At 46.4% G+C, this 72089-nt stretch overlaps 1 protein-coding gene and 1 pseudogene across 5 annotated transcripts; one reads left to right on the top strand and one right to left on the bottom strand.

Annotated features, from left to right (window-relative positions):
• Nucleotides 1-31439: 31439 nt before the first annotated feature.
• Nucleotides 31440-54514, bottom strand: LOC123057205 (uncharacterized; annotated as a pseudogene).
• Nucleotides 54515-57336: 2822 nt separating this feature from the next.
• On the top strand, nucleotides 57337-66257 carry LOC123063348 (UV-stimulated scaffold protein A homolog). Of its 5 annotated transcripts, none has more exons than XR_006430261.1 (3): nucleotides 57337-57683; nucleotides 57785-59997; nucleotides 66017-66257. XR_006430261.1 is itself a non-coding variant. In XM_044487107.1 (2 exons), exons 1-2 carry the CDS (start codon nucleotides 57447-57449, stop codon nucleotides 59666-59668), a joined length of 2121 nt encoding a protein of 706 aa, XP_044343042.1. In that variant the 5' UTR covers nucleotides 57337-57446; the 3' UTR covers nucleotides 59669-60316. The 5 variants fall into 5 exon arrangements, 2 of the variants coding, with proteins under 2 accessions (XP_044343042.1, XP_044343044.1); XR_006430262.1 differs by lacking the exon at nucleotides 66017-66257 and adding an exon at nucleotides 65612-65979; XR_006430260.1 differs by lacking the exon at nucleotides 66017-66257 and adding an exon at nucleotides 65573-65979.
• Nucleotides 66258-72089: the final 5832 nt, after the last annotated feature.

The following is a 72089-nucleotide window of genomic DNA, read 5'->3' as shown; positions in this document are numbered from 1 at the left end:
CAAGGGCTTTGGGCTGATATTCTTCGAGCCAAATACTTCCCTGAAGGGAACTTTCTCACCTCCAAGGCGAAGGGATCGCCTTTCTGGAATGGGATCCAGGCGGTTAAGCCGGCCTTCACGCTTGGGGCCAAGTTCTGCGTTAAGAATGGGAACTCCACGAGATTCTGGCTCGACCATTGGCTTGGGGCGGAACCTTTATGGCGAAGCCACTCTGACATCTACCAACTAGCTACGGACGTTGAAATCCTGGTGGCCGACGCGCTTAGAACTAACCCTCCTGCCATAGCTTTCAAAAGACCACTCCTCGCCCATGAACGGTCAAGTTGGGATGGGCTCCTAACTGCCTTGCAGGGTGTCTCTCTCTGCCCTGAGGCTGACTCGGTCTCCTGGTCCCTCTCGAGATCCGGCAAGTTCACGGTCCAATCGCTTTACAACAAGCTGACTGAGGGATCGACCCTTGACATAGCTAGGGGGCTATGGAAAGCGTCTATTCCTCTAAAGATCAAAGTGTTTCTTTGGCAATTATTCTATGACCGCCTACCTTCGTCTAACAACATTGCCATTAGACACGGCCCTTCGGATGGGTCTTGTGCGCTATGTGGAGCGCACGAAGATGCGAATCACATCTTCTTTCAATGTCACCTAGCATGGTTTGCTTGGAGTGCCGTCCGTGAGGCTTTTGCGCAAAACTGGAATCCCCAAACGGCTTCGGACCTACGTGGGATACTTCTCGCTCATAGAGATAGCTTCGGGCGCGTGCTGTGGCGATGCGTAGGGGCGCTATGCTGGTCACTGTGGACCATCCGTAATAAGATGACTATCCAACACAAGGTCCCTGCTCATCCTGCTGATATTATTTTCAAACGCCACTTGTTTCTCCAGACATGGACACCGTTGGGGAAACGGCGTGATGCAGACCGGATGATGGAGGCCATGGAGCGGATTCGCATGATTCAGATTGAAGCCCGACACTAATCCCCGCTCGTGGGGCTTTTTGCACTGGCTACCTCGTTCCTTTAGTTGCTATCTTTTCTATCAGGCTGAGGCCGGTTGCATGTTCCGTACTATGGGCTTCGACCCCTTTTAATTTCTGTTGAACTCTCTGTTTTTTCTTCCTGTTGAATGCTGCCTGTGGTGGGCTTTATTAATTTAAAGCCGGACGCATCGTGCGTCTTCGTTCTAAAGAAAATGCACTGCCTTTCATCTGAAGTTTGTTAAGTGAGGTAGCGCTTCTTAGTTACCATATCCTCGTTATGTGGTTGCATGATTTTTTTTGCTTGTTTTCGTACCTTTTTTGGGCTGAAGGGACTACCTAGCGTCTTGGTAACAAAATTAACAGGACATTTTGATCTGTCTTCGAATTGTTTACGAGTTGATCCGGCTTCGTGTCTGAGTTGGCAGTAGGACCACCTGATATGGTACGTGCCAAGAGAAGCACTTGTCGGCGTGAATGATGGTGTGCCCAATCGTGGTTCGGTGGTTCCAACCAGATCACGGAACCACACCTGCACACTACCAGCTACCGGAAGGACTCGACGCCCTCCAACGTAGCGACATACATGTAGTTTCCTCTTCCTGGTGATGCTGTGGTAGCAGTCGACGAGGAGCACCGCCACCGAGGTGTAGAGGGAAAGTGTGGCCACCCTGTGATCCAGCCGATAGACAACGTCAGCTATAGCATGGCGGAGCTGATCACCGACGTTACGATGTGCGCGTCCCTCCCATGTCCATGCCATTCCTATTCTCTCGGGCTTGCTGCCATCGACTGGTCGACACCGATCGTTGATCCGCCCACGGTCCATGTCGGCATGGACGTCTGTCATTGTCGTGCCATCTCACGCTATAGACTTTGTATATGATGTGGCCGTGTGGGTGAGAAGAACGATGTGCAAGGCAGTCAATCGAGTTGCCTAAACCTGACCAGGAGACATACATCGAATTTGACTCGAAATTGATTTGGTCCCGGATTCTATTTCCGTAAGGAGCTCAATGTGCTCAAAACCGAGTCAAAACTGCAAACGGACCCAGCCCCCTTTATAATTATGTTCTTTTCCGAAGAGTTCATAGATCCCCACCAGCCGTCCCTTCCGATTTTCTCGGGCGCCGAGTATGACGACGATATTGTCCACCACAAAGACATCCTCACCTTCGACCACCGGGCTGCCGACAATCTCCAAACTGTTGCCAAGATTGTCAAGAGGTTCAGCGCGTCATGCAAAGTGTTGTGACACTATCTTGGCACATAACCGATTTTTATTTTTTTATTATCTTGATATATGAAGCACATAAAACACGCAAAAGGAATTCTCGAAAAAAAGGCTTGCACAAGCAAAAGTTTTCTCTTTTTTTTTGCGAAGCCTGGCATCATTGACTGTTGGCAGCTTGGGGCTGACAATCTGGCAACTTTACTCCGCCGGCCGGCCGTACACCGATCTTGACATCGACATCGCCGTCCGACGGCAGAGACCCCATGGACATCTCTCTAGAGTATATTTTTTTAGAACGAAGGCTCAAAAAGAGCCCGGCTTTGAATTAACGAAGTCATCAACCGGCTAGGAATTTAAGATACAAGGATGTTGAACGACAGCTTACAACACAACACACACCACAAGGCACTAAGAAAAATCTAAGGTTGAAACATAGCCTGAAGTGGAGTTGCCCTACAAGAAGGGAAGCCCAAGGAAGGAGAACAGAACAATATCAAAGGACAGACCAACGCTTAAAGAGCGAGCACGTCGACTACAACACCAGGAGACGATATGACCCCGCACCCTCCTTCTCCCTCGACGAAGCGGAACCCTTTCCCCTCGTCCAGGCTCGTGGACGCCGCACCGTCGGCCGAGAGGAGGCACTCACCCTAGAGCTGGGAGGAATGCGAACCGGAGTACACCTTCATCTGTTGATCACATGAGCACCTCGTTGCAAAAGATGTCCTTGTCAGAAGCCAAGCCGCACCCCTTGGACGACCAAACAGAGGGGGTAAACTGCAGAAGAAACCTTGGAGCAGAAGAAACTGGGAGCCAAAAGGCGGCGAACTGAACCGGAGAGACCTGTTGATGCTCCAAACAGGGGAACTCGCCGGACTGCACTCACCGGAATCCCAATCCACCAGCCGACCGGCACCAACCACACTCATTGCCCACACACCTACGCCTCAGGTTCCCCCAACGCCGCCCCCAAGGAGGACACAACGCGAAACGCCGACGGCGCCGAATCCGGAGGATACATGACTTTCATCCGGGAACCGAGGGGAGGGGATGGGGAGAACAGACCTTGTCGATGCCTCCAGGGAGGGGCGCGACGTCCGCGGACATTGCCACTGGCAGGCCGTCCGGGACGACCCAGGGATTTCTCCCGGTCAGGAACTCGCACCACCCCGCCCGGCCGGCGGCCGGACGGTGACCGGGGTCACCAGCAGGTGGATCTGGCGGGGGCAGAGGCCAGAGGAGGTGGATGGGGCGCCATACTTCAGATCCAGGCACCGGAGGCCGACGACGCGACCCCGGGCCACAGGAAACTTCTGTCGGAGCCTCGCCGCCCACGCAGCCGAGGAGCCGATCCAGCATCTGCGGGCGCCCCTGGCGAACAAGCGGGACCGCGCCACCACCCGAGGCCGCCGCCCCGGCGCACCAGCGACCCTCCACCCGAACGACGAAGCACCCGAGAGCCTCGCCGTCGCCCTCCTCGACGGCCGCATGGGCTTGCCCGGCGGTTGCCTCTGACGACGCGAGGGGAAGGGGATCGATGAGGGTGGCGGCACGGCGGAACCCTAGTCGCCCTCGTGTCGCCCGCGGGGCGACGCGAGAGCCGCCTCTCTCTAGAGTACATGGTGTGGGGTAGAACTAGAAGAGCAACGTACCAGCTAGTCTTACAACATGGCGATCCACATTGGGAGACGTCGATCTTGTTTAACTTGGTTACCTATAGGCAGTGCTGCTGCTATATGTACCCGAGTTTGATTTGATCCCGGCCGGGTTCCGTCGTCTGGGGTCACAAGCCCCCGATGCTCATACTCAAAAGTCAAAACAGAGTCCAACTTGGAAACCGCCCAGGACCAACCAAGCACCAGTCCATTAATTCCCTTGTTCCCGAGAAGAGTAGACCACATCACCGCAACTCGTCTCTTCCCAAATCGGCGACCATGGTGAAGGCCGCAAGGCTAGGAGCAACGCCTCTACACCCCCGCGGCGGTGGCCTTCCGGAGGAGATCATCGTGTTGAGTTATATGTAACTAAGTAAATATGTAATTCGTGGAGGACTGGAGTGTAAGAATCACAGTATTAAGAGAAGAGGGGCTCGCTCGAACAGAGCAGAAGGTCCGAGAGTTTTTCCTCATGTTCTTTCTGTCAAATCCCTAGAACTCGAATTCAAATATCTCCAAATCTCAGCATGGCATCGGAGCGGGTTGATCCTGCGTGATCTCGCTGCGGTTTGGTCAAGCACGGTGCGGTGTTGCCGTGATTCGCGGGTGGAGCTAGTGCCGCTTGTGTCGTGGTCGCCGTCGTTGGCTGTGAGGTGCCGTAGAGCGCCGTCGCCGGCTGCGAGGTACTGTAGGGCACCATCGTCGCTGTCGTTGCATCACTGCGCCGTCGTCGCCTCAGTTTTCTTCTGGAGGTTGCGGCAAGGTCCACCGCGAGCGTCAGTCTGCTGTATCCCGTCGCAGTCGCCGACCGGTGCGTCTTGCTGTCGCTGAAGAAATTGCTTGGTGCTGTTGTGTCTTCATCAAGCTGTCTCTATCCAAGAAGTAAGCTAGCTAGCTGGATGTCTGATTGATGCAAGCTTAGGCTGTTCCATGCGATTTGGCTCAGGTGTGCACTACAAGTACAGTTCATCCTCTGTTTTGCTGTCTGTATAAGTGTGTTATGTTTTTCTAGAACCTGATTGTTTAGTGAACTAGTGATCTGGTCGTGACCTGATTGTATGGGAGATAAAATTAAAGATAAGATGGGAGATGCCAGTGTAGAAAAATTATGTGAGAGTATGCAAAAGTTAATTGCCCAGCTTGTTGAGCAATCCCAGCAAAAATCTAAAGGAACCATCACTTTGGAGCCTAACCCGGTCAGGCTTTCTGGATCTGGAAATTATTTCAGTTGGTCACGGCATGCTACTCTGAATCTAGGATCTCATGGCCTCAAATATTTTTTGGACAGCACTTCTGTGAAACCAGATGATAAGTTGGAGTTGGAGCAATGGGAACAGAATGAGCAGCGTGTTATGGTGTGGTTGTTGGGGTCGATGGAGCCTTCGGTCCGTGAGCAGGTTGAGAACCTGCAAACTACAGCAGAAGTGTGGAAGGAAATTGGACAGCAACTCTCTGGCAAAACAAACAAGATGCAAGTGACAAGGGTGCTTCATGAGATGAGAAATCTTAAACAAGGAGAGAGGTCTATAATAGATTATGCTGGTGAACTGAAAAGGTTATACAGAGACCTTGAGTTCTTTCGTCCTTTCAAGTCTAATGATCCAAAAGACTTGGCTCTTCTTCGTGAATGGTTTCAGCCCATTCTTGTTCAAACTTTTTTGGAAGGGCTAAACCAAGAGTTTGATCTTCGAAGACAAATGATCTATTCAGCTCCGGATTGGCCCACCCTTGATGAAGCAGTATCTAGTGTTCTCGAAGACGAGACTCGGTTATCAAACCAAGTCGTGACCCCACATGCAAGTGTTGACACTCGTGCTGCTCTCTCTTCACAGGCTCATACTACATCTTCTATTGCTTCTAACAATGATCAAGCAAATACTACTAAGTTTGAGTACAGGAGAAAGCCAAAGGTAGTATGTGATCACTGCAAGCAAACAGGCCACATAAAGAAGAATTGTTTTGATCTGATTGGATATCCACCTGGGTGGCAACAACGACATGGACGGCTAAAGTTTGGTGATGCACGAGGGAAGAAGCAAGATCGTGTGCGTCTCACTTCATCCACAAGTGAATTATCAGCAGCAGTTGCACAAGCTCTCGAGGAATTTAAATCAAAACTCTTAGCTGCATCCAATGAAGTTCCTGCTGGCTCTGTGTCCAGTTACCATGCATCTCAAGGTGTGGACTACTCGCATCATCCAATTAAATCTGCATATTCTCCTTGGATAATAGATTCTGGAGCTACTAACCATATGACAGGTTCCCCTAAGGAGTTCTCTTCTTATATTCCTAGATCAGGAAAAGATAGGGTCCGTATAGCTGATGGATCCTGAGCCCCTATAATGGGGAGTGGAACTATTAGTTGTACACCTTCTTTATCTTTAACCCCAGTTTTATATGTTCCAGATTTTCCAGTAAATCTTCTCTCCGTCAGTTCAATTACGAAGTCGCTTAATTGTAGAGCTTGGTTTGAACCTTACTTTTGTGTCTTCCAGGAACTAAAGACAGGGAAGGTACTTGGGACTGGCACCGAGCGTGATGGTCTGTACTACTTCGACAATGTTGCAGCCCCGCTTGCACTTGCTGCATTTACCTCATCCACAGATGAGTTGCTATTACTCCACCGCAGACTTGGTCATTTGTCTTTCCATGTTTTATCTCGTGTATTTCCTTCTCTTTTTGCTTCCTGCTACAAGGATAAGCTTGTATGTGACGCATGTGAACTTGCTAAGCATACAAGGGCCACTTATCCTACTAGTAGTGAAAGAAGTCAAACTCCCTTTGAGATTATTCACTCGGATGTTTGGGGTCCTTCCGTCACCACCTCTCTTTTGGGAGATCATTGGTTTGTAACCTTTATTGATGGTTTTAGCCGATGTACTTGGCTTTACCTACTCAAACAAAAATGTGATGTTTTCAACGCATTCAAAGATTTCTATGCTTTGGTCTGCAACCAATATAATGCAAAGGTGAATTTTTTTTTTCGTTCAGACAATGGCACTGAGTATGTTAATAATGATTTTGATTATTTTCTATCCTCCAATGGCATAATACACCAAACAACATGTGTTGATACTCCTTCCCAAAATGGTGTCGCTGAACGAAAAAATAGACATTTGTTGGAGGTTGCACGCTCTCTCATGTTTACAATGCATGTGCCAAAGTTTCTTTGGGGCGAGGCAGTTAAAACAGCAGCATATTTGATAAACCGTATGCCCTCACGCATTCTGAACTTTAAAACCCCAATTGAATGTCTGAGTGGTTCAAATCCTTTTATTGTGCCACCAAAAGTATTTGGATGTGTTTGTTTTGTACATGATTACAGAAATTCAGTAGGAAAACTTGATCCTCGTGCTGTTCATTGTATTTTTGTTGGGTATTCTCCCACTCAGAAAGGCTATCGCTGTTGGTACCCATCTGAGCGGCGTTTTTTTGTGAGCATGGATGTTACTTTTCGTGAAAATGAGTCATTTTATCCCCCTACCTTTGGTGCATGCCATCCTTCTTCCTCTACCACTCCTATTTCTAGGATTGGTCGAGAGGGGGAGAATGTTGTTGGTAGAGATGTTCTTATCCAGTCCATTCCTGTTCCTTCACTTGGTGACACGCCTCAATATGGGCAAGGTACACAGGGGGAGGAAAACACAAACACCATGAACACGGGTGAGAACAATAGCAACTCCAATGTTCAAGAGGGGCATGAACATGACATGTCATCTACTGAACATGTAGTACAACCCATCACGCTGTTGTCTCCAGATTCCATGTCACCGTCCCCTAATTCAGTGATACAAGACACACTGGAGAAAGGTACTGAACCCTCTACTGTTATTCCAAACCCTCCTACTGTTCATAATCTTCCTATTGCTCTACGTAAGCCTGTTAGACGTCCAGTTACACCACCACGTCTGAAGGATTATGTTGGCCACAAACATGACATCGCCAAGTTCATCTCCTATGATAATTGTAATCCTTTGTTCAAAAGTTTTGTTGCTTCCCTTGACTCCATATCCATACCCAAAGACTGGAGAGAGGCCATGCAGGACACTAAGTGGAAAGCAGCAATGATCGAGGAAATGAAAGCTTTGGAGAAAAATAGAACTTGAGAACTTGTGACGCTGCCAATGGGTAAAGAGCCTGTGGGTTGTAAGTGAGTGTACACGGTCAAGAAAAATCCTGACGGCAAAGTGGAACAGTACAAAGCTCGCCTAGTAGCGAAGGGATATACCCAAACATATGGGATTGACTATGATGAGACATTCGCACCAGTTGCAGAAATGAACTCGGTACGAACTCTAATAGCATGTGCAGCAAACCTTGGATGGGACCTATTCCAACTAGATGTGAAGAATGCATTTTTGCATGGTGATCTTCAAGAGGAAATATATATGCAAATTCCACCTGGTTTTAGCACTGCTCAAACTGAAGGTAAAGTCCTACGCTTACATCGATCCTTGTATGGCTTGAAGCAATCCCCGCGCACTTGGTTTGATCGGTTTCGGCGAGTAATTCTCCGAATGGGTTATAACCAAAGCAATGCTGATCACACTTTGTTCTATAAACGTAATGCAAGGAAAGTTGCTATTTTAATAGTTTATGTTGATGATATTGTTATCACCGGGGATGACTTTGAAGAGATTGCTCGGTTAAAATTGCAATTGGCGCGAGAGTTTGAGGTCAAAGACTTGGGGCTACTTCGATACTTTCTTGGGATTGAAGTATCTCGTAGCTCAAAAGGAATTTATCTCTCTCAAAGAAAGTATGTCTTAGATTTGCTCTCAAAGACCGGATTGTCTGGGTGTCGCCCGGCTCCTACCCCAATTGAGCAGAATCATCGTCTTCATGATGGAGATGGAGGGCCTGTTGATCGAGAGCGCTATCAAAGACTTGTTGGGCGACTAATTTATTTATCTCACACACGTCCAGATATTGCTTTCGCTGTAAGTGTCGTAAGTCAGTTCATGCATGATCCTCGAACTCATCATATGGATGTTGTAGTTCGAATAATTAGATACCTCAAGGGTTGTCCTGGTCGGGGATTATTATACACATCAAATGACCATTTGCAAGTAGAGTGCTACACTGACGCGGACTGGGCTGGTTCCATGGACGACCGAAGATCGGCATCGGGCTATTGCACATTTGTTGGAGGTAACCTTGTTACATGGCGTAGTAAGAAGCAAAGTGTTGTAGCACGATCTACAGCTGAAGCAGAATTCAGATCCATGGCACATGGTGTCTGTGAAGTATTATGGCTACGGATCCTGTTGATGGAGCTAGGCCTATTGCAATCAAAACCACTGATGTTGTACTGTGATAATAAGGCGGCCCTCGATATTGCTAACAATCTTGTGCAACATGACCGAACAAAACATATTGAGATAGACCGTCACTTCATTAAGGAGAAGCTGGATCTCAGAATTATCTACATGTCGTATGTAAATTCATCGAATCAATTAGCAAATATCCTCACAAAGGGCTTGCCTGATAGATTATTTTCTACCTTCTGTATCAAGATGGGGTTGTACGATGCATTTGTCCCATCTTGAGGGGGAGTGTTGAGTTATATGTAACTAAGTAAATATGTAATTCGTGAAGGACTGGAGTGTAAGAATCACAATATTAAGAGAAGAGGGGCTCGCTCGAACAGAGCAGAAGGTCTGAGAGTTTTTCCCCATGTTCTTCCTGTCAACTCCCTAGAACTAGAATCCAAATATCTCCAAATCTCAACACATCGTCTGGGAGATCCTCGTCCGCCTACCCCCCAAATCCCTCCTCTACTGCCGCACCGTCTGCCCCGCCTGCCACGGCGTCACCACCTCCCGTGACTTCCTCTTTGTCCACCACGCCCACCAACCTTCACTTCCCATCGTCGGTAGCAAGGAATACGGCAGGTGGAGCGACACTGACATAGACCTCTTGGATCACCGGGCCACCGCGGACGCCCAACTCCAACCTGTCGCCCGGCTTGAGAGGTCCTTCTGTCTTGAGGCTTCTTGCGACGGCCTAGTCATCCTCTCTAGAATTGGCACTAACACCTGCAGATACATCTGTAACCCAACCACGCGTGAGCATGCTCCCCTCCCCCAAACGAGGGGGTTTCGTTTGCTGAGGATGTATCGACTAAGTTTTTTTACCCGTGGCGGGAGCTACCGGCACAGCTCCAGCCAATCACCTTACACCACCGCACACTGTAGTTTATACCACATGCAGTATAATACTGTTTGCTCATATTTACTAAATGTTTGTATTTCACCACCCTGGCCCACCACATGATGTCATCCACATGCATGTATGTCAAGAATGTGACAGCTCTCATCTCTTTTCCCTTACACGATAAATCGATACTTTTATTTCAGCTTTGCTAATTTAACTCGTCCTTATCTTTTAAACCATAATTTTATTATTGAAACTTTTTATATATATGAACTTGTGGCGTTCAGACCTTTAAAACAAGACCAATTTTGCATATATTTCAAACACGTTTGAATTTCAATGTTTCAATCGATTTATTTCACTTCAACTATTTTAGTCAGTTGAAATTCTGATTTCATTTATTTCAAAAATATTTTGAATAATTTCAAGCAATCGTTTCAGATAACAAATTCACAAATTATTTCACTTGGTTCAAGAATCCGGTTTCATTTTTTTCTTACAACCATTTCAATTATTTCAGACTTACTACACTTCTTCAAAATACTATTTCGACTATTTCAGTCAGTTGAAATTCTGATTTCATTTATTTCAAAAAATATTTTGAATAATTTCAAGCAATCGTTTCAGATAACAAATTCACAAATTATTCCACTCGGTTCAAGAATCCGGTTTCATTTTTTTCTTACAACCATTTCAATTATTTCAGACTTACTACACTTTTTCAAAATACTATTTCATTTACTTCGGATAAGTCTCCACTATTTCAAAAAGAATGAGCTAATATATTTCAATAATTTCATAACATATTTCACTTTTTCAAAATACTTTTTGTAGAAACACTATTTTGACCCAAACTGATTTCACTACAAATCCTTCATCCCACTTCAAAAACACATGTTTCACTCATTCCAAAACCTAATTTCACAAAAAAAAATGATAACGCATTTCACTCATTGCTCTTGTTCTAAACAGCTCCAAACATCGTATTTACTTCAACTATTTCAAAAAATAGATTCACAAAAAATTTCACTCAATTCAAGAATCCAGTTTCAGTTTTTTCTAAAAACATTTCAAAAAAATTCAGACGTATTTCACTTTTTTGAAAACCTTTTCACTTATTTTGGATAACACTCCACTATTTAAAAAAATGAGTTTATACATTTCAATAATTTCATAACATATTTCACCTTTTCAAAAACATTTTCAAATTTTCAATCTTTTGAAACAAACTGATTTTAGTACTAAAACCCTTCACTCCTTTCAAAAAACACAAGTTTCCTCATTCCAAAAACTTAATTTCACTAATATTGAAAACCGATTTCAAATGAATTGAAACATTTAAATTTAAACATTTTTGAAATGTATCAAAATTGGTCTTATTATAGAGGGCTTAAGGGTAGGAATTCAAATATATAAAAAGTTTCATAAAGGAGTCTATGGTTTAAAATATATCAACGATTTAAAAGAGCAAAGATGAAATAAAAGGGTACATTTAGTGTGTAAGAGAAGAGAGAGACTATGACAAATTTTCCTGCCATGCATGCATTGTGGGGGCCAGGAGCCGTATATGGTCTCGTATAGGCTTGGTATGAAAAGAACTGATAATTAATTGGTGGACCCCTGCACGAATCATGATGCAAATGTGGATGATGGATGCTTCACCGGTAGCTCCCTTGACCGGTAAAAGAGACTTTGCGGGGGATGTGTCCGCACCAACCAACTGGCGAGTACAGGCTTTTGTTGCACAAGAGTTTTACACAACCGAAAGGTCAAATTGGCTTCTACATCTTGACGTTGGGCTCTGAACAGTCACCGAAGTACATCGAGGCGCCAAGGGCGACAATGTCGTCTGAGTCGGTGTACACATCTGCCTTGGTCCGTGATAGCCTCCATTGGTACCCGCATTATCTGAACGATAGCAAATCGGTACTGGTATTCGATTGCACAACTGAGTCATTTCGGAAGAAACGTGCTCCAGTTGTTGCCACCTACTCATATACTATCTTTGAGATGGATAACACTCTTGGCATCTATGGCTATAATGCCCACACTGCAACTGCTGACATATGGGTGCTGCAGAATTACGAAACCGAGATTTGGGACAACAAGTACCGGGTCAAATTGCCAGTGGTGGAAATCAGAGGGCAATGTGGAAGATTGAGTGGCGGTTGGCGTTGGGATGTCCAAGTTGTGTCGATGGATGGTGATGTCCTCTTGCTTGTCAGTCATGGCCGGTGGCTGTTTTACATTGACACCAACGGCGAAATGGTTGACCATTTTCACTGTAATGACCATCAGTTTTTTGTTTTCAGATTTCGGTTGAAACAAACTCTTGTTCGGCATAATTTCTTCACGGTGGTAGGAGGTTATGCTGTGAATGCACTGCCTTTCATCTGAAGTTTCTTAAATGAGGTGTGATATTTCTGAACTATGCGCTTTTTCTGTTGGGTTTGATGTATATGAAGTTGTGATCAAAAGCTCGTCATGTGGTTGCATGTTTTATTTATTTTGCTTGTTTTCGTACCTTTTTTGGGCTGAAGGGACTACCTACCGTGTTGGTAGTAAAATCAACAGGCCATTTTGATCTGTTTTTAAATTGTTTATATACGAGTTGATCTGGCTCGTGTGTGTGTTGGCAGTAGGAGTAGGACCACCTGATATGGTCTGTTCCAAGAGAAGCACTTGGTCGGCGTCAATGATGATGTGCCCGATCGTGGTTCGGTGGTTCCAAACCTGCCCGCTACCGGCTACCGGCAGGCCTCAACGCCCTCCAACGTAGCGACGTACATCTAGTTTCCTATTCCTGGTGACGCTGCGGTAGCAATCGGCCAGGAGCACGGAGGTGTAGAAGGAAAGTGTGGCTGCCCGGCGATCCAGCAGATAGACAAGGTCGGCGACAGCACGGCGGAGCTGATCACCGCCGTTACGATGTGCGCGTCTCTCCCATGTCTATGTCATTCCTATTCTCTCGGGCTTGCCATCATCGACTGGTCGACACTGATCGATGATCCACCCACGGTCCATGTCGACATGGACGTCTACCGTTGTCGTGCCATCTCACGCTATAGACTTGGTATATGCTTGTGGCCGTGTGGGCGAGAAGAACATTCATCGTGTTTAACCCGAATTTGATTTGCCCGCGGATTCAATTTCCGTAAGGAGCTGAGATTGCTCAAAATTGAGTCAAAACTGCAAACGGACCTAGCTCCCTTTATAAGTCCGTTCTTTCCTGACGAGCACATAGATCGCCCTAATTCGACTTGTTCAAAATCGGCGGCCAATGCGAAGGCTGCAAGGGCAAGAAGAGCGGCGCCTCTCTGCGGTCTCCCGATGGAGATCGTCGTATGGGAGATCCTCGCCTGCCTCCCCCCAAATTCCCTTCTCCGCTGCCATGCTGTCTGCCGCAGCTGGCTGAGGGTCACCTTCGCCCACCAGTTTCTCCTTGCCCACCACAGCCACCAGCGGTCCCTTCCCATTTTCTCGGGCGCTGAGTACGACGACGACATTGTCCACCACCAAGACATCCTCGCCTTTGACCACCAGGCCACCGATAAGCTTCACACTGTGGCCAAGCTTGTCAAGAGGTTCCATCTAGAGGCCTCGTGCGATGGCCTCCTTGTCTTCTCCGAGTGTTGCATTACTGGCACCTACTTCCATGTCTGTAACCTGGCCACTCGTCGGCATATGCACACCTTGGGAGATCGGTGGACGTGGATATCCTGGTAATGTACCCACACCGTCTAACCGGTGACTACCGGCTTCTACTACACAAGAGCCGCCACGTGAAATGCATGAGGGCAACTTTGCTACCTGAAGGTCAAATTGGCTGCTACGTCTTCGCGTTGGGCTCCGACCAGCCACCCAGGTCAAATGCATAAGTCAATGTTACCGTGCTTCAACACACCTACCTTGGTGCGTGACAACCTGCATTGGTACTCGATGCATTATCATAGTGAAGACGACTCAATGGAGGATCAGATCGAAAGCAAACATATAATAGTATTTGACACCATAGCTGAGTCCTTTCGGCAAATGCGTTCTCCGATTGTTCCTATCAACTCCTATTATTGTCGGATGGATGGTATTGTTCCCAGCAACTCATGCATTTTGGAGATGGATGGCACGCTCTGCATTTGTGCCCATAACACCACAACAGAAATTGCTGATATATGGATGTTGCAGAATTACAAAAACAAGGTTGGGAGTTAAAGTACCGAATTAAATTGCCGGTTGCAGAAATCGGGGGGCAATTTGAAGGTTGCGATGACCATTGGTATGTGAACATTGTTTCGGCAGACGGTGATGTACTCTTGCTAGTCAGTTTTGGTCGATGGGTGCTTCACGTTGACAGTGATGGCAAATTGGTTTCTAGTTTCAATCGAGGTGGCGGAGGCTTCTGTAAGTCTGAATTTTGGCTTACCGAAAAAGGCTTTCGCCCCGCTTTATAGATAAAGCAAACCGAATTTTGGCTTAAACAAACTCTTGTCTCACACACCTTCTTTTCGGCTCTAGAAAGTTATGTTTGGTTGCCTTTTAGATGATGGTTGTTGAGTGAGGCGGTGCATTTTAATGGTCCAGTTGTTCTTATCCTCATGAGCTGTGATATCTATGAACTTATGAAGTGAATCAAGTATGAGCCGCCTTGCTTTTTATCTCTGTATATGTATACAAAGTTATGATCAGAAGCTTCGACTGTTATCTGGCTGCATGAAATCTATATATGGTTGTTTTGATACCCTTTCGGGCTTAAGTGACTGTTGCGTGTGTTGATGCTAAAATTACTAAGTCATTTTATGCTGCTTTTGAAATATTTTCCCACTGATCCACCTCATGTCTTTATTTTCTTGGTATGCGGACTTCTCTCATTATTCTCGTTGTCTTCTGAGTACTCAGTTGTTAGCAATCTATGTGCCTCATGTCCCTATTTCTTGAGCTGAAGGTTCTTAGTAGTTAATTTATGCCCTTCTTAATAGTCAATGTATGGTGTTATGTTTTTCTAACGTTTGTGTAAAATAGCCATAGTATGCAATTTTTAGTAATCTATATGCCTCATATCCCTATTTCTCGAACTGAACAATTGATTTGACCTCGTTATCTAGTGATGTTCTTACTATCTAAGGAGTGCATATTGTTTTTTGTTCCTTGATGTTGTATCTCGGAGAGGGGGGATGTACAGAAATATAAGAGCGTTTAGAGTAGTTGTTAAATTTATTGGCTTGTTGTTTTTGTGTACTTGTCTGATGTTGGTGGTATTACCTGCCCTTTGGGTGTCTCTTCTCCTGATTTCATCTGCGAGCGTCTGCCTGTTGGGTCCCTGGTTCTGGGTAGAGGCGTCAGCCCAACCATCTGTACATGTCGGGCCATGTCCCTCGCCAATGTGATTTCTCTCCCTAGATCCTATCGCCCACAATGGGTGACAGCTGCCACAACATCAACAAGGAAGTTTACTATATAGATCTTTGCAAGCGACATCTCTTGTTGCTCATGGCCAGGTTCATGGTTCTGACTCTGTAATTGTCTTTTAGGGAGGCTTTGACTCTGTAATCTGGTTGGTGTTGTCCGTCTTCAGAGATTAACCTTGGGTGCATGATTTAGCAACTAATGGCTCAGGCGCTGCAGAGCTGCTACTTCTGTTTTTCTTTTTCTTTTTTGAAGTTGCAGAGCTGCTACTTCTAGTTCCCGGTGAGTGATTAATAGGTCCATATTTGCAAAAGGACGAGATTCAGTTTTAGACAACAAACAGTGAATCGAGAAAACAAAAAAAAAACTATTTTAGCATTTCAGCAAACAGTGAATCAGTTTTAGATGCAGGTAAGTTTTCGATGAAAATAGTGATAGACAATAGTCAAAAAAAAAAATAGTGATAGACCTCAGATTTAAGTTGTACCTTCATCTCAACCTTTATAAGTAGTTCTGAATGTGCTTGAGTGGTTGCCTATCTGAATTTACGTACTAGCTATTGTACCTTATCCAATGCAGCTATTTAGCATGTGGAAAGTTGCAATGAGTATTTGACTGATTGCTTTGATCTATGTACTTTTATTTGGTTCAGTTGGGAGACCAAAAATATACTCTACATAAAGTGTCCGGACTCATGGGCGTAAGTAAATAAACAAGAACAGCACACCGGCAGCGCAAAACACCAGCCGGGCTGGCCCTAGCTCAACCACCCATGGGCTGGTCCATCCAGATGTGGCCCGAGCAGGCCCCGCGTCCGTCCCCCTCCCAGGGTGGTGTTCCTCTTGCATTCATCGCCCCACACCCGCCGTTGCTCCCGCCAGCTGCATCAATGACGCCATGGTTTGGCTCACCCTGGACTACGCCATCCCCAGCACCCACACCTACAGCGCCACCATCCTACGTACTGGGATCATCAACAGCTGCTCCAAGCCTTCAACACCACTCATTTTTGACGCCACCATCCTCCAACGAGTGGTACATGGACACCACCCTAAACCTCTGATCCTGGTATACTTTCTTCTGTCTCGCCTCTTCCTTCCCCTGCACACCCTCCCGTCGTTGTAGTTGTAGGAAACTGGTCTTTTCTCCCCGTCACAACAGTAGGACACAGCTGTTTGGCGAAAAATGATTTTCCTCTTGTGGCACAAATTTAGTACCAGTTAGGACGGTCTTATATATACAGTGTAGAAGCTGCCCTTTACAGGCAGGCTACTGCCAATGCCAAATAATGCAGAAAACGTTGGCCACATTATAATCACACACGAAAAAAAGGGAGGAGCTTCCACTAACGAAACCTCCAACAAGAATAAAAGGGCTAGTGATCTGTTGATGCTGCGTAGAGTCTTCCCCTCGCTTGCAGGAAGAGATACTTCATGTGATTGATGAGGGAGTTAAATGGTTCCCATTTGCCTTCACCTGTTTGCACGCCTTCGTTAAGTAATCAGCATCTCCATGGTGAGCTCAAGTTCTTGTTAAGAGTGACAGGAACCCTTCCACTACGAATCTGGGATTATAATGCTCTACGCAGGCCAAGGGATGATTTATATTGGAAAACCGCTGATAAGTTGAAATCGTTTAGCTATTGTGAACTAGCAAATTAAAACATCTATACATGTAATGTGACTCGTTTTCCATTCTTTTGAGCAACTCTGAGATATGAAAGAAGAGTAAATATTTCAGACTGTAAACGAGCACAAAAGCAAGGAACGTGGTGAGGAAGTTTGAAGCACGAAGAGATATACTTTTTTTTTTAGAACTTAGATATACTTTTTCTATACATGTTCAGGGAATGTTGCCCCAACTTACAAAAGGTACATGGGCTAAGCCCAGAACAAGCCCATCATGTTGTTACCGAAAGCAATTCTAATTAAAACATGTTTCTTGCCTAGATAATTGCATTGCAAAATTTCAAAGCTGATGGAGAGTACAGAAGCACTGCATATATTCAACAATCATGTTGCAGAGCTAAATACAGAACCACATTAAACACAAGATAGCATCAAACTGAACAGTGGAGCATTGGGTACATGCATATATCATGGCCTGGTTAACTAAGAGAGCAGACAGTAATTCCATCACAGAAATACAACCTACAAACAACTTGTTCTTGCCCGGAACAAGTCAAGGCATAACCAAATAACAAAAAAGAAGACCACAGAGAACTTGTTTGTTGCACGGAACAGTGCATTGCATAACCTAGGCTCAGTCGTCCAGTTTATCATTGCCTCATGTGATCTGTTCTAAAACCAGTTCAGAATCTAGGATGTTGACGGTGTAGCTCGATAGAAGCTGGATGATCATGAAAGGATGGTTGGTGCGAGAACAAAACGCTTGTCATGCTTCACAAAATCGACGGCTTCCGAAATCCTCTCTGTTTTCTCGTTCTTGATGTCACATTTTGTCCATACGTGTACATCGAGCCAGGAGCATTATGAAAGTAGATCTGTTGCGTATACAAATTCTCCTTGTTTCATCAGAATCAAACTATTGCCTACTATCTCTTAATAATACAGTAGCATGTTTCCCTTGGCAAATATGACGAACATTTGCACTATAGGAAATTATTCAACTGTTTACTTGTGACAGCAATATTGTTTCCTGTTAAAATTACTCCCATATGACATAACATCACGGTAGCTAGTAACTCCAATTACAACATTTTTCCAATTTGAGCAAGGAAATATATATATTCAGTCTAGAGTACTTTAATTTCACAGCAGCATCAGTGTAGTTCTAGGTTCAGGTTGTGTTCCAGTTCTATATGGAGCCAACTGGGAGCTTTATTCAGGCATGTCTGTCTTTGATTGTACATCTTCTAATTTTTTTGCAAGAAACACAAATAGATTTTTGCAAGCAACATAAGTCAGAACCTTGCATGTGTACCTGTACTTGTCAACCTGTGCACGTTCACTAACTGTTTCTTGATGCACCTCTGGCTCTGAGAATGGTTAATGATATCACCTATCTTACAGAAACAAGAACCTGTGTTGTGTTTGTACCTTCAGCTTAAGACTAGCATTGGCAACAGAGCAAGAAGCTGAGATAATTCATTCAATTTTGAACATCTATAATAAAGGATCAAGACAATTGGTGAATAAATCTAAATCTGCTAGATTCGTCAGCTCAAGCAACACTGATCAAATGAAAGAAGAGGTGATGCATGCTTTAGACATAAGAAGAGAAGCGCTTGAAGAAAGGTATCTTTGCCTCCCAATGGCCACAGGAAGTACGACATGAGCTTTTGAGAAGCTATGCACAAGAGTAAGAAACATGGCGGGAGATGGAACGGAATTGGTGGTCATGCAGACAGTGCCACTGTTCTCAGTGAGTTGTTTTAATCTCTCAAAAACAACTTGCAAGATATTGTCCAGATTTTGGTGGGGAGGAGATCGAGATAAACAAAAAATGCATTGGAGGAAATAGGATGAAATTGCCCGACCAAAATTAGCAGGATGGGGTTTAGAAATCTTCAAATATTCAATTTAGCCATGTTGGCAAAACAAGGATGGAAATTGATAACTAAACCAGAATCCTTATGTGCACGTGTCAACCTACATATGGAAGAATCGATGGATCCCAAGCCTTCCAGGATGCAGGCCAATATTCAGGAGCAAAGGTGCAATTGTATCAAAACTTTCAGAGCTCATTAATGATGATAGAAGAAATTGGAACATTAAAAAGTTGAATAGTAATCAATCTCCTATGCAAGTAACATAAGCTCTTAAGATTCCTTTGGGAAGGTTAGACCATGACCTAAGGCTTGGGGTGAAGAAAGACATGGCACCTACACAGTAAAATCAGTCTACAAAGTACTAGCAAAGGAGATCAGAGCTAAAAGCGAACATCGCCAAGGAATTGCATTAAGCTCAAACTACTGAAGAAAATGTTGGAAATATGAGCAATTTACCGGATGATTTTATTAACAGAAATACTAGATAAAGCATAACTAATATAGTAGAGATAAAACAAGTCATGCGTTCTGACAGAGAAAAGGAAAATAGCTTCTACATATATGAACCGTAGCTTATCATATCTATAGCAAACAGTAGAACTAGTTGCATATATGAGGTAGAACCTAACATATTTAGGGCAAGTACTAGTACGAGAAACTGTGGCAGGATATCTAACAGAAAGAAGAACACATACGAGACAGCAGCAGCAGTAGCACTGGACTTGGGGTCGGTGTCCTTGCCAGCCATGTCGTCGAGGAGGTTGTCGACGTCGGGGAAGAAGTCGTCGTCGGGGAAGTAGTCGTTGGAGTCCAGGGCGTCCGTGACGAAGGAGTCAGTCAGTAGTCGCGCAGAGCGCTCCCCAAAAACCTTATCACCCTTCTCCCGTACAGGACTCAAAGAGGTGCGGTTTCGGAGGCCTACTGTCCCGACCTGCGGTGCACGCCGCAAGCCGGGATGAGAAAGACAGCAGCAGCTCAGAGATTGGAACCGGTGGCGAGAGGAAGTAGAAGTTCTGGTGCGTCTCTCTGAGAGGAGCGACCTCCCTTTTATAGGCGCAAGAGAAGGAGGCGAGAGGCTGCGACGGGAGCTGAAGGGAACGCGGGAGATGAAACGAACAGACAGCAGCCGAAGGGTGCAGCGTTCGTATTCAATATCCACTACAGCAAAAACTTTCCAGCTCCCGAGTGACCTTTCGTATACCCGTAGTGCGTGGCAAAAATTTAGACATCGGCTCGGCTCATTCCCGCAATCCGTGTCGCGTCGTGGCGAGGCGGGCGGCGGAGGAGGAGCGCGCGTGGATATCCCTCTTGTTCTCATGCTCGTACAAGTGGGGAAAGAACCTCCATTATAAGGAGGTCCAACTCCCACTAAACTAGCAATGTGGGACTAAACTTTAGTAGTATCCCTTGCCTTGCACAGATGGGCTAAGTGGGCCTCTAGGATTTATTAGGAGTTTCTGAAATAATTATTGGGCTGCCCAAAATGGACTAAATTCCAGCAATCCCCCACCAGATCCCAGAGGCACACAGAAATTTGCCTTTGGTTCCAAAACACTGTTTTATATACCGGTACTGCAGTGGAGACTGTTAAGTTGAACTTCCACCTAAAACTCTATGCTACACTAGTAAGCAACTTCAACAGTGGACTGGGCCTTGAACTGCAAGTTTTCTGCGAATCTAGCTTCACATAAAGCCTTGACCGATACGTGGCTACCGTGGGTCTTCCCCGCGGGTGGAGCTTATGTGTCATACTCCGAGACCTTTCATGAGTTTACTAGAGAGAACCCTACTCTCATAGATTGCGACGTTTAACAATCAGACTCATATAGGTGCGTTCTTCAAAAGATGTTCTGCAGGACAACATCTCTGCTTCAAAGAGCCACTTAGAACACATTAAGATATACATCAACCTGCCATGCAGATTAGGAGAGTATTGCATCTTTATGGAGTGGTATTTTAACAGTAAGGGTACTCTCCTCCCAGTTGACCAACAACTTGTCTTCCACATCTAATTCACGGGATCTCCGATCACAAATAATAGGTTACCACTGTGAACAACTCATATTGTGGGCTCATACCCATCTCCCTCGATGCATTATCTATCACATTACGTGATAGACCCTTAGTAAAAGGATCTGCCAGATTTTTAGACGTTTGGATATAATCCAATGCAATAACTCCGGAGTTTCTCATTTTTCTGACAGACTTTAACCTTCTCTAAACATGTCTTGATGACTTCATGTTATCCTTTGAGCTGCTCACTTTCGTGATCACAGATTGATTGTCGCAGTTCATAAGAATACCGGTACAGGTTTCTCAACAACCGGAAAGTCATTCAAGAGCCGGCGAAGCCAATCTGCTTCGACCGTAGCTGTATCTAGTGTTGTGAGTTCTGCTTCCATTGTTGACCTCGTTAAGATGGTCTGCTTGCAAGACTTCCAAGAAACAGTGCCACCTCCATGAGTGAATACATAACCGCTCGTGGCCTTTATCTCATCAGCATCTGAGATCCAGTTTGGGTCACTATACCCTTCAAGCACCTTTGGGTGCCCGGTGTAGTGAATTCCATAATTTGCAGTGCCTTTCAAATAACGCAAAACACTCTCTAGAGCTTTCCAATGCACATCTCCTGGTTTTGAGACAAACCGACTCAGTTTGCTAACAGCAAAAGAGATGTCAGGTCTTGTAGCACTTGCTAAGTACATAAGCGAGCCAATAATCTGAGAATATTTCAATTGATCTCTAGCAATTCTTCGATTCTTTCAAAGTAACACACTCGCATCATATGATGTTGGAGAGGGCTTGTAGTCACTATAGCCAAAGCGACTCAAGATCTTTTCCACATAGTGAGATTGAAGCAATGTAATCCCACCATCATCGTCTCTCAACAACTTGATATTCAGAATGACATCAGCCACTCCTAAATCCTTCATCTCAAAATAATGAGATAGGAAATCTTTGACCTCCTTAATAACATTCAAATTTGTTCCGAAAATCAGTATGTCATCAACATACAAGCACAGGATAACTCCCTCGCCCCCACCATGGCGATAGTACACACATTTGTCAGCTTCGTTCACAACAAAGCCTGCAGCTGTTAAAGTTCTTTCAAACTTCTCATGCCACTGTTTGGGTGCTTGCTTAAGTCCGTACAAAGACTTCAGCAACTTGCACACTTTCCCTTCCTGACCATCTAGTACAAACCCATCTGGTTGTTCCATATAAATTTCCTTGTCTAACTCTCCATTTAGGAAAGCAGCCTTAACATCCATTTGATGAACGAGAAGACCATGCGAGGCAGCTAGTGAAAGTAGAACTCGAATAGTGGTCAATCGAGCCACAGGTGAGTAAGTATCAAAGAAGTCTTCACCTTCCTTTTGGGTATAACCCTTAGCCACGAGTCGAGCCTTGTACTTCTCAATAGTACCATCAGGCCTAAGCTTCTTCTTGAATACCCATTTGCATCCTATAGGTTTGCACCCATAAGGACGATCAGTTATCTCCCAGGTTTCATTCGCCAAGATGGAATCCATCTCGCTACGAACCGCTTCCTTCCAGTAGTCAGCATCTTCAGATGCATAGGCCTCTGAAATAGAACTGGGAGTGTCATCTATGAGATACACAAGAAAATCATCACCAAAGGACTTTGCAATCCTTTGTCTCTTGCTCCTAGTAGGAACTTCATTGTTCTCCTCCACAGGAATTTCAAAGTGTTCTATCGAAATGGCAGGTTTGGTAATTGTAACTGGTTCCTGATTCGATGAACTAGGCATCTCCTGATTAGATGAAGTAGCCATATCCTTCATGGGAAAGATATCTTCAAAGAAAGTCGCATCATTCGACTCCATGATCGTACCGACATGCATGTCAGGTGCCTCAGATTTTACAACCAAGAATCTATAGCCAATGCTATGAAAAGCATATCCCAGGAAAACACAATCCACAGTCTTTGGTCCAAGCTTCCGCTTCTTTGAAATTGGAGCATTGACTTTCACCAAACAACCACATGTTCGCAGATAAGAGAGTTTTAACATTTTCTTCTCTCATTCCTCGAATGGAGTTATCTCTTTGTTCTTTGTGGGGACTCGGTTCAGGACATGACATGCTGTCAATATCGCCTCCCCCCACCATGCCTTGGAGAGACCCGATGTATCTAACATGGCGTTAACCAAATTAGTTAGAGTACGGTTCTTTCTTTCAGCCACCCCATTTGATCAAGGTGCGTAGGGAGGAGTCCTCTCATGGATTATACCATGTTCCGCACAAAAAACATCAAACTCATTGGAAAAATACTCTCCACCACGGTCGGACCTAAGCCTCTTGATTTTTCGATCAAGTTGGTTTTCCACTTCAGCTTTATAGATCTTGAAAAAGTTCAAAGCCTCATCCTTAGATTTCAGAATATACACACGGTAGTATCTAGTGGAGTCATCAATTAACGTCATGAAATATTTCTTTCCACATTTTGTCAACACACCATTCATTTCACATAGATCTGAATGTATGAGCTCTAGTGGTGCAAGATTTCTTATTTCCGCACTCGTGTGAGACTTACGAGGTTGCTTAGCTTGCACACACACTTGACACTTAGATCCCTTGACGGTGGTGAAACTACGGATTAAACTTCGCTAGTCACGACATGCAACCAAAGTTAACATGACAAAGACGTGAATGCCACACATTGGATTCACTATTGTTGCAAATATGATTAGCAACTTTATTGCAAACGTCTGATAAGGATAAACAAAACAAGCCTCCTGACTCATAGCCTTTACCAACAAAGGTTCCATACTTGGATATTACAAATTTATTCGACTCAAAGACAAGCTTATAGCCATCTCTACACAGAAGAGATCCGCTAACAAGATTTTTATTGACGGAGGGGACATAATGCACGTTCTTCAGCCGCACGATCTTCCCCGAAGTAAACTTCAGATCGACCGTGCCAACACCACGAACAGAAGCACTTGAACCGTTGCCCATCAGCACGGTTGAAGTCCCTGCGGTCTGATAAGACGAAAACATGGAAATATCACCGCATACATGCACATTAGCACCCGTGTCAATCAACCAGTCAGGAGAATGACATACTGAAAGAATAGTGGGAAATATACCATACCCAGCATCCTTCATGTCAGTGTCTCCAATGACAACATTAGTGGTCTTGCCGCCTTTTCCAGGATGACGCTTGTCATAGCGATTAGGGAAACTAGGAGCCCAATGATCAGGATCCCCACACACATGACAAGCACCTTTCTTCTTGCCATTCTTCTTCTTGAAGTTCGTGTGTTGCACAACCTTGTTCTTCCCATCAAACTTGCCCTTGTTCTTGAACTTGTGGGGCTGGAAGTTCTGCTTCTGTACCACATTGGCACTAGATCCTCCCTCAATACCTCGAGCACGTGTGTCCTTTGCTCTCGCCTTTTCTTCCACATCAAGAGTGCCAATGAGATACGGGACGAAAAACTCCTGCCTCTTATGCTTGAGCAAGGTAGCAAAGTTCCTCCATGAAGGAGGAAGCTTAGTGATGATACCTCCGGCAACAAACTTGTCCGGTAGCATACAACTGAAGTGCTCAAGTTCTCTAGCAAATGACTGTATCTCATGAGCTTGCTCAACCATGGAGCGCTCTTCAGTCATCCTGTAATCATAGAGTTGCTCCATGATGTACAGCTCAGTGCCAGCATCCGAGACCCCAAACTTGGCCTCGAGTGCATCCCACATATCTTTTCCATTATGAATTGACGCATAAGCATCAACTATGTTCTCACCAAGAACACTCAAGAGAGCGGCCTTAAACAGAGTATCCATTTTCTGAAAAGCTTGTGCCTGTTGAGCATCAAGCTCCCCTTCAGGTTTGCCAAGAGTGGCGTCATAGCAACTCATGGTTTGAAACCATAAGACTGCTCTCACACGCCACCTCTTATAGTGGATATCCTCAAACATAGGAGGTCTCATGGAAGCAGCAAAACCACTCGGGGTAAATTGCCTATAATAAGGTTTTTGGATTGTTGGAAATATGAGCAATTTACCGGATGATTTTATTAACAGAAATACTAGATAAAGCATGACTAATATAGTAGAGATAAAACAAGTCATGCGTTCTGATAGAGAGAATGAAAATAGCTTCTGCATATATGAACCGTAGCTTATCATATCTATAGCAGACAGTAGAACTAGTTGCATATATGAGGTAGAACCTAACATATTTAGGGCAAGTACTAGTATGAGAAACTGTGGCAGGATACTTAACAGAACGAAGAACACATACGGGACAGCAGCAGCAGCAGCACTGGACTTGGGGTCGGTGTCCTCGCCAGCCATGTCGTCGAGGAGGTTGTCGACGTCGGGGAAGTAGTCGTTGGAGTCCGGGGCGTCCGTGACGAAGGAGTCAGTCAGTAGTCGCGCAGAGCGCTCCCCAAAAACCTTATCATCCTTCTCCCGTACAGGACTCAAAGAGGTGCGGTTTCGGAGGCCTACTATCCCGACCTGCGGTGCGTCTCTCTGAGAGGAGCGACCTCCCTTTTATAGGCGCAAGAGAAGGAGGCGAGAGGCTGCGCCGGGAGCTGAAGGGAACGCGGGAGATGAAACGAACAGACAGCAGCCGAAGGGTGCAGCGTTCGTATTCAATATCCACTACAGCAAAAACTTTCCAGCTCCCGAGTGAGCTTTCGTATACCCGTAGTGCGTGGCAAAAATTTAGACATCGGCTCGGCTCATTCCCGCAACCCGCGTTGCGTCGCGTCGTGACGAGGCGGGCGGTGGATATCCCTCTTGTTCTCATGCTCGTACAAGTGGGGAAAGAACCTCCCTTATAAGCGAGGTGTGGCGTGGCGGGCGGCGGAGGAGGAGCGCGCGTGGATATCCCTCTTGTTTTCATGCTCGTACAAGTGGGGAAAGAACCTTCCTTATAAGCGAGGCGAGGCGAGGCGAGGCGAGGCGAGGCGAGGCGAGGCGAGGCGAGGCGAGGCGGGCGGCGGAGGAGGAGCGCGCGTGGATATCCCTCTTGTTCTCATGCTCGTACAAGTGGGGAAAGAACCTCCCTTATAAGGAGGTCCAACTCCCACTAAACTAGCAATGTGGGACTAAACTTTAGTAGTATCCCTTGCCTTGCACAGATGGGCTAAATGGGCCTCTAGGATTTATTAGAAATTTCTGAAATAGTTATTGGGCTGCCCAAAATAGACTAAATTCCAACAAAAAACATGTCGTGGAAGAAACTTCGGAGCTTGCCAATTCCCCCAAGGTAAAAACTTCCTGGTGGCATATTGTCATTTGAAGGTTCCATTCCTGTAAAAGCTATATTGAAAAGGGAGACATCGAAAAATTAATAACCTTGTCGAATGTGGCGCAAATGAAGATACTATCTTCGATGCTTTGACAGAATGTTGTTATGCCCGAGTATTCAAGGAGTTTTTTTAAGAAACGTTATGGCATTAAGCTTCCCAAACTGCATGAGCTAACTTGGGCCCAAGACATTCTAGATAATGATATATGTGGAATCGGAGAAAGCATGATATATTTTGTGTGGCATGTGGTCAGTGTGGACATTACAAAATAACAGAATTCAAGGAGAATACTGAATTAATCCAATTCAAGCTTGCAGGTGGGCACATGATATGGCTGTGGATTTGATGTTGACGATAGGAACCCAGCCATTCTCAGACCATCCAGGTGTCCACCCTTTGCAAATCTCGTTCGTTTTTACCTCACTTCCTGCCTAGCCTCTCTCGATGACGCCTGGGCCCAGTAGTGTGGCCCCTTGCGTCCCGGCGAGCAGAGAAGCGAGAGAGAGCACAAATCTAACCTGCGACCCCCACCTCCTCTCCTGCCGCCGCCGCCTCCTCTCTCGTCTGCCGCCGCCCCCATCTTCACTATCTCTGTACGACGACGAGGAGAGGCTCACCCCACAGCCCCTTCTCCACCCACGACCAATGGTTGGGGAGGCGGGCTCTTCTCGCTGGGGTGGAGGAGCAGGGGAGGGCTGGGAGGCCGGCCGGTGGGGGGGCATTGAGGCCAGCCTGCTAGGATGGAGCAGCGAGGCCCGAGCTCTAGGCGTCGGAGAAGAGACCGACGTGGGGCGCAAGGAGTAGGGGAGGGTGGGGCTTTCATCTGCGACCTCGGCATCGGTGCTCGGCTGGCGAATGGGGCGGCGACCGGCCCATTGGCCCTCACACGAAGTCCACGCCGAGTCTAGCTTACGAGCCCCATGGTTGTGGTTGGTTTATCCTCCTATCTCCAGATCCCCTCTTGCTCATTCTCCTGCTCTCCCCATGTCCTCCTGTGTTGTTTGTGTTCCTCCGATTTGCAAGGATTGTGGGAAGCAAATATACGTGGGTGAGTTGTTTCCCAGCCGCAATAGGCGTCGGTTCTGCCGAACACGAGCAGCAGCCGCAACAGGTGGCCGTGCTGAGAAGTGATTGTCCACGGCGCCGGTGTCCTCGGCAGAAAGGCGAAGCCAAGATGAACCTATCATATTTTCGTCAGCCATGGAAGATGCAGAAGAAACAAGCTGCGGTTCATTTCCTATTGTAGCATTGGTTTGTTGCAAGGCTTCCTCAGATTGTGTGGAATCAGTTTGAACATGCAGCTGAGCAAATAAGAACATGATTGGATGGTTTCATGTAAACATACTTCCCTGTATCATGGTTGAATGAATGATTTATTGGTGGTTTTTCCCCAGGTCAGGACTGTGGGAGTGATATTGGATTCTCTGGTATTCGTTCGGACTACAGTTATGAGGAAATGGGCCGATGCATTTTCCAAGACGATCCTCAGTTGGCCTCTTCGTGCAGCAAGATGAATGTCTAGCCTTGACCTTTCTTGTCGTGTTCCTTAATTGCTTGTGGGCTGAAGCATTATTTTTTTCTTTGCATGTCCTGGTGCTTTGATGGGTCGTGAGGCGTCGGTTCCATCAATTTGTAAGGTGAGGTTCCAGAATCGTTTAGCCGCGTCTTGCTCCTACTTCATATTGTGGAGTTTATCTCTGTTTTGCTAAAAATTTGTAGGTAACAAAAAAAAAATTGTAGGTAAAATTGCTGAAAAGGAGATAATTAGCCAATCCACAATAAAACGTTCCATTGATTTCTTTTTCTAAAAATTGGTAGCTGAAATTGTCAAAACTGTGTGCTTTTTGTAGCTCTCTTTCCTGCTTCTAGCGCTAAAATATTTCTTTTGCCTCTAGACAAGGATTTTGTAGGTACTGCTTTATGTACACAGAATCATAAATTATTTTAATCATTGTTGAATGTCGTCAGCTATACTGTTGCAACATTTAAGAGGGAAGTCTGCATTTTTGAGTGCCCCATTTTATGGACAACTTGGCCATTTCCTCTGGAAGGGGTCACTCAACTCACAAAGAATAAAGAATAGAGACTGCTTTATCTTTCATGCAATAGTTCAGGTTGGTTGTTCTTAATTTTTCTGTAGTGGTTAATTTGATTATCTACTTTACCAGAAATAGCAATCATTCCACTGTTTTTAGGTTGGAGGTTCTGATCATTCAGGTTGCAGGATTCAAGGTGTGGTAGTTCAGGTGGGGCAGCAAACATAATTAGCAGTCTGTATGCTTAGGAGAAAATCCCTCTATTAATATTGGGTTATGGGTTTTGTTTACTGAAATTTTAAAATAGTGGGCCTGGTAAAACACCAATGTTTGTTGTGTGAGTCAATAGGGACTTCACACACAAAATATGCATCACCCTCCATTTAATGGCCTAAAAACACTAGCATGTTTGGATGGAATTTTCATCTATATGTATCAGCCGTGGGCTATTCCAAGAAGAGGGTGATGCATCAGTTGTACAATCATGTGTGCATGTGCTTCTTATTTGAATTTTATAAAATCTAGAGCTACCTTGCAAAACTGTTCTGATTACTATGGAATAAAATCTAAAGCTAGCTTATAATACTGCTTGAAAATAGTTTTGGCTCTTCTCATGTGGGAGTAAGTGGGAGTAATAGGACAGTTTGCATTCCTATTTTTCTTTTCTCAGTATATATACACAATTTTCAGATTCTATTTGTTTGCTGCTGAAGCTGATGTTTTCCTTTTTTCAGAATTGAGTGTGTATGAACAAAGCAATGGAGGTTATGTTAATTCCTAGATCCTAATATGCTCTTTCGTCTCCAGGTGATTACTTCGAATGGATGTGTGAGGTAATAGAGCTTCCGTCGCCGCCTCCTCATCCTTCTCCGCCCTGCATTCTCACATTTGTTAATGAAAAAATAACCCTGCGTTCTCACATTTGGTAATGAAAAAAAATAAAGGTATTACAGGCATCGCTCTGTGGAAGAAATGGGTGTATGCGTTCTAATTTAGTTGCTTGGCCTGCCTGCCTATCTTCCCTGGATGCTTATTTTCTTATGTGTTGCAGGTCATGTCAGCCACCATCTCGTGGTGTGATTCTATTTCAGGACACTTTTTCTGTTGTTAGTTCAGGTGCTTCTGATTTTCTGAATGAGTAGCTACGGAATGTTGAAGATGTTATGTTCTTATTTTTCGGGCGTTTACTTTGCTTATTCTGCTTCTCCTCGGCCTCCTTCTATTAGTGCAGATCTTCTTTTAAATAGCAGGGACATTCTTTTACTTTTACGAGGGCATATTTTTCCTGGGCCCTGGTGGATCTTTTCATATATATTTCAGATATCAGTGGTCCATGTCACAGTATACAAGTGATTAGTACTTAAGCATGACATGGGGAAGCTTGGATACACCATTTAGGACCAGGATATACTCGATCTGGGAGAACATGGGCTTCTTACCACCATCTTTTGTACCTAGTTTATTAGTTTCTCAGCCACAACAGGCGGCGGTTCTGGCGAACACGATCTATTGTTCATCACTTCATAACCACAATCGCCTATATAATGTATCTGGCAATCTATTTTTCTTGGTAATAACATTGTAAGTAATCGATCGATCGTAAGCTTCTTAGAACACTATGTTATCATCACTATTTATGTATGTTGTCTCAATACATGCCTCACTCCCGCCCTTTGCGCCATTGGCGCAACGAGTCATCTAGTCAAAACAAAAACCAAGATCAGCTGGCAACGTCCACAAGAAGGCTTCTATAAAGTAATGTAAACGCAGCCTTCAATGCAAGAGAAGAAAAAAGAGCTAAAGGATTCATAACCAGATATGCTGATGGTGGCATTGTAGTAGCGGCGAGCTGTAAGTGGTATGACTCAGTCCCTAATACTTTAACAGGAGAAGAATTAGCTTGTAGAGATGGAGCTAAAATGTTGAACAAACTGAATAATCAACAAGGAACAATGCAGACTCATTCTCAGGAGCTTCTGTCATTTTGGGGATCCAACAAGCATCATAGAGCTAGCATCTTGCCGATTATTAATGAAAAACAAGAGCTGGTAGAATGATGTAGTGGTTTTAACATTTATCATGTAATATAGGGACGGAAGCAAATATAGCAGCCCACAAAGTGGCTAAATTTCCTTCTGAATCAAATTCAGGGTATGTCAGGACTCAGGATACATCAGGTGCCGGATAACATCCTGCTGTGCACTAGACAAGACTGTATAATCCTGATGCTCTTGTTTGAATCGCAAAATAATAACTATGTCAGAGCTTCACTTACACCTGACAATGAGTATCAGGAGAAGCAAGATTAAAGATGTTTAACAAGTGTTACACATTTGGAAGAAGTGTCTTTTACAGTGTGATGTTATATTTATCACAGGTTATCCCCTATTTATAATTACACAACACCAGAGATATACGTATCACTCTATTCTAGTATAGTAATTAGTTTTTGACCAGTCCGCTAATCATGACTCTGTTTCTTTCGAAACAAATGCCATATAAATTTGATCAACTAATCATGACTTACAAAAAAATGCCATCTATATTTAGTGAGTGTAAATTGCATGGCAGAGTGGAGTTTTTAGGTGATCCTCATTTTTGTTTGAGAACACATATACAAGGAAGACATTTTTTTTAGAAAGAAAGGGCTGCGCCCCTGTTCCATTTCATAAAGAAACGAAACAACAGATCCAGAGTATATTACAACACAAGAGCTCACGACGGACAGCAGGCACGCTGCCGCAGTAAAGCGTCACAAATCTATGGCAACGCAAAGCCAGAAACTAGAACTAGTAAAGGAAGAATCCAGCAGCGCTAGTGCACTCTTAAAACAGAGAGAAGCTACAGGCTCATGAGCCAATAAAAACAGGTCTAAAAGGAGTTTCCCCGCCTCAGCCAGGATCACAACAACAGAGGAGGGCTTCTCGCTTTTGTCTCCAACTTTTCCACAGCCCACTCCAGCTTGCCCCTGGCACCTTCTGAGGAAAGGCATCCCCATGTAGACAGATTTGATGTTGTTCTCCTCCATATAGCCCGCAAACCAGGCCAACAAACGTTATTGAAAACCATGTCGTTGCGAGTTTTCCAGATCGACCATAGCCCAGCCGCATGGACCGTATTAGTGGCAGCGAACTTATCTCCTCTGAGCCAGTACGAGGAGATAGACATCATATTTATGTCTTCACTCACTCCAGTAATGATACAGATGGCTTTCCAGAACTCAGCAGCAACAACACAGGCACTGAATAAGTGAAAACATGATTCTTGTTCAGAGAAAAACACGCAAGTGGAATCACCCACCTCTTGTCTTTTGCTCAAATTATCTCTGGTCAGTAATTTATTATTAACCAAAGGCAGAGAAAAATCTGAATCCTGGGGGGATTTTAAGTTTCCAAACAGCAGGAGAAGTAGTAGGCAAGAGCCCCCCCTGAAATTAATGAACTTATAGAAAGAACTAACTGTATAAACCCCTTTAGAATTCAGATTCCAAATAGGGGAGTCATCCTCATCTACCAAACGAATGGAACTAGCAATTTCTACAAGTTCAAACCAAAGAGCTATCTGCTCTTGAGTAAAACATCTTCTAAAAGTAAGTTTCAGGTTATGGCCATCCCAAATTTTGTCAATAGTGACATTATGTTTATTAGCTAAGTTGTATAGATCCCAATATTGGGTAGCCAAAGTAGCATTGCCAAACCAATGGTCCTCCCAGAACCGAGTCCTCTTGCCATTACCAATCTTCCAAGAGAAGACAAGTTTGGCAACTTGTGCTGCCAGATCACCCCTTTCCAGAAGGGGGGGGGGGCTCCAGTAGAAGAACAAGCAAAAATGTTACTGTTTTGAGGGTTATATTTGGAGTCAATGATATTCTTCAAAATTTTGCCCTCAGAGTTGTAATATCTACTAATCCAAGAGGCTAATAGGGCCAAGTTCATATCTCCTATGTCAGTAATACCAAAACCACCAAACTCTTTCCTCATATTTATTGAGTTCCAGGCAGTTAAATGATATTTGTGATGACCTTCATAATCATCCCAAAAGCAATGAGCTAATTGGGAGTTAACGAGTTTAATAGCCCATTTAGGAAATTTAATAAAGCCCATAAGATAAGTAGGGATGCTAGCTAAGCAGGCTTGGACTAAAATAAGTCTCTTGCCAAAGGAGAGCAGTCTCCCCCTCCACCCAGCAGCTTTCTTAATGATCTTATCCACAATAGGTTGCAGATCCTCTTTTCTAATTTTGCTAAAATGTAAAGGGGTGCCCAAGTACTTAATAGGGAAAGTACTAATTTTACAACCCAGGGTTTGAGCAAAAACTAAGCCTCCTCCCTATCAATATTGATGGGGACAAGGTCACACTTGTGAAGATTAATCCTCATACCAGAGATCTACTCAAAACAAGATAAAAGCCATTTAAGGTTTTTGGCATGTTCTAAGTTTTTGTCTAGGAAGAGCAGGGTGTCATCAGCATATTGCATACTAATGACCCCAGCAGGATTTGAGGGGGGGGGGGGGAACACTAGCAATTAAGTTTTCATCAGTAGCTTTGATCAAAATTCTAGTGAAAACGTCATCAACTAAATTAAATAGCAGATGGGAGATAGGGTCCCCCTGTCTTGCCCCTTTGCCAGCTATAAAATACTCACTGTTGGTGTCATTAATTCTAACACCAACAGACCCTTTACAGAGTAAGGATTCGATTTTATGCATCCATATAGGACCAAATCCTCTCTTCCTAAGCATTTTCAGGAGGAATTCTTTACTGATCATGTCATAGGCTTTTTCATAGTCAAGTTTGAAGCAGAAACCAGACATTTTGTTGGTGGCAACTGCATGGACTACCTCATGAGTAGCCACTATGCTTTCAAGGATAAATCTCCCTTTTAGGAAAGCAGTCTGGTTGGGAGAAATTAGAAAATTACAAATAGGGTCAAACCTATTGGTGGCACACTTGGCAAAAAAAAAATTAAAACTGCAATTAATCATGGCTAAAGGCCTGAACCTATCCAGCTTAACAACATTAGGTTCTTTAGGCACTAAAGTAAGTAGGGAGAAATTAAGCCTGTACAAATCAAGTTCCCCAGCCTCCCAGTCTCTAAACAGAGCAAATAGATCATTTTTTATTAAATCCCAGTACTTTTGATAAAACAGGAAAGGAAAACCATCTGGTCCAGATGCTCCTTCAGCATATGAGCCAAATACAGCAGCCTTAATTTCCTCCTCAGAGAAAGGTTTTTCAAGTAAATTAAAGTTCTCAGGAGAGAGCATGCTATCATGATCCCAGAAGTCATCCATGAGATCAATGTCAATGGTAGGAACATAACCAAAAAATTTTATAATAATCTACAGCTATTTGAAGAATACCTTGGGTATCCTCCACAGGACCTGAAGGGGTTTCCGGCATAGCAATATGTTTCTTTCTCCTCTTCTGATTTGCCACTGCTTTGAAATACCCAGTGTTATATTCACTCTCCAAAATCTCTTTCTCTCTGGACCTCTGCCTGGCCTTGATCTCCTCCCTTCTCCAGATTTCATTCAGCTCACCTGCAATATTTTTCATTTTATTCTTAGAGTTAGGAGATAAAGGTTGAGTTTCAGCTAGGATATCTAAACAATTATATTCAGCCACTAATGCCTGCTTATTTCTATTCTGGTCTGCTTCATAATTAGCACACCAACCCTTAGCAGCTTTCCTAGTAGTCCTGATTTTAAACTGCCAGATATCAATGGCCTTGGTGGCTTTACACTCAGAGTTCCAAGCTTTATGAATAACATCATCAAAACCAGGAATATTAAGCCACCATTTTTCAAATCTAAAGAATTTAGAAGTAGGGTTCGAGAGCCCAGAAGTAGTATTTAATACTAGAGGAGTGTGATCACTCCCCACTCTGGGTAGGGCTTTGATAGAGGCCCCAAGGAAAATCCCATCCCAATCAACAGAAACAAAAACTCTATCTAAAGTGGACATAATCAAGTTGTCTTGATTATTAAACTGAAGCACAATGCATATACAAGGAAGACATCTCTTAAATATAATCAAACTAAAGCACAATGTGAAAAACAGTCATTCGTATAAATAAATTCATCATAAGCGGGGTTCGCAATCTCGTATGCAGCAGAGCAGTTATGGATTGAATGAAAAAAGACAAAAATGTGTTGGTTGACCTCAACAGCTAGCTATTACTCCTTGGAGGGGTCTAGGATGTGCCCTGCAAACACAACTGTGCCGGTCACACTAGTAGAAAACAGGGCTTTGGTCACAGGGCAATATTCACATTAGTCTCGGTTCAGTCACGAACCGGGACTAATGTGAGCATTGGTCCCAGTTCGTGCGGCTAAGGCATTAGTCCCGGTTCACCTAAGCCCTTTAGTCCCGGTTTGAGACACGAACCGAGACTAGAGGGTGTGATGCCCTTTGCCTACGGCCTGTTTGCAAATTTTTAGAATTCTCAAATTCTAAAAGGATAAAAAGTTATGCTTAAATTTCAATTTTTTTCGTATTTTCGTTAAATCTGGTCAAACTATGGTCAAACTCTTTATTCAAGAAGTATTAGTGTTATTAAATAAGTATTCAAGAATATTAGTGTTACTAAATAATCATTTCAGATTTTTTGAATTTTTGTCAAATCTGGTCAAATTATGGTCTAACAATGGTCAAACTATGGTCAAACTGCTTATTCAAGAAATATTAGTGTTACTAAATAATTATTGTTTTGTACAATAATAGTTTCAAACTCAAACAGTGAAATGTGTGACTTCATGCTCAAGCTAAAGTCCCAAGGGTTAATAGGATTTACATCTTACTATTGTTAGGAAAATAACAAGTGCAGACTTGAAAACGAAGGAGAATAGAACCCGAAAGTTAAGCCTGCTCGGGCTGAAGTAGTGAGAGGGATGGGTGACCGATCGGGAAGTTAGATGATTTGGAATGATGAGGGGTGATTAGAGATTAGAGGTTAAATTGAGCAGTGATGAGGGGTGGGTGATTAGAGATTAAATTATAAAATAATTCAGAAATTTGAAAATCGAGAAAAAAAATAAAAAAAATTACCTTTAGTCCCGGTTGATGTTACCAACCGGGACTAAAGGTGAAGCTCTAGCCAGCGGCAAGGCCCTTATGAACCGGGACTAATGACCCTTTTTCTACTAGTGTCACCTCCTCCATTATGTTGTAGGCAAACGGATGGTCGAAGATGAAACCCACTTGTGGAGATGGCGGCGGCAATCAGCTGCATCCTCCATAGCCGCACTCGGTGGTGACCGCCGCAGCTTCAGTCCCTTGCTCGTTTACCTCGACGACAACCTTGTGGATGACATCCCCCACCACTATCGGCAAGCCATAGCGGTCTTCCTCTACCATGTCAGATAGGTCGCCGTGCTCACTGAACGGCAGCTGGAGCCCCGGCTTCTTGAGGACAGCGGCCACACTGTTGTGGAAAGACAGTTTGAACTTTGGCATCCGGAGCTCGCGGAGGGCGATTCGCTGCATCGGCAGGTGGTCGTGCAGGAACCCAGGCCGGGATGCCATCATGTCTAGCAGTAGCAGCCACCATAGGCCGTCGTAGGCATCCGGGAGGAAGATGCACATGGAGAATTGTGTTGGCCCGGTATAGTCAGAGCCGGAGCGCACCCACGGAACAGCTGCACACTGGGATGGGGATGGATAAGCATGTCCTGCCCATGTATTAGGCGCGTAGTAGCTGTTGCCAAATGCATCATGGCGGGGGAAGTAGGGGTTAGGAGGGTAGCCAACGGGGCCAAGTGCACCATAAGGAGGATATGGCCTCGGATAGGTGTGGGGAGAGAAGGAGTTGCCGAACGGAGGAGGATAGTAATGTTGGTGGGAGTATGGGTGAGGTCTGACGGGAAAATAATTTGGAGACGGACCCCCACCCCCACGGTTGTATGCAGCACTAGGGCCGGGATGGATGTACGGAGCAGCACCAACACCATTGTAGTTGTAGGGATCAGAATCAGGACGGCCCAATGGAGGAGGATGTTTTGTGGTGCCCTCGTGATCTGGCGTTCCCATCCTGTACCGGAGTTTGAGCACCTTGAACCCGTGGTGCACGGCAACGAACTGCGACTCCCGGCTCTGCATGAAGGGTATGTCAAGCTGGCCGCGGTCCAGCCGGTGGAAGGGCTTGTGCGTGGTGTGTCTCATCTCTCATGTCAAACGGCTGGTCCTTCCACATGCCCTTGAAGTACATTGCGTTGCCGAGCACGACCTGGGTCCTTCGGTGTATCGACCCCTCTGGGAGGACCGAGTCGATAAGGTTCCTCGTCGCCTGAGCCGCCCACGCGTTGATCTGGCCGCGCGCTTCCTCCGGCGCGTCGTGGAAGTCAACGGTATTGAAAGGTTTCGTGGAAGCGTTCCTACTCCCTCGATGAGAGCCGCGTCTCATATATATTGATGTGGGCAGTAGTCTTGGCTTGGCGTACAAGAGAAGTTACAGGAGATCGAGTAGAACAAGGAATAGGAAGAGAGTTTGAGATTACTATGGGATACAGATATTCTCTAACACCCTCCCTTAATCTCAACTATCCTAAATTAAGATTACTCTTGAACTCCTCAAATGGTCTTGCTGATAATGCCTTTGTAAAACCGTCTGCTACTTGATCTTTGGAGGGAATAAACCGTATCTCAAGTTTCTTTGCTGCAACTCTTTCTCGCACAAAGTGAAAGTCAATTTCTATGTGCTTTGTTCTTTCATGAAACACTGGATTTGCAGATAAATATGTTGCTCCCAAGTTATCACATCATAAACATGATATACGATTCTTCTTGATTCCCAACTCCTCAAGAAGTGATTCAACCCAAATGATCTCAGCAATTGCATTCGCCAGGGACTTGTATTCAGCTTCTGTGCTTGACCGTGACACAGTGGCTTGCTTTCTAGCACTCCAAGAAACAAGATTAGACCCAAAGAATACTGCAAAACCTCCAGTTGATCTTCTATCATCACTGCATCCTGCCCAATCAGCATCAGAGAATGCACTCACAAAAGAGGAATTAGAATGTTTGAAATGAAGTCATGTTCCCATAGTATGCTTCACATATCTTACAATTCTCTTAACAGGTGACCAATGTGCAGAAGTAGGTGCATGCAAATATTGACAAATCTTGTTGACAACAAACGAGATATCTGGACGTGTGAGAGTTAGATATTGTAATGCTCCCACAGTACTCCTATACCTTGTGCTCTCCTCCTCCTGAAGTGGCACACCTTCATATGCTGAGAGTTTTTCTGAGGAAGATAAAGGTGTAGGAACTGGCTTACAATCTTTCATTCCCATGCGAGAAAGAAGCTCAATGATATATTTTCTCCTGATTTAACACAATACCATCTTGAGTTTTCTTGACTTCAATACCGAGAAAGAAATGTAAGTCACCTAGATCCTTCAAGGCAAACTCTGAGCTCAGATCATGCAGGAGTGCATTAATAGCATTTTGTGAAGAACTTGCAACTATGATATCATCAACATATATAAGCACAAAAATAACCACTCCAGCCTTGTTATAAATAAACAAAGATGTATCAGCCTTGGAGGCAATGAAGCCAAGATATCTCAACTGTAAGCTCAACCTGGAATACCATGCTCTGGGTGCTTGTTTCAAACCATAGAGTGCTTTATCAAGCTTGCAAACATGTTGTGGTAACTTCTTATCCTCATAACCAGGTGGTTGTCTCATAAACACTTCCTCTTCCAGAATACCATGCAAAAATGCATTCTATACATCTAGCTATCGTAGGCTCCAACCCCTGGATACAGCAATGGCTAGAAAAAGTCTGATAGTTGCAGCTTCCACAACAGGACTAAAAGTGTCCTCATAATCAATACCATAACGTTGTTTAAAGCCCTTTGCAACTAGACGTGCCTTGTACCTGTCAATGGAGCCATCTGCCTTCTTTTTAATTATGTATACCCATTTGCAATCGATGATATTTTTACCTTTCTGATTTGGTACAAGATGCCATGTCTTGTTCCTCATAAGTGCAGAGTATTCCTCATCCATTGCCTTCTTCCACTTAGGATCATCAAGTGCACTACTCAATGTTGTTGGTTCTCCTGAAATACACAACATCCCATATGGTATAGTTCCATCTTTTCTTATTTTAAGATTTCGTATAACTTTTGTAGCCGGGTCATCACTCGTGAGGAAGCTGGCTGGATCACAAGAACACTCGCCGCAGAAGATCCTGAAGAATCTGCTGCATGCGCTGACATAGATGAATTTGTTGCCTCCTGCGCAGAGGATCCCGTAGTATCTGATGTAGCCGCTGGTGTGGCCGCCTCCTCTGACTGCACACGGGTGCCAACCGCCCGAGCCGGCACAGTAGATCCCCCGCCCGACCGCGGTTGCAGGCGCACGCTGGGCGAGGGGGATCCGGCCCCGCGGCTGGTCCCGCCTGTCGCTGATGTGGCAGTGCGGGAGTGGCCCTCCCTCGAATCAGCGCTGCAGCTGGTGGGGGCGCGATCCGAGGCTGATTTCCTCGCGTGATCCGAGGTTTGCAGGCGTACAGGAGTTGCAGGAGCCGCCGAATCAACCTCGCTATCTGTGCCAGGTTCGTCTTCTTCCTCAGCATGAAATATAAGATCATCTTGAGCTATATTTTTGAAATTTTGATCATTTTGAGCACCGTTTTCACCAGGGACCTGCACAGGCAACAAAGAAGGACCAGTACCAGCAGAAATATCATCACTTTGATTAGTACAACTGTCGCCCCCATGATCAAAAGACCGAAGATGTGGGGGAAGAAGGAGAATTTCCTTGCGGAGAAGTGCACCGGCATTGGGATGAAGAGAAACAAACGGAAACACGGACTCATCAAAGACAACATCTCTGGATATGTAGACCCTACTAGTAGGAACATCAAGGCATTTAACCCCTTTATGTATGGGACTATAGCCTAAGAAGACACATTTTTTTGAGCGAAAAGCGAGTTTGCGTGTGTTGTAGGGTCTAAGGTTGGGCCAACATGCACAACCAAAAACACGAAGAGATGTGTAGTTGGGTGTAACACCAAGGAGTCGTGTGATGGGTGTTTCAAGTTTGATGACTTTACTTGGAAGCAAGTTGATGAGATATGTGGCAGTTAAGAATGCTTCATCCCAGAATTTGAGTGGCATAGATGCATTTGCTAGCAATGCTAGCCCCATATCAACTATGTGACGATGCTTTCTCTTAGCAAATCCATTTTGTTGGTGAGCATGAGGGCAAGAGACATGATGTGATATACCAAGTTTTTGGAAGAAAGAATTCAATTTTTCATACTCACCACCCCAGTCACTTTGCATGGCAATGATCTTGGAGTTCAGTTTACGTTCAACAAGATTTTGGAAATTGATAAAGACTTGGAATACATCAGACCGTTTCTTTAACAAGTAAATCCAAGTAAATTTACTATAGCCATCAATAAAGCTTACATAGTAAGAAAATCTACCAACTGAGGTAGGAGCTGGCCCCCATACATCTGAAAATATAAGTTGAAGGGGAGCAGTAGACACACTAGTAGAGATGGGGTAAGGTAATTGATGACTTTTTGCTTGTTGACACGGATCACAAACTGACTCAACACTATTCTCATAAGAGAGTTTATTTTTGCTAAGAACATATTTAACTATGACTGAAGATGGATGACCTAAACGACTATGCCACCTTGATGATGATGGCTTGGTGACAATGTTTGCTTGCTTGTTGGACCAGAAAGATGATGATGATGATATGAGTGGGTTGAGGCCTCCCACGCACCGTCCTCTAAGAATGACTCTCCTTGTTCTCAAATCCTTAACCAACAAAAAATAAGGGTAGAATTCTGTAAGAACATTGTTATCAAGAGTGAATCTATGAACGGAAACAAGATTTTTGGATGTTTGAGGAACATGCAAGACATCTTTCAAGTGCAAATTTTTCATGGCGTTTTTAACAATTGAACTACCAATATGTGTGATATTCATACCAGAACCGCTTGTCGTGCGAATTTGGTCGCCTCCATTGTATTTCTCCCGCATTGTTAACTTGTCAAGTTCTCATGTGATATGATTTGTTGCAGCACTGTCGGCGTACCAGTTGGTATCCACGCCGTAGGAGACGGCATGCGCCTCCTTCTCTTCTTAATCGTTCTCCTCATAACGCCACCAGCAGACACGTGCACCTCCTGGATGATGTCTGTAGAAAATCTGACATTCAGGATAGTCATGTTGCTGCTCATGCGCCTGCTGTTGTTGTTGCTATCGAGGGCGCCCTCTGAAGCCGCCGCCTCTATTGGCAGGAGAGGGTTGGCGGTCACCGCGATCACCACGGCCGCGCCCCCTGCCTCCTCGCCCGCGAGACCTGCCGCGGGACTGACCTCGTCCTCTGTAGACGGCGTTTGTAGATGAGTGAAAACCGCCTGAGGACGAGTCGCCTAGCATCTCCATCCTCTGGTCAAAAGCAAAAATTTGGGCGAACAGATCATCCGCGGTAATAGTGCCCTTGACAGCGCCGATTGCCGCTACCACAGAATCATAGTCGCGGTCCAGCCCTGCAAGGATATAGTCTACCATCTCCGGATCAGATACGGGACGCCCAGCAGCAGCTAGTTCATCCCCGAGTCCTTTCATCTTTGCCATGTACGCCGAGCTTGACATGGTGCCCTTCTTGGTATTGGTGATTGCAATTCTCAGGTTGGTGATCCGGGACTGCGACTGCGAGGCAACTAGATTTGTGACTGTTGTCCAGAGTTCGAAGGTGGAGTCCTTTCCAACGACTTGCGCTAGAATCTCTGGAGACATAGAGTTGAGGAGGTATGACAGGACCTGCTGGTCTTTGGCGATCCAGGGCCCGTACAGAGGGTTCGGCTCAAGGGCCGTAGTCTTGTCTGCCTTCGTGATCTCCGTCATCTTGGGCGGAGCAGCGTCAGAATTGTCCAGGAGCCCCGTGACCTGCGCGCCTCGCAGGGCCGGGAGAACCTGCGCCTTCCAGAGGATATAATTTTCTCTTGTAAGCTTCTCAGATGGCGGTGAACCGAGGTTGAGGGCGACGCCGGCTGAGGAAGACATTGGAGACGATGATGTGTGATCTAGGTTTTTGGTATATGGCTAGATGTATGGGAAGAGGTGGCTCTGATTACCATGAAAGGTTTCGTGGAAGCGTTCCTACTCCCTCGATGGGAGCCGCGTCTCATATATATTGATGTGGGAAGTAGCCTTGGCTTGGCGTACAAGAGAAGTTACAGGAGATCAAGTAGAACAAGGAATAGGAAGAGAGTTTGAGATTACTACGGGATACAGATATTCTCTAACAGGTGCTAGCCTCTGCCTTGTACGTGCCCACCACAGCCTCACGAAAGGCCGACTTCAGTGGCCGCATTAGGTCGCTCCACATGCCGCACGCGAACGCCATGCGGGGACCGCCCGAGGTGTGTTGGATGAATAGCAACTGGCTTTACTGAGGGCCAAAGGCCAATACATATACATGTGTGGTAAAGTGCAGAAAAACCCCTTATACAATGGGGATATACCGAAAAGAGACTATACACATCTAACACCCCCCCTCAAACTCATGGTGGATCAACAACACTGAGTTTGGAGAGGAAAAAGGTATGTTGCGCTCGAGTCTGTGCCTTCGTGAAGAAGTCAGCCAACTGTAACTCAGAGGGCACATAGTGAAGAGCGAGAGTCTGATCCTGCACAGCAGCACGCACAAAGTGGGCATCGACACTGATGTGCTTGGTGAGCTCATGCTTCACCGGGTCACGCGCAATACTGATAGCACCAGTACTATCTGACAGTAAGGGAGTCGAGGTAGTACCAGACACACCAAAATCCTCAAGTAACCATCGTAACCAGATCACCTCAGCTGTCAACATAGCCATGGCACACAGCTCAGCCTCTGTACTCGAGCGAGACACTGCAGTCTGTTTCTTGGTCTTCCAGGCAATAAGAGAGCCAGCAAGAAAGAGACAGTAAGCAGACAACAAGCGTCGATTAGAGGGATCACTAGCCCAGGTAGCATCAGAGTAAGCCTGGAGCTCAAGAGAACTGGAGCGGGGAAAGAAAAGACGTTGAGAGATCGTGCCACGAAGATATCGTAGAACACGAAGGAGGTGACTATAGTGGACAGAGGTGGGGGCTGAAACAAACTGACTCGGGATGTGAATGGGATAGGGGATGTCCGAACGCGTAACAGCAAGATAGAAAAGCCTACCAACAAGGCGACGATAGTGAGTGGGATTAGAAAGAGGGTCACCATCAGAGGCACGAAGCTGAACGTTGAGCTCCATAGGAGTCACAACAGTGCGGTCATCACTGAGAGCAGCTCGAGCAAGAGAATCCTGAATATATTTCTCTTGAGAGATGTAGAAGCCATCAGAGGTCGAGGAGATCTCAATCCCAAGAAAATAGCGAAGAGGACCAAGATCAGTCATGAGGAACTGGTCGTGAAGGCGAGCCTTAGCAAAGGCAATGTAGTCAGAGTCGTCACCAGTGATGATTGATACGTCTCCAACGTATCTATAATTTTTTATTGCTCCATGCTATATTATCTACTGTTTTGGACTATATTGGGCTTTATTTTCCACTTTTATATTATTTTTGGAACTAACCTATTAACCGGAGGCCCAGCCCAGAATTGCTATTTTTTGCCTATTTCAGTGTTTTGGAGAAACCCAATATCAAACGGAATCCAAACGGAATAAAATCTTCGAGAACGTGATTTTCTCACCGAACGTGATCCATGAGACTTGGACCCTCCTCCAGGGAGTCAAAGAGGAGGTCACGAGGGTGGGGGGCGCCCCCCCTAGGGCGCGCCCCCCTGCCTTGTGGCCCCTCGGTGCTCCACCGATGTACTTCTTCCTCCTATATATACACATGTACCCCCAAACAATGAGAACAGGAGCCAAAAACCTAATTCCACCGCCGCAACTTTCTGTATCCACGAGATCCCATCTTGGGGCCTATTCCGGAGCTCCACCGAAAGAGGGCCGTCATCACGGAGGGCTTCTACATCATCCTAGCCCCTTCGATGAAGTGTGAGTAGTTTACCTCAGACCTTCGGGTCCATAGTTAGTAGCTAGATGGCTTCTTCTCTCTCTTTGAATCTCAATACAAAGTTCTCCCCCTCTCTTGTGGAGATCTATTCGATGTAATCTTCTTTTTGCGGTGTGTTTGTTGAGACCGATGAATTGTGGGATTATGATCAAGTCTATCTATGAATAATATTTGAATCTTCTCTGAATTCTTTTATGTATGATTGGTTATCTTTGCAAGTCTCTTCGAATTATCCGTTTGGTTTGGCCAACTAGATTGGTAGTTCTTGCCATGGGAGAAGTGCTTAGCTTTGGGTTCGATCTTGCGGTGTCCTTACCCAGTGACAGAAGGGGCAGCAAGGCACGTATTGTATCGTTGCCATCGAGGATAACAAGATGGGGTTTATTTCATATTGCATGAATTTATCTCTCTACATCATGTCATCTTGCTAAGGCGTTACTCTGTTTTTAACTTAATACTCTAGATGCATGCTGGATAGCGGTCGATGAGTGGAGTAATAGTAGTAGATGCAGAATCGTTTCGGTCTACTTGTCACGGACATGATGCCTATATACATGATCATGCCTAGATATTCTCATAACTATGCTCAATTCTGTCAATTGCTCAACAGTAATTTGTTCACCCACCGTAGAATACTTATGCTCTTGAGAGAAGCCACTAGTGAAACCTATGGCCCCCGGGTCTATTCTCATCATATCAATCTCCATCACTTTAATCTTGCTTTGCTTTTTTACTTTGCCTTTACTTTGTACTTTGCATCTTTATACCAAAAATACCAAAAAATATTATATCTATCAGATCTCACTCTCGTAAGTGACCGTGAAGGGATTGACAACCCCTAATCGCGTTGGTTGCGAGTAGCTATCGTTTTATGCAGGTACGAGGGACTTGAGCGTGGCCTCCTATTGGATTGATACCTTGGTTCTCAAAAACTGAGGGAAATACTTACGCTACTCTGCTGCATCATCACTTCCTCTTCGGGGAAAACCAACGCAAGCTCAAGACGTAGCAAGAAGGATTTCTGGTGCCGTTGCCGGGGAGTCTACGCAAAAAGTCAACATACCAAGTACCCATCACAATCCCTATCTCTCGCATTACATTATTTGCCATTTGCCTCTCGTTTTCCTCTCCCCCACTACACCCTTGCCGTTTTATTCGCCCTCTCTCTCTATCCTCCCTCTCTATTTGCCTCTTGTTTGCTCGCGTGCTAGTTTGTTTGCTTGTCGTCATGGCTAGTCCTCTTTCTGCTCCTATGTCTCCCGAGTTTGTAGTCCTTCACTTCAAACAAAAGCAAGGAGAAAACTTAAAGGATGCTTGGTTTAGAATGATGGAATCTTATCGTAAATGCACCCTAGAAGTAAATTTCAGAATTTTGCTTCGCAACTTTTATGTTGGGCTTAATATGTCTCATAGACAACTTTTGGATTGTGTTGCCAAAGGCAATTTTATTGAAATTGATACCAGTATCGCGCATGAAATTATAGAAGGTATAGTAGGAACTTTACCTCAACAAAAGGGGCCCCATCATACCCAAGAGAAAATGCAAGTTTTTGAGAAAATTTGTGAAGTAACTAGGATTTTACAGAAATCTCTTGAACCTCTTAAGAGCGTTAGCGTAAATCTTCACCGCATGAATATGTTGATTACTCTTTGCAATAAGCGGTTGGATTCTTTAGATCTCAAGATCTCTGAATATGAAGGGAAACGTAAGGAACCTCCCGGATTCGAGCATAACATCGCTAAAATAATTAAGAATCAAGATGACAATACTTAGGTCTATCCTCGCTTTTTATGCCTAGCTAGGGGCGTTAAACGATAGCGCTTGTTGGGAGCCAACCCAATTTTATTTTTATTCCTTGCTTTTTGCTCCTGTTTAGTAATAAATAAATTATCTAGCCTCTGTTTTGGTTGTGTTTTTTTGTGTTTAATTAGTGTTTGTGCCAAGTAGAACTGTTGGGAAGACTTGGGGAAAGTCTTGTTGAACTTGCTGTAAAAAAACAGAAACTTTAGTGCTCACGAGAACTGCTGTCGTTTTTATTTAAAGAGTGATATTTAGTTAATTCTTTTGGCATATGATTAATAGATAAATTCCTCACGTCCAGAAATTTATTTTAGAATTTTTGGTGTTCCAGATCTTGCGCTAGCTACAGATTACTACAGACTGTTCTGTTTTTGACAGATTCTGTTTTTCGTGTGTTGATTGCTTATATTGATGAATCTATGGCTAGTAAAATAGTTTATAATCCATAGAGAAGTTGGAATGAAGTAAGTTTAACACCAATATAAATAAAGAATGAGTTCATTACAGTACCTTGAAGTGGTCTTTTGTTTCTTTCACTAACGGAGTTCACGAGTTTTCTATTTTGAGTTTTGTGTTGTGAAGTTTTCAAGTTTTGGGTGAATTTTTTTGATGGATCATGGAACAAGGAGTGGCAAGAGCCTAAGCTTGGGTATGCCCATGGCACCCCCAAGATAATCCAAGGACACCAAAAAGTCAAAGCTTGGGGATGCCCCGGAAGGCATCCCCTCTTTCGTCCACTTCCATCGGTAATTTACTTGGAGCTATATTTTTATTCACCAACATGATATGTGTTTTGCTTGGAGAGTCTTGTATTATTTGTGTGTCTTTGTGTCTTAGTATGCCACAATCATCCTTGCTGTACACACCTTTTGAGAGAGCCATACATGAATTAAAATTTGATAGAATACTCTATGTGCTTCACTTATATCTTTTGAGCTATGTAGTTTTGCTCTATGTGCTTCACTTATATCTTTTGAGCTAAGTAGTTTTGCTCTATGTGCTTCACTTATATCTTTTAAGCATTATAATTTTGCTCTATGTGCTTCACTTAGATCTTTTAGAGCATGGTGGTGGATTTGTTTTAAAGAAACTATTGATCTCTCATGCTTCGCTTAAATTATTTTGGGAGTCTCTTAATATCATGGTAATTTGCTTAATAATAATATGCTTGGTATTTAAGATTTGCGAAACTTTATTTTGAGTGTGTTGAATACTAAGAAAATATTGAAGCATGATAATTGTTTTGAGATATGAAGGTGATAATATTAAAGTCATGCTAGTTGAGTAGTTGTGAATTTAAAGAATACTTGTGTTAAAGTTTGTGATTCTCGTAGCATGCACGTATGGTGAACCGTTATGTGATGAAGTCGGAGCATAATTTATTTATTGATTGTCCTCCTTATGAGTGGCGGTCGGGGACGAGCGATGGTCTTTTCCTACCAATCTATCCCCCTAGGAGCATGCGCGTAATAGTTTGCTTTGATAACTTCTAGATTTTTGCAATAAGTATATGAGTTCTTTATGACTAATGTTGAGTCCATGGATTATACGCACTCTCACCCTTCCACCTTTGCTAGCCTCCCTAATACCGCGCACTTTTCGCCGGTATCATACACCTACCATATACCTTCCTCAAAACAGCCACCATACCTACCTATTATGGCATTTTCATAGCCATTCCGAGATATATTGCCATGCAACTTTCCACCATCTAGTTCATCATGACACATTCATCATTGTCATATTGCTTAGCATGATCATGTAGTTGACATAGTATTTGTGGCAAAGCCACCGTTCATAATATTTTCATACTTGTCACTCTTGATTCATTGCATATCCCGGTACACCGTCGGAGGCATCCATATAGAGTCATACTTTGTTTTAGAATCGAGTTGTAATCATTGAGTTGTAAATAAATAAAAGTGTGATGATCATCATTCAATAGAGCATTGTCCCAAAAAAAGAGAAAGGCCAAAGAAAAAAATGCCCAAAAAAGAAAATAAATAAAAAGGGGCAATGCTACTATCTTTTTTCCACACTTGTGCTTCAAAGTAGCACCATGATATAGCGAGTCTCATATATTGTGCTTCAAAGTAGCACCATGTTCTTCATATAGAGAGTCTCATATGTTGTCACTTTCATATACTAGTGGGAATTTTACATTATAGAACTTGGCTTGTATATTCCAATGATGGGCTTCCTCAAATTGCCCTAGGTCTTCGTGAGCAAGCAAGTTGGATGCACACTCACTTAGTTTCTTTTGTTTAGCTTTCATACATTTATAGCTCTAGTGCATCCGTTGCATGGCAATCCCTACTCACTCACATTGATATCTATTGATGGGCATCTCCATAGCCCGTTGATACGCCTAGTTGATGTCAGACTATCTTCCCCTCCTTTTTGTCTTCTCCACAACCACCATTCTATTCCACCTATAGTCCTATATCCATGGCTCATGCTCATGTATTGCGTGAAGATTGAAAAAGTTAGAGTATGAAACAATTGCTTGGCTTGTCATCGGGGTTATGCATGATTTAAATACTTTGTGTGGTGAAGATAGAGCATAGCCAGACTATATGATTTTGTAGGGATATCTTTCTTTGGCCATGTTATTTTGAGACATAATTGCTTTGTTAGTATGCTTGAAGCATTATTATTTTTATGTCAATATAAACTTTTGTCTTGAATCTCTCTAATCTGAATATTCATACCACAATTAAGAAGATTTGCATTGAAATTATGCCAAGTAGCACTCGGCATCAAAAATTCTCTTTTTATCATTTACCTACTCGAGGACGAGCAGGAATTAAGCTTGGGGATGCCTGATACGTCTCCAACGTATCTATAATTTTTGATTGCTCCATGCTATATTATCTACTATTTTGGACTATATTGTGCTTTATTTTCCACTTTTATATTATTTTTGGGACTAACCTATTAACCGGAGGCCCAACCCAGAATTGCTGTTTTTTTGCCTATTTCAGTGTTTCGGAGAAACAGAATATCAAACGGAGTCCAAACGGAATAAAATCTTCGGGAACGTGATTTTCTCACCGAACGTGATCCATGAGACTTGGACCCTACTCCAGGGAGTCAAATAGGAGGCCAAAGGGTGGGGGCGCACCCCCCCTACCTAGGGCGCGCCCCCTGCCTCGTGGGGTCCTCGGTGCTCCACCGACGTACTTCTTCCTCCTATATATACATACGTACCCCCAAACAATCAGAACAGGAACCAAAAACCTAATTCCACCGCCGTAACTTTCTGTATCCACGAGATCCCATCTTGGGGCCTGTTCCGGAGCTCCGCCGGAAGAGGGCCGTCATCACGGAGGGCTTCTACATCATCCTAGCCCCTCCGATGAAGTGTGAGTAGTTTACCTCAGACCTTCGGGTCCATAGTTATTAGCTAGATGGCTTCTTCTCTCTTTTTGGATCTCAATACAATGTTCTCCCCCTCTCTTGTGGAGATCTATTCGATGTAATCTTCTTCTTTTGCGGTGTGTTTGTTGAGACCGATGAATTGTGGGTTTATGATCAAGTCTATCTATGAATAATATTTGAATCTTCTCTGAATTCTTTTATGTATGATTGGTTATCTTGGCAAGTCTCTTCGAATTATCGATTTGGTTTGGCCAACTAGATTGGTAGTTCTTGCCATGGGAGAAGTGCTTAGCTTTGGGTTCGATCTTGCGGTGTCCTTACCCAGTGACAGAAGGGGCAGCAAGGCACGTATTGAACATAAAGAAGGAGAAGAGTCCGACCATGAGGAGACGTGTGAACAAACAACGCGGAATCATGATCACTGGGCAAGAAACCAGCAGCAGTCACCACAGAGGCGAAACGCTCAAACCAAGCGCGAGGGGCCTGTTTAAGTCCATAGAGGGAGCGGCGAAGTCGACAGACCATACCGTCAGGAGCATAATACCCTGGTGGTGGCTGCATGTAAACCTCCTCACGCGGCTCGCCATTGAGAAAGGCGTTCTGCACATCAAGTTGAGAGATAGACCACTGACGAACAGAAGCCACAGCAAGGAGAGTGCGGACAGTGGTCATGTGAGCCACAGGAGCGAATGTCTCATCATAGTCTCGTCCCTGCTCCTGCTGAAAACCACGGGCCACAAGACGAGCTTTGTAGCGCTCAAAAGAACCATCGGAGCGAGTCTTAATCTTGTAGACCCACTTGCAGGTGATGGGACGAACACCGGGAGGGAGGGAAACCAGCTCCCATGTGCCAGAGCGCTCAAGGGCAGCAAGTTCTTCGGCCATCGCAAGCTGCCATTCAGGTTGAGTCATGGCAGTCCGATAGGAAGTGAGCTCAGCAATGGCAGAGAGACCATACCGATCAGGAGAGTAGCGATCAAGCGGGGGGCGAGGGCGAGCTTGGAGATTGTGAACCGGGGGAGGGGTGAGAAGAGGTGCACCAGAGGTGGAAGGCACGTCAGATGAGACATCCTCAGGACGAGGGCGACGAGTATAGTGGAGAGAGAACGGTGAGAGAGGGCGACGAACTGGGGATGAGGGTGAAGAGGTGGAGGAGAAGGATGGAGAAGGTGGGGTCGATGGTGAGGGAGAAGGAAGGAGAGATGGCAGAGGAAGAGATGACACAGAAGGCACATAGCAAGGTGTATCGGGAAGGAGAAGGAAAGCGAGATCGTCCACAGAGAAACTCGAGGAAGAAGGACATCGGTAGTAGGAACGATACTCATCAAAAGTCACATCACACGAGATGCGCAAGCGACGACCTACAGGATCCCAACATCTATAGCCCTTGTGCTCATCACTATAACCAAGGAAAACACACTCAACCGACTGAGCAGTCAGTTTGGTTCGTTCTCGGGGGGCAAGAAGAACATAGCACACGCATCCAAACATACGGAGAGCGGAGTAGTCAGGAGAGCGACCAGTGAGACACTCCAGAGGAATACCACCCTGCAAGGCAGTCGATGGCTGAATGTTGATGAGATAGGTGGATGCAGAAACAGCCTCAGCCCAAAAATGGGGTGGAAGAGAAGCAGCAATCATCATCGCACGAGCCGTCTCAAGCAAATGACGATGCTTACGTTCAGCAACGCCATTCTGAGCATGAGCACCAGGACATGAGAACTGGGCAAGAGTTCCCTGTTTCGCGAGAAAACCACGCAATAGCTGGGACATAAACTCTCCAGCGGAGTCAACACGAAAAGTACGAATGGGCATGGAAAACTGGGTGTGAACCATGGCGGCAAATCGTTTGTATATAGAGAGAACCTCACCACGAGATTTCATGAAGTAGAGCCAAGTGTAACGAGAGAAATCATCAATAAACAGAACATAGTAGCGATGACCACCTTTCGAATCAAAGGTAGTAGGACCCCAAACATCAGAATGAACTAAGTCAAAAGGACGCTGATATACCGACTCACTGGTGGGATAAGGTAACTGAGTCTGTTTGCCCAGTCTGCAACCATTACAAGGTAAAGAAACATCTCCAGATACAGATGGACTAAAGAAGACAAGCGAGAGCCATAGAGGTGACCAAGGCGATGATGCCACTGCTGGAAGGACGCAGACGACGAGGCGGCAAGAGCATGGGAGCTGGCAGAAGTGGTGGCAGCGGAAGGAACACAAAGCCAGTCAACCTCCCAAAGACCCTCCGACTCACGGTGCCGAGGGCCAGCACCAACCAAAGCCTTGGTGCGGCGATCCTGAATAGAGCAAGAGTCGGTATCAAGAATGACACGACAACCAGAATCAGTAAGTTTGGCAGCGGAAAAAAGATTCATGGTAAGGCAAGGAACATGTGAAACACTCGGAACTGAAAATGAAGGAGTGGAAAGAATACCACGACTAGCAACAGGGAGAGGTGTGCCATCGGCGGTAAGAACATTAACAGGCGAATCAAGAGTCGAAGAGAAGACAACGCGGAAGAATCAGAAGACATATGAAAAGAAGCTCTAGAATCTAGAACCCACGAAGATGTACCTGACTGTGTAGGTGGCTGCGATGGTGATGAAGGGGATGCAGTCACTGCAGCAGCAGAACCAGTCGACGAGGAGCCGGATGAAGCAAGCAGACGCTTGAGGCGTACAATGTCCTGATTAGTGAGGGACGGAGTCGAGGAAGACACAGGAGTCCCGTTGGAAGGGGAGCGCCTCTGGTCTTGCTTCTTCTGGCGACAATCAGACTCTGGGTGACCTGACTGGGAGCAGTAACCACAGAAGGTGTCACGGCGCGACGTGCCCTTCTCAGCATAAGGAGGACGGCTGACCCCCCTGGAGGAGTAGGCAGGAGCGGTGAGGCGAGCAGACGACACAGGAGCTCGGGCGGCCAGCACTGACGGAACCAGAAGCAACCCAGCAGAGCGAAGGCGAGTCTCCTCAGCACGAAGCTCGGCAAGTACCTCCGAGATAGGAACATGACCGCGAGCAAGCAAGTGAGCACGTCGAGGCTCAAACTCAGACCGAAGACGAGATAAGAACTCATGAACCCGCTGAAACTCCAGATCAGACCGAGTAGTCTGACAGCAACAACAGGTTCCACAAACAATTGTCCGAAGAGAGTCAAGCTGGCACCAGATGACAGAGCACTGTGAATAGAACTCATCAACAGAAGAATCACCTTGCTGAAGTGCATGCTCCTGACGGACCACAGATAGGTAGAGAGCATCACCAGAGGGCTGATAGCGTCGGCATAGATAAGACCACATCGCTGCAACTGTGCCAAGTCCCATGAACTCCGAAGCAAACTAAGGGAGGACACTCGCAGTGAGAACAACAGCCGCTCGAGCATCATCATTGCACCACTGAGTGTAAGTAGACAGATCATCCCGATAGACAGAAAGAGCATCAGAATAGGCAGATACCTGCTGATCATAAGTATCAACTGCAACATCATCAAGAGTCTTGGCTGCATCCCGATCAGCCTGAGAAGCATCAGCAGCAATCACCGGCGGTACTGGCGGAACAGGCGCCACCGGAGCAACAGGGCACGGCGGACAGGGTACCTCGCCGGAGAGAACACCCCACAGCAGAAAGCCGTGCATATGAATACGCATGAAACCGGCGAAGTCGGCATAGTTGGTGCCATCAAAGATCTCCGAGCAGCGAGGAACAGCCACATAGCCCGAAGATGACATACTGAGATATCCCTTTTTGTTGTTTCTGCCTTCCTTTTTTTCTGGAGTCAACCGATCTGAATCTGAATCGGGATGGAATAGAGACCCGCTCACTCGAGGCAGGAGTTCCGGATCGGGATCGAGCGCGTGAGGCAGCAGCCCCAAATCAGGAGCGACCAGGAGGCCTGGCTCGCGCGCGGCTGGAGCACGAGTGCGGCAGCTTTAGCGGAACGTGCAGCGACAGCCAATGGGTCCGGGAATGACGCGGGCCGGCCGGACTAGGGGCAACAGCGGCCGAGCGGGAAGGGGGCAGGCCCAGGACGTCGCCGGCTGGACGGAGCAGGGCGTGGCGGCCAGGCGGGGAGGAGGCAGGCCCGGAACGGCGCTGGCTGGACGGAGCAGGGCGCGGCGGTGACCGGACGGAGAGGAGGCAGACCGGGAAGGCGACGGCGTGGACGGACCAGGGCGCGACGGCGACCAGACAGCAGCTCACGCCGGCGGCGGGTGAGGGCGAGGGAGACTAGGTACAGGCACGGAGTTGCATCGTGCGAGGTGGAGAGGGTAACCTTGCATCTGATACCATATTGGATGAATAGCAGCTGGCTTTACTGAGGGCCAAAGGCCAATACATATACATGTATGGTAAAATGCAAAAAACCCCTTATACATTGAGGATATACCGAAAAGAGACTATACACATCTAATGAGGTGGACCTATCCTGGAGCGTGTCGGCTGCCAAGCGCGACACGAAGTTCTCGAGCTCGCTGCGCGTCCTCGCTCCTAGGACGCGGAGTATCTCGTCCAGTGTGGCGTCCCGGGCACCGGCGGCAAGGAGCGCGAGAGCAGCGTAGATGGACAGCGGTGAGAAGACTAGATTGCCATCCGTGCTCCCCTCGGCGAGGGGCCTCGTGAGCCTGGCGGCGAGCATTGCCAGGCCACTGGAGCCAGTCAGGCCTATTGTGTCGAACTGCGCCGGCGGGTTTCTGGTCACCGGCAACAACTCGAATCTTCTAGCAGGTAGCCGCTCCTTGTTAATAAGTGCACCCTCATGTTTCCGTTTCCTAGTCCGCACAGGGGCAGGGCCGCTGCCATTGTTAGGGTCGACGACATGCCCTGCAAACATGATCACGCCGGACGCCTCCTCGACTATGAAATACGCGAAAGGATGGTCAGCGACGAAATCTACCCTCGGCTCCGGCATTGCCATGGGAGCAGCTCCAGGAGCCGCAATCATCATGGTGAGAGCTGCGGCTTCCGTCCCTTCCTCGTTGACCTCGATGACAGCCTTATGGATGACGTCACGAACCACCAAAGGCAAGCCGGTGCCGTCGTCCTCTGTCCTCAACCATGTCCGACGGGTCTGAACCCATGTTGAACGGCAGAACGAGGCCCAGCTGTTTGAGGATCTCGGCGTTTTTGCTTGTGAAATCAAGTTTGAACTTGGGAACGCCGAAGTGACCTACCTTGACGGGGATCGCCGGCAGGTGATCATGCACGAAGCCCGGACGGGAGGTTATCTGGTCGATGAGGCTCCACAGACCGTCGTACGCGTCAGGCAGGAAGATGCACATGGAGTACTGCGTGCCTGCCGTGCACGGCCGGTACGGTTGATATCCTCGTTGTGAGGACATCTTGTACTGCCGCTTGAGCACCTTAAACCCGTCGTGCACGGCGATGAAGTGGCGAGCGGGGTTGTACATGAAGGGCGCGTTGACGGCGGTTCCGTCGAGCCGGTGGAACGGCCTATCTCTGGTGTCCCTCTCGTCGAACGGCAGGTTCCACTTGCCTTTGAAGTATATGGCGTTAGCGAGCACGACGTCGGCGAGTCAATGGTTTGTGGAGAGACGACGTCCTTGATGAGGTTCCTGGTGACCTCGGCGACCCAGGCATTGATGTGCTGCGCCGCCGCGTTCTCCCTCATATCCAAGGTGCCCGCCTCCGCCCTGTACGGTAAGCCGGCTTCAGCGGCCGCCTTTTGTCGTTCCAGACGCCGCACGCGGACGCTACGCTGGGGCCGCCGGATGCCGACAGGTCCTGGAGCGCGTCGTCAGCCATGCGCGAGATAGACACCTCGAGCTCTTCCTGGGAGCGTGCGCCGAGGAAGCGGAGGACCTCGCCCAGGGTGTCCCCTCGGGCGCCGGGAGCGCGACGGCGGCATAGATGGACAGCGGCGAGAAGACGAGGTTGGTGCTAGGGTTTGCATCGGCCAGGCGCTTGGTGAGGCGGGCGGCGAGCTCCGCCAGGCCAGAGCCGGACTGCCGCGGCCAGGCCATCATCGCGGTCGCGGGATCCATCAAAGCCGCGCACACAAGAGATCGTTCGTGGAGACTTTTCTTTGCCTGATCTGATCTTCTGATATTGATCGTTGGTGGAGATACGAGATCAATATACAATGTCGGTTTCGTCAGCGCGCTAAGGCGGTTATGAAAAAAAAAAACAGCTAAGGCGGTTATGCGCATGGCCAGTTGGCTAGGCCCATCAAAACACCTTCGATCGTGGACTGGGTAGTTCGACCAACTCCCTGCTTCTCCTGAAAAAAAAGTGACCAACTCGCTCTCTGGCACTGGATCGCTTGATCGTTCAGAGAAAACTAGAGGGGGCTTGCGAGGAGGACACATCATTAGAAAGTTCACATTTTTCTAAATCACCAATTTGAAAAAATTCTCGGACTTGAAAAAAGATGCTTAATTTTTAGAGGTTCAAATTTTTAAAAAGTTTCTAAAATTAAAAACATGAATTTCCAAAAAAATTATGTTTTAAAAATGAATTCATGAAATTTGAAAAAAAGGCAGATTTGGAAAAAGTTCATGGATTCGAGAAAATTTCACGCATTTGAAAAATGTTCGTGGGTATGAAAAAGGTTCACGCATTTGAAAAAAGTTCATAAATTTTAATAAGTTAAATATTTGAAAAAAATATGAATTTTAAAAATATTCACACATTTGCAAACTGATCACAATATAAAACTGAAAACAAAAGGATAAAAAAAAATCTTAAAAAGAACCCAAAGAAAAACTGGCCTCACAACATAGAAAAACCAGCAAAAAAAACACAAAGAAAACCGGCCCAAAGCATCACAAAACTAGTGGTTACATGGGCCGACCCAAGTGAAACGCGTGTGGGCACCACCTACGGATAACAAAGTAAGGGGCGCGTAGAGCGCCGAGTAGGATTCGCGTTTGTTCATTTTGTTTTGTTTGACCGACGAGCGTCAGTGTCATACGATGTCTACGGCCTCACTGGATCTACTATCAAATTATCTTCCCTCAATTTGGTGTCGCACGCAACTCCTTAGCCTACACTAATTTGTTGGACAAATTTTTACATGTATTTTTTAAAAATAAATGAGAAAGTTGACAAGGGAACGGCCCTATTTTTTCTTAAGGTACGTTTTTTTTTCTGAAAATAAGGAGCGGCGATGGGAATCAAGCCTCCCGACCTGAAGGTTGAGTTCTCTACCGGCTAGCCACATGGGCCAGCAGCTTGCTAAGATTAGATATATCTATATTATTAAAGAGGACCTACCGCCGTCATCATGATGGTTTAAACATCCCAACCCTCCTACGATCCGACGAAGAAAATAAATTGCTGAAAAATACCCCACGTTCAAGTTAGCGAAAAATAAATTGGAGAAATAACTCTCCCACGTCCTCCACCTTCTCACCCAACCCACCGGTCTCCATCTGCATAACCCTCTCCCAAATCTGGAACCACCCGGCATACTTCTCCTCCCACCACGGGCTAGGAGTCGTCGCCCCATCTGCAACAGCAGCCCAGAGTGGTAAAACCATACCCCAATCAGCCACCACAGTGGGGCGCCATCCATCGCACATATGCCACTCCACTAGTTTGGGGCAAGCTGCCTACACCCTTGTCGGGCGACGTATGTGCAGGCACTGTTGTCTCCCCATTACCCTTTGGCGCGTACTACCTCGCCCTATTTCAGCCGCTCAGCCTTGACCTCCCAAGAGGCCTTCCCACCAGCCCCAAATCTAGTAGAGACGACAGGTGCATGTCACCAAGATGAGAGGCATGGTGAAGAGCAACTTAGTTGTTCGGCTACAGACGTCAGAGAGCTGAGATCGACATGTTGCAACTAGAAGCCGCCATCGCCATAAGGAAGCTGCAAGAAGTGCACCAGGTAATTTTAATTCACTCGATTTCTATCTCCCTCCTTCTATTCTTGTCCGATTTTGATCTCTTGGGCCTTTTCTGATGCTAGCTGTTGTTGTTGCGAAGAAAGGATAATGCTAGCAAGAAGATGAGGTGGGAGGCAGATATGTGGAGCTACTCCATGGTGCTGTGAGAAGACCTGTTTTCTTGGTGCTTTTTTTAGGATATGGTGATAAATTGCTAATCCCTTCTATACACGTGCAGCGCGTGGAATAGGAGCTCCCGGCTCGAAGTACATCATCGACATCGAGAACACTCTAGGTGTGTCTGGTAGGGTGCATGGAGGGGCATGAGCTCAAAAGTTCTCTATAGAATCCACTTTTGCCTGTGTGGCAGGGTGTCTGGGCTCACCTCGACTATGCCCATCTCATGCAAAAGGCATCTCAGCCATGTTGAGTTGAGCACGCCCATATAGGGTGCATGGAGGCAGCCATGCTCGCCCTGACCCTCGAAAAATCTTTAGAATTTCAAACTTTGTTTAAATTCTAAAAAAATGTTCAGATTTCCAAAATTGGTTTAAATTTTCAAAAACTGTTCATAATTCTAAAATTTTCTAAATTCCCAAAAAAGTCAGAATTTCAATTATTTAAAATGCTTTCTAAAAAATCAGAATTACAAATTTTGATTAATTTTTTTAAAAGTATTTAGAATTTGTTTACATATTCACAAAAATGGAAATCAGAATTACAAATTTCGATTAATTTTTTAAAAACAATGGAAATTTAAAAAAACAATTCATAATTTAAAAATGTTCATAATTTCAAAACAAATACATTTTTAAAAAATGTTCAGAATTCCCAATGCTTATTTTTAAAAAAAAATCATAATCCCGTAAATTGTTAAAAATTTATAAATAAAGGAATTACAAAATGTATTTAAATTTTTGTTCACCATTCAAAAAATATTTGAAATTCAAATTTTTCTACCATGCAGGCTGTGGAACAAAACCTCAGCTCATCACCCCCCCTGGAACGAACTGACTCGGACGAACCGGCTCGGCCCGGCGAACGGCAGCTCACCGCCCTCAACCGCAAAGCCAATCAATCAGCGCCCGGCTCTCCGCCCGCCACGCCACCACACCAAACCGCCGCGATGCCGCGTGCTTCCGGCCGGCCGCCGTCGTCCGAGCAGGGCCCGAGCGCCTCCCCCTCCACCCCGGCGGCGGATTCCTCCGTCGCTGCCCTCATCGACCGCGCCACCTCCACCACGGCCCCCTCCGTCGACCCCGCGCTCCTCCGCGCCATCAAGTCCTCGGTGCGCGCCTCCGATGGCGCCGTCCGCGACGCCTTCCGCCTCCTCCTCTCCCTCATGGCCAAGCCCCACTCCCACGTGCGTAAGCCCCTCCCCCCGGATCTCCGGTTCCCCCAACCCTAGGCCCCTGGCGGCCGCGCTGATGCTAAAATTTCCCCCCTTTGTTTGTGCGTGCGCAGGTGCGGCTCCTGGCCTTCAGCATCGTCGACGAGCTCTTCATGCGCTCCAAGCTCTTCCGCGCTCTCCTCGCCGACGTGCTCGACGGATTCGTCCCGCTGGCCGTCGGCTTCCGCAGCAACGAGCAGCTCCCCCCGCCGGCAGCCTCCGCGGCCACGCTCCGGAAGGCCGCCATCCAGGCGCTCGAGCGCTGGCACCACCTCTTCGGCGTACACTACCGCCAGCTCCGTCTCGCCGTCGACTACCTCAAGTCGTCCGCGCGCATCCAGTTCCCCGGGCTCCGCGCGGCCGTCGAGGCCCGTGCGGCGCGGGAGGCACGCACGCAGGAGATCTTGACTGCCAAGGTCGAACAGTTGCGGTCCACCATTGAATCCATAAAGGATGAAATCCGGTCCACCATCCAAGAGATCCGCAACGGGCTGGACATCATCCGGGCTGAGTATGAGAAATTCGAGCGTTATGCAGACGATGATGACGAGGAGGAGGAGATTGCTTCGATGGCGATGCAGAGTATCAGGACAGCGTCGTTGATGGCCGGGCAATGGGTGCCTGAAACTCAGGAAAATGAGGCAGTTTTCGATGCATTGAGGGAGGCGTACCGGCTCCTTGTATCGAAGCATTTCAGCACCATTCAGGATTGGATATCTGTGCTTGTCAGGGTCAATCTTGCAGATAATCAGTTCAGAGATTCTGCGCTCAAGGAATTCATCAATGTTAAGAATGAAATACGCGCTGTAAGAGGCCAGTGCAATGAGCTTGGTCTCGATCTTGATAATGTTCGTAGGAAGAAGGATGTTCAGGAGGAAGACGAAGAGGATTGGGTGGAGGGAAAGATTGAAGTTCCTAGTCCTCCTAGAGTTGTGAGCACTCTAGATGTTGCAGGTTCCAGCAAGGACAATAGGAAGGGAAAGAGCATGGTGAAAGGAGGCAGTGGTGACGTGCCAAATGACGGTGATAGATCTCAGGAGATGGATCCAGAGAGAAAAAGGCTCCTTGCCGAAGCCCCTTTGGTATCATGGAGCTCTGTCTTGGACCGGTGGGGTTCAAATATGGATGCACATGTAAACCAGAGGGGGCTTGAGCTCGAGAGCCATTGGGGTAGGATGGATAATGATGCTGTTATACCTGCAGCAAAGATTGCAGAGTTAAATGTTCACCATTCTGTTTATAAAGAAGAGCCAGTTGAGATCCTACCATGTCATGCACCTCTGAAGAAAGGAGGTCTTTGCCAGAGAAGGGATCTCAAGATATGCCCTTTTCATGGGCCCATCATCCCACGTGATGCAAGAGGAAATCCAATTGGCAGAATTGATGGCAGTTCTGATGCGGGAGGCGATCTGCTTGAGCAGAAAGTAGACATTCGTGAGGCAGGAGGAAATCCGATTACTAAGACAAATGGAGGCAGTGATAGTGAAAGTACACTGGAGGGTCAGGAGCCCTCTACTTCAAAGATGAGAAACATAAATAATGATACCACCGACATCGATGGAGCACATGATCTGAGTAAAATGACAATGGACCAGCTGGCGATGCAAGCAGTTAAGAATGTTCGGAAAAGGGGTATGGACGACAAAGCACGCGAAAGAGCCCAGCGTGCGAGAATCCGCCAGCACAATGAAGATGTTCTGCGGCAATCGGCTATTGCTTCAACGCCCCACTCAGCGGCAGCATATGACCAGCCCTCTGGAACATTGGGCCAACGTGGTCGACGTCGAGGTAAGACGAAGGAACCTACACTATCATCAATGCTGAAGAAGAAAGTTACTGCAAAAGATAGGATTGCAGGGAGGCTTCTAAATGGTCGTGCTAGGGATGCAACAATAAGAGAAGCTTCTAATACTGAGGATATGACCTACAGGGAAGCATTCCCAAATCAGTGGCAGTGAAAGCACCCTGAGTAGGTCTTTCTTCATAATTAACGGTTTCGTTATGTTGTGCTGTTGTGCGCTTGAGGTGCTTGAAGTACGCAGGGCTCTGAAGCTGCTTCCAGACTGTTCATGGAAAAATTCAGAAAAGAAAGTCCTATACCATTTGTTCTGGCAGTCGGATTGGGAATCCAAGTCAGAACAGGCACCAATAAACCGAAAGCCGTCGATTTTGTGAAGCATGCCAAGCAGTTTGTCCTTGTTGCCGACCGTCCTTCCACGGTCATCCAGCTTCTCTGGAGCTACACCATCAACATCCGATATTCTGAACTGGCCTTACAACAGCTCAGGTGAGGCGACGATAAACCGGATGATTGATATCTATTGTTTCCAATGCTAAGAGAGGGTTTCTGTTTTCTCTCTGCTCTTCTGTTCTGTTATCTTGGTTTTGCCTTGGCTTGTACCGGGCAATAAACAGGTTGACTCTAGGTTGCATCTTCTGCAATGGAATTACTGTTAGCTATCAGATGTGTACCCAATGCCCCACAGTTTAGCTTGGTGCTGCCATCTTGTGTGCAATGTGGTTCTTAATTTCTGTAGTAAATAATGCCAGCTCAACCTGTCTTCCCCCGTTCTGTATTTAGCTCAGCACAACTGAGTCTTTGAGTATATGTCGTGCCTCATTGTTCTTCTCCATAAGCTGTCAAGGACCTCGGTGCCCAAGACAGCAGGACCTCGACTACGTAGTTCGTAGTCTCGGTTGATAGGAGCGCTAGGGTTTTTGCCTAACTGCTCAATGGTGCAGGAGAAGAGATTAGGAGTAGAGGAGGAGGTAGGAGATAATGATTTATTGCCTGCGTCCAAGGGTGCAGATTACAGGATATATAAAGGCCTTATGGGCTTCTAACAAACTAGGAAACTAACTACTCCTGGACTCCTAACAAACTAGGAAACTAACTATTCCTGGACTCTAGGAACCAACATAGGATCAGGACTCCTTGTCCCGATCATGCCTCGCCAGCTGTGGCCGTCGGCTGCTGCCCCTGGGCGCGCGACCCGCGCCTGTACGCAGCGCCCCACATGACATCTCTCCCCCCCTCGACGAGCAGCTCGTCCTCGAGCTGAAAAGCGGGGTAGCGCTCGACAAAACTGTCAAGATCCTCCCATGTAGCTGATGATGCTGCTTCACCCTTCCAGTGGACGAGCAGCTGGCGAACGCCGCGTGCTAGTCGTGCACGAGTCACGCGCTCCGGTTCTGGAACAGCCGCCCCGTTGTGGATCGGAGGCAATCCCGGTGGTGCAGTTGGAGGTGTGCCGAAGAACTTCTTGAGGAGGCCCACGTGGAACACGTCATGGAGGCGCGAGCGTGCCGGAAGCTCAAGGCGGTAGGCCACGTCGTTGACGACCTCTGAAATGCGGTACGGCCCATAGAAGCGTGGCTTGAGCTTGCCCCTGGTTGGCAGGTTGGGAGAGGACGCGGCGCGCTGGCGAAGACGAAGCCAGACCCAATCGCCCACGTCATGCCGAATGTCCCGATGGCGTCTGTCGTAGTAGGACTTGTAGACCGCTTGTGCCTGCTGTAGACGATAGCGGACGTCTGCGAGTAACTCGTCGCACTCCGCCATGCTCCTGGCCACTGCGGCCACCCGTGTATCGCCCGGCTCGTAAGAGCGAATAGTGGGAGGGTCACGGCCATACACAAGCTTGAACGGAGTTTCTTGGGTTGATGTCTGGTAGGCGGTGTTGTATATGAGGGAAGCCATCGGAGCCACTGCCTGGGACGATCCCCGGTGAGACAACGGAGATACATCACAATGATCTTGTTAGCAGCCTCCGTTTGGCCATCCGACTGTGGATGAAACGCCGTCGTCATGTGCAGCTTGGTCCCGGTGAGGCGCATGAGCTCCCGCCAAAAAGCCGAGGTGAAGACGGGGTCGCGGTCAGAGACCATGGACTGCGGGACGCCATGGAGACGCACAATCTCAGCGAAGAACACCTGCGCCACTGATTCCGCCGTGTACGGGTGGGCCAGCGCCACAAAGTGGCAGTACTTGCTGAAGCGATCCACCACGGTGAGGATAATAGACTTCCCGCCCACACGAGGGAGCGCTTCTACGAAATCGATGCCGACGTCAGTCCACACGGCAGTGGGCACCGGCAGTGGCAGCAGCAGACCGGCGGGGTGCAAGTGCTCGGACTTGTACCGCTGGCAAGTACCACAGGCGCGGACATACTCCTGCACCGTCTTGCGAAGGTTAGGTGCGTGGAAGTCGCGGCGGAGACGATGCAGCATGCGCAGGACGCCTTCGTGTCCGTCATCGTGCACTGCGGTGAGAAGCTCCTGGAGTAGTGGAGACGTTGGCGGGATGTAGAGGCGGCCGTTAAAAGTGACGAGGCCGTCGGAGAGCGCCCACGGCAGCTGCCGAGCGCCTGCCGTGATATCCTCGCGCAACGCGACGAGTGCTGGGTCGGTGGACGAAGCGTGCCGTAGGCGGTCGATGAAGTCGAAGTGAGGACCAGATATAACCATGACCCCCGTCTCTGCCGTGTCGCGGCGGGAAAGGGCATCCGCCACCGTGTTTGTACTACCGGCCTTGTACTCCACAGTGAAATCGAACCCCAGTAGTTTGCCGACCCAGTGGTGCTGCGGAATGGTTGCCAAGCGCTGGTCAAGGAGGAATTTGAGACTGTAGTGGTCAGTTTTTACCACAAATTGGCGCCCCCAGAGGTACGGTCGCCAATGGCGAATAGCGAGCACCAGGCCAATGAGTTCCCGTTCATATGCCGCCAGAGAACGGTGACAAGGCGCGGCCGGCCGGCTGAAGAAAGCCACCGGGTGCTGATCCTGGAGAAGGACGGCCCCGAAACCGTATGTAGACGCGTCACACTCGACGATGAACGGCCGTGTGAAATCGGGCAATGCGAGCACGGGAGCCGTGGTGACCGCCGTCTTGAGGGCGGTAAAAGCTGTTGCCGCCTCTGGCGACCATGAGAAGCCGTCCTTGCGAAGCAGGGCCGTCAGGGGCGCGGCGACCACGCCAAACTCCTTGACAAACTTGCGGTAGTACCCTGCAAGACCGAGAAACCCCCGGACCGCGCGCGCCGAGCGAGGCTGCGGCCAGTCGGCCACGGCCTGCACTTTTTCCGGATCCATGGCCACTCCGGCCGCGGAGATGGTGTGACCCAGGTAGGAGATCGACTCGACGGCGAACGAGCATTTGGACCTCTTGACGAAGAGCCGGTGCTGGCGCAGTACGGTAAAGATGGTGCGCACATGGCGAAGATGATCGGCCCACGACTCGCTGAATATGAGGATGTCGTCGAAGAAGACGAGAACGAAACGGCGCAGGTACGGCCGCAGTAGATCGTTCATGAGTGCCTGGAACGTCGCCGGCGCGTTGCAGAGGCCGAACGGCATCACCAGGAACTCGTAGAGGCCGTCGTGGGTACGGAAGGCAGTCTTTGGGATGTCCTCCGCACGCATCCGCACCTGGTGGTAGCCGGAGCGTAAGTCGAGCTTGGTGAAGAAACGAGCGCGCCGGAGCTCGTCGAGGAGTTCGTCCACCACCGGAATTGGAAACGCATCCTTGATGGTGATGGCGTTCAGGGCGCGGTAGTCGATGCAGAAGCGCCAGGACCCGTCGGGCTTGCGGACCAGCAGTACCGGCGATGAGAATGCGGAACGACTTGCTCGGATGATGCCCTGGGCGAGCATGGCGGCGCACTGACGCTCCAGCTCGTCCTTGTGCACGGCCGGGTAGCGATACGGACGGACGGCCACCGGGGCGGAGCCTGGCAGCAGGGTGATGCCGTGGTCGCGGCTGCGGAGTGGTGGTACGCCGGAGGGTTCGGCGAAGATGCCGTCAAACTCGGTGAGGATGGCGTCGAGGAAATCGCGGCCATTGCATGATTGCAGGGCTGGCCCGTCCGGTCCGGCAAGGCCGCGCCAGCAGACCCGATGGCCCCTCCACCAGAACGTCATGGAGAGGGCGCGAAAATCCCACAGGATCGGTCCAAGCGTCGCCAGCCATTGCGTGCCCAAGATGACGTCGTAGCCTGCGAGCGGCAAGGCGAGGAAATCCTCCGAGAACGCCTCCTGGTCAATGCGGAAGGAGACGGCGCGGTATGCGCCCTGGCACGGAACACGCTCGCCGTTGGCCACCGTGACACGCATCTTCTCGGTGGTGGGGGATGGCAGTGTAGCACGAGCGGCCGCCTCCTCAGCGATGAAGTTGTGGGTGGAGCCTGAGTCGATCAGGGCGAGGAGGGAGACACCCCCGAGGGTGACATGCATCTGCATGGTCTCGCTCGTGCGCACGCCGGAGATCGCGTGGAGCGAGATCCGAGGGTCGGCCGGTGAGGCATCAGCGGTGGCGGAGGCCGTGTCGTCGTCGTCGTCGTCCGGCGCCAGGTCGAGGAGGAAGATGCGCTGGCAGACACGGTTGTGGCCCCTGCCAAACTTCTCATTACAATTGAAGCATAGGCCCAGGCGACGGCGTTCCTCCATCTCTGTCTGTGACAGGTGTTTGATTGGGCGCCCTTCCGGCAGACTAGGTGCAGGGGGTGCGGCTGGTAGAGCCGGTACGGGGGGCGCGAGGCGTGGTACGGGCGCCGGCAGGATGCCCTTCTGCTGAAAACGCACCGGTGGTGCGGAGGTGAGCGCGCACTGGTCGCGCAGCTCCAACTTGCGGGCGAGGCTCATGGCGACGGCGAGGGACTGCGGGTTGTGGATTTCCACGTCGAGGCTGAGGGGTGGCTGGAGTCCCGCGGTGAAGATCTGAACCTTCTGTGTCTCTGATAAGATGCCTGCCCGGGGGAGGAGCGCCTCAAACCGCTCCTGGAAGTCGACTACGGACGTTGTGCGCTTGCACGCCATTAGTTCGCCCAGCGGGTTAGCGCGTAGAGGTGGCCCGAAGCGGAGGTTGAGCAGCTCGGAGAAGCGGCGCCACGGCGGAGTGCCCTCGTCACGCTGGACCTGCATGTACCACAGCTGGGCAGAACCCTCAAGGTTGTAGGACGCCATCCAGACTTTTTCCTCCTCGGCGATCCGTTGTTGATGGAAGAAGGACTCGCATCTGTTGAGGAAAGCGAGCGGATCTGACTTGCCGTCGAACTTGGGGAAGTCCATCTTCTGAAACCGGGGCGGGCGATCATTGTGGTGCTGCCCATCGTGGGCGCCGGCAGCGCTCGACGAGGAGGTAGACTTGTCCTTCTGGAGCGCGGCGACGGACGTCTGCAGGGACGCCACCGTTGCAGTCAAGGCCTCGATCATCGTGGCCAGATCAGCGGTGGTTGGTTCTGCCATGCCGGAAGTGACCGAGGCGGCGGCGGATGGTGGCGATGGAGGTGTGCTTGGCGCGGACGCAGGGGTGGCGGCGGGCTGCGGATGGAGCGCGGACGAGGAAGAGGATCGCCTGGAACCTGATACCAAGTTGTCAAGGACCTCGGTGCCCAAGACAGCAGGACCTCGACTACGTAGTTCGTAGTCTCGGTTGATAGGAGCGCTAGGGTTTTTGCCTAACTGCTCAATGGTGCAGGAGAAGAGATTAGGAGTAGAGGAGGAGGTAGGAGATAATGATTTATTGCCTGCGTCCAAGGGTGCAGATTACAGGATATATAAAGGCCTTATGGGCTTCTAACAAACTAGGAAACTAACTACTCCTGGACTCCTAACAAACTAGGAAACTAACTATTCCTGGACTCTAGGAACCAACATAGGATCAGGACTCCTTGTCCCGATCATGCCTCGCCAGCTGTGGCCGTCGGCTGCTGCCCCTGGGCGCGCGACCCGCGCCTGTACGCAGCGCCCCACATGACATAAGCACTGTGATTTTGCAATGTCCTGTAACTTGTTCATTGCCTGATTTCTGGGCATTACTGAAGAATGTTCACAATTTTTAACATGACTGCCATCGTGAACTGAAGATGTGCTTGGAACATTGGGCTGACGTGGTCGACGTCTAGGTAAAATGAAGGAACCTACACTATCATCAACGCTGAAGAAGAAAGTTACTGCAAAAGATAGGATTGCAGGGAGGCTACTAAATGGTCGTGCTAGGGATGCAACAATAAGAGAAGCTTCTAATACTGAGGATATGACCTACAGGGAAGCATTCCCAAATCAGTGGCAGTGAAAGCACACTGAGGATATGCTCCAGTGTTTAGCTTGGTACTGCCATCTTGTGTGCAGTGTGGTTCTTAATTTCTGTAGTAGATAATGTCAGCTCAACTTTTTTTTCCCCTGTTCTGTATTTAACCCAGCAACTGAGTCTTAGTATATGTTGTGCCTCACTGTTCTTCTCCATAAGCTTTGTAATTTTGCAATGTCTTGTAACTTCTTTGTTGCCGGATTCCTGGGCATGACTGCAGAATGGTCACAATTTGTCGCAACACCGCTGTCATGAACTGAAGATGTGCTTGGTGGCTCACCATGGCTGCTCAAGATGTGAACTGAAGATGTGCTTTGCTTATGAAAATAATTCTGACAAACTATTTCGTTGCTCTCTGGCATGTATGGTCCGCCCCCTTGTACTATACTTTCTATGTAACCTGTTCTTTGTTTGATTTCTGCGCATTATTGCACAATGGTCTTAACACAATTTGTAGCACAATTTCTGTTGCGGACCGGAGATGTGCTTGCATATAAAAACTGATTGCACACTTTGTTGTTGCTGTCTCTAGGCGAGTTGTGTAGATCCAGATGTATGCATCTTTTTTTTTCCTTCTGTATACACTGCACGTTGTTCATACTTACGATGCATGTAGTTGCCAAACCAGGCTTGACCGCCTTTTGGCGACTAACTGCATGAGCAGCTTTGAACCCGTGTTTGCCGGTAAATCACCCGCTGTTGTGCGGCTGACCACCCCTATTGTTGTGTGGCCGACTACCGGCGCCGTATCCTGTCAATCGTGTGGCATTGAATCACTAGATTAAGAGTGTTTGTGTGCTAGTACCTGAGCCTGCGGGAAGTGGTGCCTCTCGGACTTGTTTTCATCGTCGGCACATCAGGTCAGAAATATTAAACTCATAACGTGATACCAACAAATTTATTTTGCCCTTACCTATTATCGTTGGTAATAATATTCATCACCGATGTCTGTGGCCACCGAAATAAGAACCATATTGTGCACAGGTGGAGGAAGAAATAAAATATTATGATGCGAGAAGTAATAAACAACCTAAATTATCTTCTTGCAGGCTTCAAATGATGAACATCCTAAATCTTTGACTGCCGGCTGCTGCTTCTTCAAGGGCGTGGGTTTTAACGATATTATATAAACTAGCGAAGTAAATATACTAGCAGGTGCAAATATTTGTGCCCTAAGTGTTTGATTGTTGTGTTGCTGTATGTGATAAGATGCTTATGTGCTCAAAAAGTCAAAAGTATAACAGACCTTTTGAGACTTTATCGGAAAACTACACATACTCTGCACACGTTATCAGAAACTATACATTAAGCATCTACAAAACTCCACGGTCCAAAATTCCGTCAATGGGAATCGCATTCCATGCACAGGTCGAGGGATAGCCACCAAATGCACACCCCCGCCCGAGGTCGGCACATTTTGTCTGTTCTGTGTTTTCTATGGTATTCATGATCTAGGTTTTCATTTTATTTGTGCTTTTGGCTCCCTTTTTAAAAAAAAATGGTTTTTATTTTTTATAATTTTGAGAACTTTTCCAATTTGGAATAATCTTGAAATTCGTTAACATTTCTGAAATTTGGAAATTATTTTTGAAATTCATGCACATTTTTGAATTCATGAATAGTTTTTGAATCGGCCATCATTTTTAAAAATTTGGGAACAGTTTTTGAAATTTGCGAAGATTTATATAATCCACGAACTTTTTTGATTTTTCTGACCATTTATGCAATTCATGAGAACATTTCTTGAAATAAACGATTTATTTTAAATGCGGCAGTTCCTGAAATTCATGAATTGTTTTTGAATTAGAGAATATTCTTAGAAATTTGGCACATTTTGAAAATTAATGAATAATTTTTGTACTCATGAACATCTTTTAAATAGGCAAACGTTTAAAAAATTGGAAACAATTTTTGAAATTTACGAAGATTTTTTGAAGCGACAAACAGTTTGTCAAATTGCTGACAATGCGAAAATTCATGTGAACATTTTTAGCAATTCATTATTTTTTTCTAAAATTTGTGAACATTTTTTCAAAGGGATTTTTTAATAGATTTATTTTTGAAATCTGGGTACATATTTATAAATTCATGAACATTTTTTGAGATTCAAATTTTTTAAAATTAATGAATATTTTTGTTACTCATAAACATTAATCACATTTTTTAAATTCGTGAATAGTTTCGAAATCTTTGGGCGTTTTACAGATCCATGATTTTGAAAAAATCAGGAGCAATTTAAATTTGAGAACATTTTGAAAATTCGTGGTTTGAAATTTTTTGGAACGTTCTTTGAAATCCTGAACATTTTTTACTGAAATAAAAAACCAAAAATTAAAATAGAAGAAAAAAGAAGAAGAAGAAAAGATTATGTGGGCTGGCCCAAATTTGCGTGTGGGGGGAGCAAGGGTGTGCGTTAGCTTGCTTTCCACCTTATGGGTCGGGGAATTGGAGCTCCAGTCCGCTCAAGCATCATGTGGCAGCCGCTTGCCAGATCATACCAAAAAGTGTAGTTTTTACTATTAAAGAAGGATCAAACGTCGTGATGGTTCAACCTGCATCGATAGTTCGACCTCGCCTTCGCTACCTCCACCTCCTAGCGATGGTCCACGTTCGCAGCATCCCCGCACGACAGGAAAAAAAAATCAGAACTGATACCTACCCCTCCCCGCATGACAGAAAGTATAGTCTCTACTATTAAAGGAGGATCGAACGTCGTGATGGTTCAACCTGCATCGATGGTTCGACCTCACCTTCGCTACCTCCACCTCCTAGCGATGGTCCACGTTCGCAGCATCCCCGCACTACAGAAAAAAAAATCGGAACTGATACCTACCCCTCCCCGCACGACAATAAAGAAAACGAAAGGAGCGAATCAACCTGTGGTTGAGTTGGTTAGGTGGACAGTGGTATCCCCAACCCACCAGGGTTCAAATCCTGGTGCTCGCATTATTTCTGGATTTATTTCTCGACGACGAGGCGCCTACGGTGACTTCGTAAATCTCAAGATGATATGCCGGCTCAGTCTCTCAAAGGTGCTCATAGGGGTAGGGTATGCGTGTGTGCGTTCATAGGGGTGAGTGTATGCGCGTGTATATGAGCACTTGTGTCTGTATTGATGCTAAAAAAACGAAAGGAAAACCCAGGACGCACGTCCCACCCGCACTCCCCAAATCCCTCGCTCCCGATCCCCTTCCTCCCGTAGAGTAATCGGCACCGCCGACCTCTTCCGTCGCCGTTGGACTCGCGAGAGACTGGCCTCTCCTTCTCTCCTCGCACCCATGGGCTGTAGCTTTCTGACAGTCAACCCCTGCCCCACCTCCATCCTCCATCAAAGATCTAGAGGCCCATGTGTGGCCTGAATCAAATTGCCCTCTCATCAGAGCCATAAGCGGCAGCTCCTCGTCGAACATGTCATTCCGCCGCCGTCGTCGTCATCCAATCGACCTTCCCCGTCTACCGCGACCTCGAGCGACCTTCTCCACATATGACGACCTCGATCTAGCTTGGAGCCGCTTGCCATCTCATTTATTCTTCACCCAGTCCAGGAGGTGCTCAATGCGGGGAGGGCAACGAGCAGGACGGCGCAGCGGCAGCGGCAACGGTCGACGACCTAGGTAACCTTATCTCCCTACCATAGCGTCACCCATCTTCTCCCAGTAGGTTGTGCTCCCGCACTCCCTTGTTCACATACGGGGTTTCAGTAGTGCAGCGCAGCGGCCGATGGATCCGCACGACGAGGCGGTGGCGGTCGGACTAGGCGGACCTGATGCGCAGGAGTCGCAGGCCGTCCACGACCTATCCAACGACATGAGCGGGCCGCTGCTCCGTTCCAATCCTTGTGAGTTCTGCACCAGGGTACATACAAATCCTATCTGCATTAATAGTGTCAAGCTTCATACTAAGTTTTGTCACATTTAAGATGATTGGTATCTCTGTTTAGTAAGCCATTTAAGAGAAGGAAAATACATAAAAAAATTGCCTTCATTTAGGACGATAAGATTTTACAAATGTTCTTCTCCTTGGAACTCTCAGGCCTTGATTTCATACATTCGCAACTCAACGTATTATTTTAGTTCATATAACAAGGTGCTGACCATTGGCTGAACAATGCTGCTGCAGCGAAATACCATTTACTCATATAGCTACACAGGTAGCACATTGGTTTCAATTGGATTCTTGAGTTTTCATGTCGTCTTACAAAGAGCGCTTTTCACTTTTCAAAGAGGATAATTTACATTGGTAGCTGCAGTCCACGTATAGATTAATGGTCCTGCTATTGAAGTTTGATTAATTTTTCTCTTCCAAGTTATTATTGGTCCAGTTATTAACCTCTAAAAAACATTTCTTTTCACATCTCTTTTACTCCCAGGAACTCTGGTTCAAGCTCCACTGCAAGTTAATAGAAGGAAGTTGGGCGCAACATTGACATACACAAGTCTGCAGTAAATTTCTCACTGATACTGTAATCTAAAGCCCATTATTTCTTCCATCTTTATTGTTATCTGAAACTTATGTTTTCTTAACGTGTTCTATGCATTGTCTGATTGTTAATTGACTTAATCATCCTATCCTTTTTTCAAATGATGGATATTTTAAAGTTGAAAGCGCACATACTTCGGTGATTTACCTTCTGAGTGATAAATGGATGTAGTGCTTGTGACAGAGTAATCCTCTTTTGTGGATCTAACACAAATATTTTCCAGGACTTCTCCGAACCAAGACAACATTTTTGGATCATCACCTGGATTTTTTTTTGGCATAAGCTTACTGATATAGAGTTGCAGGTCAGCGCGTGATAAAAACATGTAAATTCAAAGGAATCTTTCCCACATAGTCGAGTTCAGGTTTTGTGACTTGTTTTGTATAAAGCAGCCTGCATGCTTTCAACTTGTGTTTTGTTTGTTGTAGCTACTTCTCCTTGTTGTCAGCTATGTTAATCCAAACTCATGCATGTTACTTCCCGGGGAACACATTTGGCTTCTCATGTACAGTACCTTGATTATCTTTCAGTACAAGCTGGGTTTGAACGAGATAAAATGTTGACATAAGCACAACGGGACCAACAATTAAGAGAGAAAATTGGCAGGCGAAGAGATCACCAAGCAACAATATTACAGAAACCAAAAAAACGTTAGCAAATAAATACCATTTAATAGAGAATACTATGTACTTGCTTCAGAGTTGTGTGTGTTCACCTTAGGGAAATATGCTTCTACCTTTATTTTAGAATGAAGCAATCTGACCTGAAGTTTCCCTATTTGTTTAGATATAAACTCATACTCCCTCTGATCCGAATTAATTGACTTGGCATCTATTGAGTGTATGTATAGATGACATTGTATAGCGGCTGCATCAATTAACTTGAATTGGAGGGAGTATTACATTCTTCAAATATGGCGTGTAGCTATTTTAGAGTGAAGGAAAATGAGACGTCTACAAAGGAGCTATATCTGTTTTCTTTTCTTTTTAGGACATACAGCTCATCTCCTAATAATACTTATTCTTTTTCTGATTTATGTGCATGTTATGTAGCCAACTTCAGCAGTTCTATTGGGCTAATAAAGTAGGAAGTCATGCTACATAACGATACAAAGAAGACACTGAAGGAAGTTTTGGAAGTGCTTCCAGTTTAAGTATGCATCTTCTTGAATCCAAGTACCAGAACATTCATCTTTACCTTCAACTAAATATTTTTATTGATTACTGTGTCATCTATTGCATCATAAATTTTCATTATGGAGGTGCCGCAAGTATTAATGTAGAATCTGTGCCTGGGTGAAAGTCATAAATTATCATTTTTGTTGTTGCTTCCTTTTATGTGTTTTTGTGTCAACGAATGGTATGAGCATGTCTTCGCAATTTTGTCCTTCATGCACTCTATCGCTCTCAGTAGATGAGCATATAACTTGTTTTCCTTTGAAAGATGGGGATTCATGCTTAAGTACTAATCATATATAGATTTATTGTTTCCTTCTTATACATAGAGAGAACCAAAAGTTCAAGGTTCCTCATATTGAACTGAGGCTTTTATTGCATGGCAATTACAACACCGAAACTCTTAGCAAAGCTAAGACGGTTTGCAAGGAGGGAGAGAACATGTTTTCACAAATTTGAATTTTGTAAAAAAAACCTTTCGTGTGATACTCTGACTACTAATTTATTTAGTAATATATGTGCTATTTGACATACAATTATACCATTGGAAACTTTTCTTGAATACAAATTTGGTGCATTTTTTGTAACATAATCCATGTTTAGCTGATGAATTTGATGGGCAAACTTGGATTTCGAAT

This window comes from Triticum aestivum, chromosome 3A (assembly GCF_018294505.1).
Source record: "Triticum aestivum cultivar Chinese Spring chromosome 3A, IWGSC CS RefSeq v2.1, whole genome shotgun sequence".
NCBI lineage: Eukaryota > Viridiplantae > Streptophyta > Magnoliopsida > Poales > Poaceae > Triticum > Triticum aestivum.
This window is presented reverse-complemented; position numbering and strand designations above follow the sequence as displayed.

Coding starts and splice junctions, on each gene's coding strand:
- LOC123063348 (XM_044487107.1), top strand. CDS start 57,447: ATGCCGCGTGCTTCCGGCCGGCCGCCGTCGTCCGAGCAGGGCCCGAGC. Junction 57,684..57,784: donor TGGCCAAGCCCCACTCCCAC/GTGCGTAAGCCC, acceptor GTGCGTGCGCAG/GTGCGGCTCCTGGCCTTCAG.